The sequence below is a fragment of the Ahaetulla prasina genome, chromosome 2 (genome assembly GCF_028640845.1).
Source record: "Ahaetulla prasina isolate Xishuangbanna chromosome 2, ASM2864084v1, whole genome shotgun sequence".
Lineage (NCBI taxonomy): Eukaryota > Metazoa > Chordata > Lepidosauria > Squamata > Colubridae > Ahaetulla > Ahaetulla prasina.
The window spans coordinates 57,299,264-57,355,145 of NC_080540.1; the positions used below are offsets into that span (position 1 = coordinate 57,299,264).

The window sequence follows — 55,882 nt, forward strand, 5'->3', positions numbered from 1 at the left end:
TTGGCCATCAGTAAATTAATACTCATATCTATATAATTTTTGTTTCATCAAGAGAATAGAATAGAATAGAATAGAATAGAATAGAATTTTTATTGGCCAAGTGTGATGGGACACACAAGGAATTTGTTTTGGTGCATATGCTCTCAGTGTACATAAAAGAAAAGATACCTTCATCGAGGTACAACATTTACAACACAAATGATGGTCATAGGGTACAAAATTAACACTTAATGATACAATACTTAACGATAACCATAGGGTACAAATAAGCAATCAGGAACAATCAATATCAATATAAATCATAAGGATTACCAGCTACAAAATTACAGTCATACAGTCATAAGTGAAAGAGATTGGTGATTGATATTGATATTCCATTTTGGCTCTTCACCAACAACACACAATTATCTCTATGTAAAAGTATAGGTAGTCCTCAACTTATAACAGTTCATTTAGTGACCATTCAAAGTTATATATAAATCAAAGAAAAAAAGTGAGTTATGACCATTTTTTACACTTACAATCATTGTGGCCTCTCCATGGTCACATGACCAAAATTCAGATGCTTGGCAACTGGCATGTATTTATGACGGTTGCAGTGTCCCAGGGTCATGATATTATCTTTTTAAACCTTCTGACAAGCAAAGTCAATGGGGAAGCCAGGTTCACTTAACAACAGTGTTACTAATTGAACAACTGCAATGATTCACTTAACAACTGTGGCAGGGGTGAAATGCTCCTAGTTCGGACTGGATCACCCGATCTGGTAGCGATGGTGGTGGATGGTTCGGAGAACCAGTAGCAAAAATCCCTGCCCCCTCCCCCCACCCAGCTGAGCTGCGCGATCATCAGAGGGGTTTTTTTTACTTTTAAAAACATTTTTTCTTCCGAAAAAAATTTTAGCTGAAAAAATGCTTTAAAAAGTAAAAAAAAAGCCTCTGATGATCGCACAGCTCAGCTAGGATCATCAGATCCCTTTAAAAGCATTTTTTCTACAGCCTCTTTCACCAAAGAGGTTGTAGAAAAAATGCTGTTAAAAGGCTCTGGTGATCCCAGCTGAGTTGCCTGATCATCAGAGGCTTTTTTGTCTTTCAAAGGCAAAAAAAAATGCTTTAAAACAAAAACCTCTGACGATCAGGCAACTCAGCTGGGATCGTCAGAGCCTTTTAAAAGCATTTTTAACAACCTCTTCGGCAGAAGAAAAAATGCTTTTAAAAGTAAAAAAAAAGTTGGCCACGCCCATCCAGTCACATTACAACTCCCCCCACCAAGCCATGTCCAAAGAACCCGTAGTAACAAACTGTACATTTCACCACAGAACTGTGGCAAGAAAGGGCTTAAAATGAAGCAAAATTCACTTCACAAATGTCTCATTTAGCCACAGAAAGTTTGGGCTGAATTGTGGTTGTAAGTTGAGGACTCCTGTATGCAAACATTCATATTCCCAATCAACATTCCTCTAATGTCCTCCAGAAGTATTCCTGAAAAATTTGTCCATAAATACATTAATAAATACATTAAATAACCATGGAGACTTCACATATCCCTGAATTATTCCCTGACCAACATTGATATACAGTAGCATTCTCTTCCATACAAATGTTCACAATGTACCTTCTGCTGTTTCCCCTTCCTCTGGTTTCAAGGGGAAAAAATTACCATGTTTAAACGCAGTATGATGCAAACAAAATATGAGCCTTAAGGGTGCATTTGCTTTATTATAGCATTTAGGCTGTTTATTAACTTGTTATTTATTGAAGAATTCTTTTTCCTCTAAATTTCATGTGCTCCTCTCAGAGATTCATAATTTTAGGAGATGCTCAAGCTATATGGAAATTGTCCTCTTTTTGTTCTATGTATGCACCAGCTTTTGACATTTTTAACCCTATGGCCCATTAGGGGCAAAATATGTGTAAGAGTGTTGCATTTTTACCTACTTTTTCTAGGAGAATGAAAGAAACACCCCGATGTCTAAATAGTACAAGCCAGGGGTTGTTTCTATCATAATGTTACTTTCTAAATTAATTTGGTCTTTCTCATGCAGCACTGGCCTGCAAAGTTTGTTACCGATACAATTCTTTGAAATTTAGGCTTTCTTTTTACTTACAGTTTAATCATCTTTCTTCCCCACTGCTTTCCTTAGCTTGAATGCATTGAAATTAATAAAATGAAAAATCTCAGAGGATCACTTACTTTTGATAAACGGAATTGAAATGAAAAAAATATTAATTCCCTAGCCAAATTCCTCTGTTCTATGGGAGCTTTGAGAGGAGATGATAAAAGATAAACTTGACTTCAAACAAACTTTATAGATAAATTATAGCCAGCTAAACTCTAGTTTCCTCAAACTGATATAGGTATAGTTCTCATCCAGGAAAGCTGTATTGGATGGGAGTTGTAGGAGATGTAGGCAATGCATCTGGGTGAAGCAGATTGGGAAATGTTAACTCTAGTGTACAGTGCAAATAACAAATGATAAAGAATGTTATACAGTGTTGTGGTCCACCACCAACCTGCAGAGCTGGCAGCGGAGTCGGACAGTGAGGAGGCTGGGGAGGACAATGGGCCAGTCCTGGAGTCAGGGGAAGACCCGGATGAGGGTTCTGTGTCGGAAGCAGAGATGGGGCCAGGACCATCTGGGAGCGATGCGTGGACTCCGGAGCCTCCAGAGGTGGATAGCAGAGAGGCAGAGGAACAGGAGGAGCCTGTTTCTAGTGCATACATGCAAAGAGCTGCCAGAAGGCAAGAGCAGCTAAAGCAAAAAGGAGTAAGGGAGTAAGGCCAGGAGATGAATTGCCCCTCCCATAAGGCTTAAAAGAACAGCAACGGCTCTCGGGCTTTTTGTAGGAAAGCAACATTGCTACAATTGTTTCTTGTCAGCGTCTCTTGTTTCTGAACTTTGTGGGGCTTTGCCAAGAAAAGCCTTCACCAGGGTGCCAAAGAAGATAAAGGTTTGTGATAAAGCCAAAGGACTTTTTCTGAAAGACTTGTTTTGGAATTAATTTGGACTAAGCTGAGAATGAAGTAATTTCTAATAAAATATGTTTGTTTAGGACTGATTGTGTCTGGTAATAACTACTTGGGCCTGGGTCACAACATACATATGTTACTGTCCCTGTGTGAAATTAGGCATTTTATACAATGTCTAGGAAATGTATAGAATCCCAAAAATGGGGCCTGAAAGTATGAAACGCTTAACTTTTCACACATTTCCTAGGCATTATATGCAATGACAAAAGGGAATGTCAAAAGCAAAATATAAAATATTCCCACTAAAATGCTATTCTAGCCTTCTGTTAGTTTGGCTAATGGACAATGGCCTGCTGTTACAAGGGAAGGTAAAGTCTATGTACCTGAGATAGGAGAAACATTAGACAATGTCTTATATGTACCATGAAATCCTGTTTGCAGGAGGACAATACTCCATAAGAAAATATGGAAAAATTGGTGTTAAGCAGGATAATCTATACATATTAGGAAAGCAAGAGAATGGTTGTGCACAAACACTTATGAACACTCACACACATGACAACTGTGTACATTTATGGCACAGGAGGTTGGGGCATGTGAGCTGCAGAGTACTGCAGAAGATGCCAGACCTAGCTGAGGGGCGTAAGCCAAAGTCAAAACCAAAGCAGTGCAAGATGTACGTAGATTGTGCTGTTTGTAAGGAGGCATAATCCAGGGTGTATCCTGTAAGTAAGAAAAGCTCAAAGCAAACAAACAGAGACCTGAAAGGTGTAATAAAGGTATTGCCAGCTTTGGAAGCCATATTAGGCCGGAAGCTTCCAAGCTGCCACCTTCTCATGTGTGAGAAAGTAGGAAGGGGGATTTATTTGAGGGTTTGTATTTAGACAAAATATCATTCTTCCCATCGGTCAAGGTCAGGACGAGCCTGCATCTGGAGAAGGAGTGGTTGGAGTGATGTCTCGAGATGGAACAGATGGTGATTGGCGCATGTGATCGACTGATGAGTGAGGGGATGGTTTGGGGGGTTTTGATTTACTGAGGGAAAATCTGGAACTCTCGGATTCTGGTTTTCCCAAGATGTGCCAGTATACATACTCTAATAAATGGAACTTTGAGAAAATGCTTGCCTCAAAGTTTTTAATTGGAGCACAGGTTTTTCTGGAATGCTGACAGGTATATCTCCTGAGCAGTTCACTGCAAATGAGGTTAGAATATGTGGTGTTCAGTATGAACCCAGTAAGTACCAAGAGATATGGTCATGGTCATCGCCTAAGGAAAAACAAGATAAATGGAAGAAGCCAAAGTTAAAGAGAATGTCAGGCAGAGAAACCAAACTGAGAAAACTGAACTAGTGAAAAGAAAAAGTGAAAGAATTCAGCCAAGACATGGTGAGCATGATGTAATAGAAAGTAATGAGCCAGAGTGTACGGAGTCATTAAAAAATGAAATTAGGAGCAGTTACAGCAGTAGTAGTAGTAATGGTGCTAGTAGTGTTTGTAGCAGTGAGAGTAGAAACCGAAGCAGGAGGTATATACATAATAGTGATAGAAAGCATTCAGTTGTTCAACTTTAAATGGGAGGAGTATCAGGGTAATGATGATTTAATAGCTGAACAGCTGCTGTAATGTTGTAATGTTGTAATGCTGTAATACTGAAATGATGCAATGAGAATGAGTCAGTAGGGCTATTTAACTGTTATCACTTTAAGAGGCTGTTTTATAAGAGAGGCCCTATGAGGGCATCTCTCTCTCTCCATGTGTGCTTCCATGCAATAGTTGATGATTGATTGCCTGACTTTGCCTAGTATGTGTATGTATATAGTCTTTGTAGATAAACCACTATTTAAAAGACATCTCGGTTACTGTATTTTGCTCCTGAGTTGTCTCAAAGTGCGCACTCTGATACCTTCCTTTTTGCAACCAATACGTCAGTACTGGTCTTTTTCTCTTGTTTATTTCGGTAAGAAAGTCCTGTACTTTATTTTGCATTTCTTCTTTCATTTTTATATAGGTCTTTTCAATAGAGAGTTATGGTTAAGGTTAGGATTAGGGGTAACCCTAACTCTAACCCTTTTCATGATTCTCTTTTCATACTTCACCTAAATAGTTCTTGTCATTCTGCATAATACCACATAATGCCTAGGGAAAGTACTATATAGCCTATTAAAATAATACAGACATTTCAATCTTTGCCTTAAAAAGTCACACATTCTATAGCTTTCCTAGGCATTCTACACAATGGCAGCTTTTCACACATTGCCAGTAACATATACTCTTTTTTTAGATCCTGTTTCTTTTCAAGATCTCACAATCTTTGAAATATCCCAATCCTGGAGGTCTTATTTAAGTTTTTACACATGACAACTGAAGAGATGAACACTCCAAACAAAACAATCTGAATTTCCTGCTACTAATTTTGTGGAAATGTTTTATTTATACTTTTTTCCAAGAATTAAATCTGTGTGATCTCAAATCGTTTCCATATGTGGCAGCTTTCTTGTGTTGTAATTGCTACATATTTGAACAGTAAGAACAAAAACAACAAAATAGAATCTGATTTGATTGCTATAGCCAATAAAATATAACTCGGTTGAACACAATCCATTTACATAGTTTGCTTTCATAGTTCCTTTTTATTAAATCCTTGATAATTTACTTTGTGAGAAGGCATGGGAAATCACATTATATAATTATTGTTCTGAACTTGATCCAGGTAAAATGGCCATCTCTGGCACAAAACAGCTGATGGGAAAACATTATCTGAAATAGGTATATTTTATAGGACATCACCTCCCTTGGAACAAACAGGATTTTGATAAAATCAAAACTGCAAAGACCAGATGCCAAGCCTAACAAGTCACACGGAAGCAGGATTCCAATGAAGCTTTAAAATCACAGTAATTTTTGTGGACCTGACCATGGCCTACAATACAGTCTGGGAGGAAGGTTTACTATACAAATTTCAACTGAGTATTCCGTGCTGTGCTGCCCCACTCAGTCACATACACAAATAAGTGTGTTTTAGAGAGTTTATTAATGTTCCCCAGCAGTTTCCTTCACCCAGCCTCAGAACTGTCCCAAATAAAGCCAGCCACAAGCAGGCCAAGATTACAAGACAGTGACCAATAGTCCATAAAACAATAGAAAATTGCTCCAACAAGTAGTCCACCAAACAAACTTAAATCCACCAGGCAAAACCAAAAACACATCCATGAGAGCTCACTTGGCAAGAGACGTTCACAGTCTCCAAGACACCAAATCAAACAGGAAGCATAAACAAATACACAGCCATAAAACAAACACATTGTTCCCAGCAATGCCTCCCTCTGCCACCGAATAGCTTTCCAGTGCAGCCCATCAAGATGGGCAGGGCCTTCTCCTGGGCAATCTGGCAGATCTCCTTTGCTCTTGTCTTTTCTCTGCCCTGAATGCTCTCAGATCCAACACAGAAGGCAGCTCCTTTTCCTCCTCTTCACTGACCTGCAAACTGACCCCAGCTGAAGCCTCCCATAAATCTCTTTCAGCCAGCAGTTCAGAGTCATAATTAGCCCAGTTCCAATTGTACCAGGAATGAGCTCATCCTCCCTTGAGCCAAACTCTGAGGAAGAATCAGAGGAGTTATCCAAGGGAGACACATTCCCAGAGACATAAAGACAAAATATCTCATGGTGTAGAGGACAGAACTAAAATTCAAAGAAGTTTTGATAAATCAAAGAAATGAGCTGAAAATAACAAAATGAAATGTAACAGACAACTGCAAATTTCTTCATCTAGAAAGCAAAAGTCAAATGCAAAGAGGTATGATGGGTAATATAGCAATAGCTCTTGTGAAAAAGATGTTGGAACTTTAATTATGTAGATTAGATAGATAGATAGATAGATAGATAGATAGATAGATAGATAGATAGATAGATAGATAGATAGATAGAATGAACAAAGGAATGAAATCCCCCAAACCAGCAAAAATTAGAAACAACAGAATATACATTACATAAAGAGGAAATTACTCAGCCCAATTTTTAAACCCATTATTAAACCTTGACCACACAACACAATAATGATCAGTCTTTCCTTTATATAAACAGAGTGTCACTACATAGATACAATATACTCCCATATTGTTGTGGGAGTATATCATACATTGCTTACAAAGTCAGAGGAGGTAGATGAGGTCTTTCAGTTCACTTGACTAAAAATTCCAGAAAGGCCTACAACAGTGACAATGGAAAATTACAATTTACTCTTTTTTCTGTGTGTCTTTGCATAACATTACTTTATTCTGAAAGTAACAGAGTGATGGATCTGTTTTAAGCAGCTGAAAGTTCATCACAGCATAGAAACTGTAGACTGTTTGTATTGCTTAGTAACAAGCATCACTGACTTCAGAATTTGGGAAAAATAAAAACAGTTCTTCCCTCTACCATCAAAGAGAAAGCCATTTGTCTCTTTAACTTCTCTTGTTCATGGGAAGTTACTCTTGGTCTGGCAGAAAGCAGAAATAAAGAAGCATTACAATCTTCACAACAGCAAAGCTGGAAAGTCATTTTGACTGTTTTGCTAGGTAGAAAGAAAATTAAGCCTAGTTATGTGAAAGTGCATCCAAGTGATCTGCAGCTTAAGCTTACGTGGTTTAAAAAGTTTATGTGGTTTAAAAAGCTAAACAATTTTCAAAACAATTAAGGTCATTTCAAAGAGGACAGACTATCTAGAACAGATTGAGTTGACTGCAAAGATTACAATTTATTACATATCCTGCTGTTTTTTAATGTATTCATTTATGTTTATTTATTTATAACCCACATTTATTATTTTTACAAATAACTCAAGATGGTAAACATATCCAATACATCTTCCTCCTCCTATTTTCCCACTGTGATATGAATTAGGTTGACTTCCATATATAAGGCAGGACTAGAACTCATGATTTCCCAATTTCTGGCCTGGTGCCTTAACCACTAGACCAGGAGTCACCAACCTTTGGACCTAAGGGACCACTAAATTCATAATTTTAAATCCCATGGACCACTAATATGATCTGCCTAATGACCAGAGGGGTGGGCATGGCTAGGTGGTCATGTGACTGGGTGGGCATGGCTAACTTGATGTCACTCATGTCCAGGGGCACCTTGCCAGCCTCTGCTCGCTACTCCTTGCCTGCCCACCTGGGCTCCTTAGGCCCCAACAGGAAGCTAAGCTGTTGGAGCTAAGCAGCCACCATGAGAAAGAGTTGGCAAAACAGCTGGCTCAGTTCAAATTGGATCTGACCAAGAAGGAGGCTCAGCAGAAGCACCTCACTGAGGACTAGGAGCATAGGCTTTCCAAGCAGAGGGAAGACCTGCAGGAGTGCAAGGCCAGGTACAGGCACCTGGAGGCTCAGTGGGCTGAGATGGTCAGCCAGTTCCAGGCCATGATGCAGTCCCACTGGAACAAGGCCCTCCGCTCTTCGCCACCAGTGGCACTTCCCTCCAGCTTTTGTCCAAAGCCCCACACCAGGAGGCTGAAGCAGACCCTGAGTCGGAATTTCTGCCCCCCTCTGACCAGCACAAAAAGACCCCAAAGGGGGAGACTCTCTGCAGCACCACAAATGTTCATTGCACATGTCTGGCCCAGGGACCATAGTTTGAGGACCCTGATTTAGTGCAATATAAAAAATGCAAATAATTTTTCCACGGACCACCAACATTTTCTTGCGGACCACCAGGGTTCCACGACCACCAGTTGGTGACCGCTGCACTAGATCAAATTGGCTCAGTATTTCAACAGAATAATAGAATTGGAAGGAGCCTTGGCGGTCTTTTAGTTCAACCCCCTGCTCAGGCAGGAAACCCTATACCATTTCAGACAAATGGTTGTCTAATCTTTTTAAAAATCTCCAATGTTGGAACACTCACACCTTCTGAAGGCAACTTATGCCATTGATTAATTGTTATGTCATGAAATTTCTTAGTTCTAGGTTGCTTCTCTCCTTGATTAATTTACATCCATTGCTTCTTGTCTTGCCTTCAGGTGCTTTGGAGAATAGCTTGACTCCCTCTTCTTTGTGGCAGCCCCTTAGATATTAATACATTGCTATCATGTCACCTCTAGTCCTTCTTTTCACTAGACATACCCAATTCCTGCATGTTTTAGCCTTCTTTATTGCTCTTCTCTGCACTTTTTCTAAAATCTCAACATTTTTTTTAATTATCAACCAAAATTGAATGCAATATTCTAAGTGTGATCTTACTAAGGTATTATGAAATGCTACCAACCTCACACGATCTTGATTCTATCCCTCTGTTAATGCAGTCTAACATTGGCTGTTTTTTTGGCAGCTGCAGCACACTGCTGCCTCTTATTTAAGTGATTGTCCACTAGGACTCCTAAATCCTTCTTGCAGTTACTACTATTGAGCCAGGTACCACCTATACTATACCTATGCATTTAGTTTTTCTTGTCTAAATGTAGAGCCTTACTTTTTTCACTATTGAATTTCATTTGGTTAGATAGGGCCCAGTGTTCAACTCTGTCAAGATCCTTCTGTATATTAACCCTCTTCTGGAGCAGTTGGCTATGCCTGCCAGTTTGCTGTTGTCTGCAAATTTGATGAGTTCCCCATCTATCCCCTCATCTAAATCATTGAAGAGTCCTGGGTCTAAGGCAAAGCCTTGAGTACTTGGGTCCAAGACAAAGCCCCACTCCATGTAGATGCCGTTCCATTAAGGACTATGCATTGAATGTGACTAGTCAGCCAGTTAAGAACCCATCTAGTGGTGATTCCCTGTATTGGTTTAATAGTTTTTTTAAATATGGTCAGAGGAGTAATCCATAAAGTTTCTTGGTGTTCTTCAGAATGATTGATATCGAAGTATTACAAGTGCCAAAGTATTTGTGCACAGGACAAAGAAGCTCTCTCACTTCTATATTGCTAAATTTTAGGGAATGTCAAATTTTTCAACTTTCAATTTCCAAACATCAGGGGTGCTCAAAAGCGGTGACATGCCTTGGGGATTGTAAAGAGATTTTAGTTACTTTTAATATAATTTAGATGTGCTTCGTAAGTAACTACATAAATATCATAACTTTTTAACATTTTGTTTGTTTTATTTGCTCAGGGCATTTCCCATTTGATTTCTTGGAGCTCAGCTAGATGAAAAACAATAGCAGAAGCAGTTCTAAAAACTGCCTTGGTGAGGCCACCCTATTTTTAACAAGGATAGCGCCCCACACCGTCTCAATCCTCACTTATCCAAGCTTGCTTTCCTCATATGAGTGAGTATGCAACTCTGGGTGCCTTCATTTCTTCTTACAGGGAGAGAGAGACCAGATCATACAAAGAGACACTTTCCCCTTGAAAAGATGCAGAAGTACGCCAAGTGGATTGAAACTGAAGCCTGCCTAATTTACAAGTGACATCATAAAAAAAGTCCCGAGCTAGAACACAGCAGCTGCAGTTTTCAGTTACCATCACCTCCAAAATGCTGTGCCTTGGAGAGGGGGTGGGTGGGAGAAATGGGCTTTCAAGCGATAATCTGACAGGGGATCTCATGAAACACCATTTAAAAATCTTTTCATTGATTCACTCATTTTCTGAACTGGTCGTCTTTTAGCACAGGCTGTCATTGAAGCTGAGGATTGGAGGTAACATTTCTTCAGTCTGAAATGTGATAGCATGATTCCTATTCATGTTGCATGAGTATGACTGATCTAGTGTATCTTGTGCTTTAGCGTTGCAATTGTATTACATATAAACACACAAATATGTTTGCGCTGGCTTGTACAACAGATACTGACACACCCAACCCAAGACCAATAGGTAATAATAGAACAAGCATGTCCTGTTAATATAAAGATGGTGTAACTAGTTTAGGTTGTCATTTTGTGATAGAAATTATGTTCCTCTTTACTGGTACATGCATTATACTCCCATTCACTCATTGGTGAAGAATTTCTTTCTCTGTAAATTGTGGCAGAATTTTGAATGTTGAGATTTTATCCATTCATCCTCTTTCAATATAATTTTAATAGAAGATGCAATATCCCAACATCCCTCAAAGTGTGCCCTAGAAGGAAAGGAAAAATATTAGTATAGGTATTCGCAATATATCTTCACCAGAAGGGTTTTTCACTAGACAGACCAGATTACAGGCATTGTTTGTTTGATTGGAGCATATTTCTAACAACAAACAAAGCTATATTGTGAAATATTGGCTTAGTGGCAGCTGTTGTGTGAAGTAATACAATTCATCAGAATTTCAAATTCATACTCATAAAAATTTTCCTTCCTTCCTTCCTTCCTTCTTTCTTTCTTTCTTTCCGTCTCTCTCTCTCTCTCCCTCTCTCTCTTTTAAAAAAGTGGGCGCTTGGGTTTAAGATCAGCCAAAGAAGTTATCACTTCTGTTTCAGGGTTTCAAACCAACTTATATTACTACAATCTTTGTGGATATTTTAGACAAGGTAAAGCCATCTTTGCAAATTATGGTTATTTAGCCAATATAGATTCTGAATTAGAGAGCCAGGCGGTATAGTGGTTAAGGTACGAGACTAGAAACCAGGAGTCTGTGAGTTATAGTCCTGTCCTGGACAAATAATTTATCTGAGATTCTGTGTTTTCAATGAATTCATATGGCCTGACCTAAAACAATAGATGTGAACTTTCTAATTAGGATGTTGGCTACGTGGTAAGACCCTTCTCAGTCTCTGCACTAGCTCTGGACAATCATTTCAGGGGTTGCATGTCAACTGCAGATGGTGCCTATTCCCTTGACCGCAAAAAAATCATCCTGCACCATTTTTTTCTAGTACTCTCTCACACACACTTTCCATTCACACATTAAGCCAGTTCTCAACTCACAACCATTCATTTAGCGACCATTTGAAGTTACAATGGCACTGAAAAAAGTTACTTTCAATACCAGTCCTTGCCCTCATGACCATGGCAGCATCCCCTTGATCAAAATTCGGGTGCTTGGCAACCAGCATGTATTGACCTTCCCAGATAGCTTCCAACAAGCAAAATCAATGGGGGAAAGACAGATTTGCTCAATAATTTACATGATTACTTAGCAACTACAGTGATTCGTTTAACAATTGTGGTTAAAAAAAAACTGGTTGTAAAATCAGGTGAGACAACCACCTTGTTTAGCAATGGAAATTCTGGTCCCGTTGTGGCTGTAAGTTAAGGATTACTTGCAACGGGTACCCTTACTCTCACTTCCATGCACTTATTCTCTTTCCCAAGGGCAAGTATGCCAAGCCTCTGAAGGAATCTCCAAGCAGCTCTCAAAGGAATCCTAACCCTTGGGGTAACTGTACAGTAGAGATAATAGAATTACATGGGCATCTATAAAATTGTTTTATTTTTCTAGAAACAATTTCCAATTACTACTAACAGTGGTTGCTTGATACTTGAGATTAAAAAAAAAACAACCCAGTAATTTAGCAATGATGTTATTTTAGCTAGCATTCATTACAGCTTCCTTCTTTGGCATGAAATGCATGCTTTTTCTACATAATAATGTACAACTGAAAGAATGCAATTCTGGTCTCCAATAGATATGCATAGGGGCGAAGAAGGAACATGGCTACAGTTTTTAGCATTGTCTGTGTCATGAGTGATACATCATAAAGAAGTTGCCCATTCTGTTAGCATACTACAGGTAGTCCTCAACTTATGACAACTGAGCCCAAAATTTATGTTGCTAAGTGAGATGTTTATTAAAGTGAGTTTTGCCCCATTTTACAATCTTTCTTGCCACAGTTGTTAAGTGAATCACTGCAGTTCTTAAATTAGTCCCACGGCTGTTAAGTGAATCTGGCGTCCCCATTGCCTTTGCTTGTGAGAAGGTCACAAAAGGGGATCACATGACCTCAGGACACTGCAACTATCATAAATATGAGTCAATTGTCAAGCATCTCAATGTAAATCACATGACCATGGGGCTGCTGCAATGGTCATAAGTGTGAAAAATGGTCATAAGTCACTTTTTTCAGTGCCGTTGTAACTACAAAGGGTCACTAAATGAACTGTTGTAAGCGGAGGACTACTTTTATCTCCATCTCATCTCACTTGAAAAGAAAAATCCAAATGACATTTTGAATCCTTCTATCTTTCATCAATATACCATGATTTTCAGCAGGAAACTTTCTTTTCTTTTATCTAATATCTGTTTCCTGCTTTGTAGACAAAGTTCTCAGAGCAAAGGTGTTTTTTTTAAAAGTTTTTAAAAAACGTAATTCATATTTGTACTGGAAAGGCTTCATCCTCAGAAATTCTGCCTCTACACAAAGTCCCTTATAGCGCTTTGAAGGCCAATGATTTTCACATCAATCCTTAGCGGGATTTCCTGCAAAACACCAATAATGTATTCTATAAATAGCTTCTGGGGGGACGGACGACTTGAGAGCAACCTTCCCAACTTCACCACATCCTGAAAGTTTTAAGTCAAAAGCCGGCGTAGCAACCCTTCGAGTGGGCAATGGAAGACAACCAAGTATTTCCAGCCCAGATGTGGACACCCTAGTCAAATGCAGCTGGAAGGCACCAGATTGGGGAAGGCTAACGTGAACCTATCAGCATGGGCGGAGTCTCCTCCTCCCCTGTAACCATCGATTATCTCCGCTTCCTGGATATGCCAGCAAAACAAACCGGTTGCATTGCAAGCCGAGCGGTGATGGTAGCGTTGCCGGAAGGAGGCCACGGCGGCTGTGCAAGTATCGGCCGCCTCCCTAGCAGGCCTCGGACCGGCTGCTGGCTGTGAGGGTCGCCATACTGTGTCCGGGGAAAGCGGTTCCTTCTCCACCCCGCCGCCCCTGCCCACCATCTTTCCCCCATCTCTTGCGTCGTCCCTCCCTCCCTCCTTCCCCTTCTGGCTCGGCGCTTTCTTTTTCCACCCGCCTCGGCCGCAGGGTTGACAGCGCGAGATCCGGGGCACCGGAGAACATGCCGTTGCAGATGTGGACAAACTCACACCTTGCCATTTGCGCACGGCCTGTCCTCATTTGGTTGCGCTCCAGATGTGTGCCGTCCCTCCTTTGGGCCTCAGGGGGCGGTAGACTCTGGCGAAAAAAGACAAATGCGCCGGGTAAGTGGCTAGGGATCGCGAGAGGTGCTTCCCTGGAAAGGTCCCTTGAGAGTTGTAGAGGTTTCCCTAAACTTGATGGCTACATTTGGAGTTTAGCTTAACGGTAACAGAGTTGGAAGGGACCTTGGAGGCCATCTAGTCCAACCCCCTGCTCACTCAGGAGACCTGTACTAGGGATTCGAAGCGTCGAAATGCCGACCTTTCTGATCCTTTTGGCCTTTGCATTCATCTCTGACCCGCTGTGTTTTTCTAGTATGACGAAATTACAAGATGAGAATGAATTCTTTTCTTGTGAACATTATTTATATAGTGCTTTTCACGTTTTTTTTTAGTATTATGAGAAACCCGATATTAGGCGATAATGGAAAGGGAATATCTAGTCATCCTGTTCAATTCCTTGCACTGGTTGCTGTCATTCACTGTAATGGAGGATCTGGAGTTGGAGAAACAATCTCATCCTTTCTGACACCCAAGAGATGAATCAATCTTATGGTTTTAGAAGTCTAGTGAAGTAATCCTGTTAAGCTATTTGATTTGATTTGATTAGTAATGTTATTTAGTTTGATGGATTTTCTGTTTTAATTGGCAATCTGGAAGATTTGAAGCAAAATTCTTTCATCCAATATTTCACTGCTTGGGGATGTCTCACATTAAATTAGTATCAGTTCACACCAGCAAACTTGCTGGTTTTCCACAACTTGAAAGTGGCTCAGAAAAGAATGTATTTCCCGCATTCAGAAGATCTCAGCTGTGTTTGAATGTTTATTTATTTATTTATTTTGTCATAACAATATATGTAGGTATCATACAAAAAGATTATATAATATATAAACACATATATGAGTAAATATAAGGAGGTATAAGCATATATGTATATAGAAAGAAGAAAAGAAAAACAATAGGACAGGAACGGTAGGCACGTTTGTGCGCTTATGCACGCCCCTTATGGTCCTCTTAGGAATGGGGTGAGGTCAATAGTAGACAGTTTTTGGTTAAAGCTTTTAGGATTATGGGAAGAGACCACAGAGTCAGGTAAAGTATTCCAAGCACTGATGATTCTGTTACAGAAGTCATATTTTCTGCAATCTAGATTAAAGCGGTTGACATTAAGTTTAAATCTATTGGTTGCTCTAGTATTATTGCAATTATAATGTCACTTTGCACATACAAATATATTATTCAGAAAACCACAATGAAAAACGCAACAATGGAATGCTATTGGCTATCAGCAACCGGAGTAAGAAACGGTGCAATAGGACCTATGTAAATAGGCATCCAATTGTTGAGAAAGATAGTTTTAAAGCTGAAGCTGCATTTTATTGGGAGGGGGGGCAGGCTCTTACAGGTGAATAGATGCAGATTTCCCAGTATATTGCCCTCTAACATAAAGGGTTAACATAACCCTGGGTTAACATAAAGAGAAATTTCCTAACAGTGAGAACAGTTCCGTGGAATGGCTTACCTCTAGAATTTGTGGGTGTTCCTTCACTGGAAGTTTTCAAGAAGAGATTGGGCAACCATTTTGTGGAATACTATAGGACCCCTGCTTGAGCAGGGGGTTGGAGTAGAAGCCCTCCAAGGTCCCTTCCAACTCTATTATTCTGTTATTCTGAATATAACTCTTAATTATCTCCAGACAGTATGGGAATTCTGATCCAACAAGCTGAAGGACGTTAACTTGAGAGACTGAATAAATAAATTAGATATATGTGATATGACTTTGGAAGCCAAGAAATAGCTTTGATTTTCACAGATGCATTCATTTCATTGAAATCCATCTGCCTCACATAAATAGCTTTAGAAATTCAGATTTCTGAATTTGGGTAGGCTGTGTATTTTATATAATACATGCATTGCTTTTATTAAATAGCAGAGGAATGGGCCAAAGTTTCTTTGAGAAGCTCAGAGGCTCTTGGAAGGAAGCATTCAGTTGCCATTGCGTCAATAATTGGGCAGATTGTGTAGGTCTTTGGCGAAATGTGTATCCATGGGAAATGCTTCAGGAGCTGGCATAGTTTAGAAAAGAAGTGGTGGTTTTCAAAAGAAAAAATACCAGGATTTTAAAATATGGTAGGATGTTTGTCTTATCCTTTTCTTCCTCTTCTTTATTGTCTGATTGATTGATTGTCTTGGATTTTATCATATCTATTCCTCAAAAGACTCCTGAATTGGGAAAAATCAACATGAAAGGTGAAGAAACTCGGCAGCGTAGAAAGGAAGGCAGAACCAGGAATGGAGAGAGATCCAGACAGAAAGCAAAGAGCAAAAGTAAACACAAAGACAGCAAACTTGGCAGCCAAGGCACAGAGGATGGCCCTTTGCTCCTGCCTCAGAAGCAGCCTCCCGAGGCAAAAGTGGCCATGGCAAAACTACAGGAGGAATCTACCTTGGCGATTGGCCTCCAGGTGCTCCTGCCTTACTTGCTGGCAGGCATGGGCATGGTCCTGGCGGGAATGGTCTTGGATTATATTCAGGTAAGATGGACAGGAATTCTGGGTATCTGCTTTGCTGCATTTGGTTGCGTAGGAAGATGTTTGACTATGTGCAGGGTTGGGGTTGGGTTTTTTTTTCTTTTTTGCATACACATAGCCCAGTGGCATGTAAACAAAAACATCTTATTTGATTTTGAGGCAGTAGTGAAATGCACTTACCTTCACTAACAGTTTGGGAATGTGAGCGCATGCGCAGAGGGTCAAAAACGGGACGTAATGATGTTCAGTGGGTGGGCGGAGCCTCCTGCCGCCGGCCCTACCGGTTCACATGAGCTGGATAGATCCGGCCGGATTTCACCACTGTTTTGAGGTCTCCTTGCTCAGAATGGCATTTGGTTGGATGCTGTGCATGTGCACCAGGGAGTAAACCTCCGTAGTCAATTCATATTTAAATCTAAGGGATTATACAAGTGCTCAATTTTTAAGAGTATGTTCTATGAGCATTTGAATATAAGGTTGGTAGACTTTAGTACAATAACTCTGCATGCATTTCGATAGTGCAAAAACATTTCCAGTTGCTGCCTTTTATATCCTCCATATGGGTTGCACAAAATTTTCCATAACAGTTCAGCCAGCACATCAACGAGCATTATGAAAGTAGCAGTCCAATGCATTTGAAAGGCTCCAGGTGTGTGTGTTTTTCTGGAACTACTTCCAGCTAAGAAGGTTTATAACATTCAGTCTAATGCTATGTTCAATTACGTGTGATCCAAATCAAATTTCTATCATTTCTTAGGGTTTTTTTTTAATGATGATCCTATGTTTTTCCATATTTTTCTTTGCTAATTCCCACTGATTTCTTTGGTTTTATATGTATTTTTAAAAATTTTATATTGCAAACTGTCTTTTGTGCAATAACTTTAAGTTGAAACCTCAAGCTCCTGAAGCAAGCGTATTTTTAAAACAAATCATCAGAGAGGTTAATCTTTCTGCAACAAATACCGCTTTAAATATTTAATTGAAGGAACTCGGCATGAATTGAGAGACAAGTAAACTTTTTAAAATATTATTTTATTAATCATACACTGTTATTCTTACTTTTTACTGTTGTACACCATGGAGCCACACTGGAATGAAATGTAGATAAACTGTATGAAATAAATAAAAGCAGGCTCTTGTTTTTAAATTCAAAGAAGCAAGTTCGTTCTAATAGGTTACTTTTTCAACACTGAAATCCTTGCTTGTGCTATCTAATTTATTTAACTAGTGAAGTAAGAGGTCATGTTGCCCCTTGTCTTTCTGATAGGATGACATTAAAATGCCTTCTGCCTGTTTTCTCTGGTCCAGAGTTCAATATTTCTTGCTTGCATTAATTTCATGTTACTGTTTAGCATGAAGGAAATCAATTGGGTTTCATAAGATTTTTATTTGTTTCAGAATATTTTATACGCAGCTGAGCTAATGTGAGTTTAGTTCCCTCCTGAATACGTGGAGGCTGGTGTGGGATTCTGTGTGCATTTTGTTCTCTTTACACTTTGAAGTTCTCTCCTGCAATAGATTTTAGTAGTATCCCAAGTTAAAATGATTTAGCCAATTACTGTACCTAGAGGAGGGTTATGCTTGATGTTCCAGAAATGTATTGATTTTGTTGGGAAACCCAGTTTATTTCCCAATTGGTTTTTCCATTTTATTAAGCTGGTGATGTTACCATTTATTTACATAGTACCATCATGGCGCACGATATTGTATAGAGCAGGGGTCTCCAACCTTGGTCCCTTTAAGACTTGTGGACTTCAACTCCCAGAGTCCCTCAGCCAACTTTGCTGGCTGAGGGACTCTGGGAGTTGAAGTCCACAAGTCTTAAAGGGACCAAGGTTGGAGACCCCTGGTATAGAGTACAGGAAGAGAAGACTTAGCCTTAAAGAATATTCTGCCTAAAGAGCATAGGCATATAAATAAGCAATCAGATTTCACTTAGAGCAGAGATCAGCAACCTTTATGGGCCTGAATTCACCCTTCTTGTTTTGCTTGAGGGCTGGAGAAGATATGGCAAGTAATGTTGCAAAGGTACCATATAAAAAGTTACCTCATGAGTTGGCCTAAAAGTGAAAGTAGAGGAAAGACTGTTCTCAAGATGCTGAGCTACTAATGAGAAGAAAAAAAACCACTGAAAATGTTTCCGGCCTCCGGAGGGTCTCTGGGGTGGTGGGGAAGGCTGTTTTTGCCCTCCTCAGGCTCCAAGAAAGCCTCTGGTGCCTGGAGAGGGCAAAAATGGGTCTACCAGGCCCCACCGGTAACCTTTTTGCCATTGCATGCCAAAAGCGGGTGAACGTGGGGGGAGCATTGAATTGTGGGTGTAGAATTATATAGGTATAATTATAATAGCTAGATATTGGAAACTAGATGTGATTTTTAGAATAGAAGAGTGGAATTCTGAAATGTGGAAATTAGCTTTAAATGATAAAATGACATGTGATATTAAAATTAGAAGTGGTGTGTATAAAGAAGATATTTTCTGGAAGACTTGGAAACCATTTGTGGACTATGCGCTTGGAACATTGGACGCTTCGGTACCTGTACCTCGAGAACGTGGATTTTGGCAATCATGAGGATATATCCGAAGACCCAAATCTTCCTTTTTTTTTTTTATGTATAGCACAAGGGTGGAAAATGTATTTTCTTTTTTTGTTTGTAACGTTAAAAATTTATAAAAAAAAAAAAGAGAGGGCTGTAAAGCAGTTTGAAGCGGTATGTAAGTCTAAGTGCTATTGCTAATAAGAGGCATGAGGGATAGAAATTGGGAATACTAGCTATAATCATGGTATTTTGGAACAATTCCTATAAAATGTCTTCCATTTAAATGTGCAGCTGAAGGCAAACACTCTATGACTTCAACCACTAATCAAAAGTAGAAGAGTACCATCTCTTGTCCCCAAGTAAAGTGATGCAGCCTGGGAAGGACAGCCCTGCTCCATCCATTGTGTCAGCCCTACAAGGTAAACTAGAGTCAGCACTAGAGCAAATACTAAAATTGCAGTAACAAAACCTTGCAACTCTGAATATGTCTCCTTCTCTATGTTTAGAGTAGAGAACTAGGGAGGGTCAAGTCTAAGATGGTTTCTCAAATTACATTCTTGCTTTGGGCTCTTTTATCTGACCATTGCCTTGATTGCAGCTCTTTCTCATCTTCAAAGGGTTAATCTAACCCACCCACCCCTTCAAGAAAAGCAATGCAGCATGGGAAGCAACACAACAAGTTTCCATCTATTGTGTCAGCCATTCAAAAAAAATAGAGACTTCCGGTTTGGCACCGTAGGTGATGGCGGTGATCTTTACGATCACCAACCTCTGGATTATGTGGAATCGCTAGGACAGCTTAAATCTGCTGTCCAGCGGTTCGGAAAACCCCCTCTTCGGGAGAAGGAGAAGGTGGTGAGCTGAGGGCAGAGGTTGAATTTCCCTAAAGCCCCTGAGAAAAAAGGGGTTTGAAGGGTTAAGTTCCCTCCAGTAACCCGAAGTGCTCCAGATCCGAGGATTCTTCTGCTTTGGCGGAACCAATCACCACGACCAAACGCCGAGACTTATTTTGGACAATAAAGGATTATACCGGACAGAACGAAAGTGGGAGAACTTTAAGCAAGTAGCCAAGCCGATTCCCCGATACTTTGTAACAAGCTTGAAAACAGCAAGAAAATGGAGGCGAATTGTTAACAAGTTAACGAGTGGAAAGCGAAAGTGATACTTTCAGCGTTTGTCTGCAGTTGGTAATTTGCATGTTACTTGCTGCTTTAACTCTTTAACTCTTTGCTGCCTGCTGATAGAATCTAGGGAGATTTTTAAATATTGCTTTAAAAGACTGTGTTTTTTAGAAGTTAAGAAGATTTTGAGGCAAATTGTAAATTTACTTGATTATTTGGAAAGAAACAACCAAATCTCAGCGGCTTTTTTTTTTTGGATGCTGAAAAAGCTTTTGATAGATTGGACTGGCAGTTTTTGATTAAAGTAATAGAAAAAATGCAATTTGGGGATTATTTTATCCACGCAATTAAGGCAATATATCAGAAGCAAACAGCACAAATAATAGTAAATGGTGGGTTAACAGAAACTTTTAAAATTGGGAAAGGGACGAGACAGGGATGTCCCCTGTCTCCATTGCTTTTTATTTTAACTTTAGAAATTCTTTTGAATAAAATACGTAGCTCCGATCAAATAAAGGGAATTAGAGTTAAACATCAAGATTACAGATTAAGAGCTTTCGCAGATGACCTGGTTGTTACTGTATCTCAACCAACATACTCAGCTACTGGTTTAAAAGATATAATTGGTCAGTATGGTAAAGTATCTGGATTTAAGGTGAATCAGCAAAAGACAAAGATGATAACTAAAAATATGAATATACAACAAAAGAAGAGTTAGAAAGAACTACAGGTTTTGAAATCGTTAAAAGGTTAAATATTTAGGAATATATATTACAGCTTCAAATGTCAAATTATATAAAAATAATTATGAGGTATTGTGGCAGAAGGTATGGAAAGAAATGGAGAGTTGGAAGAAGTTACAACTATCCTTGTTGCGAAGAATAGCGGGTATAAAAATGAATGTTTTGCCCAGGTTTCTATTTTATTTCAAATGATACCGGTGCTTAAGAATGATATCAAATTACAGGAATGGCAAAGGGGTTAATAACTTTGTATGGATGGGCAAAAACCAAGAATAAAATTAAAAATAATGCAGGATACAAGGAAAGGGGGTCTTAAAATGCCTAACTTGAAATTGTATTATGAAGCAGTTGTTTTATCATTAATTACTGATTGGATTAATTTAAGTGAGGAAAGAGTTTTGAATATAGAAGGTTATGGTTTGTTATATGGGTGGCATGCCTATTTATTATATGATAAGAAAGTAGATAAAATATTTAAAAATAATATAATTAGAAATGCATTATTGAGGGTTTGGAGGAAATATCAATATAAATTAGATGGAAAGATTCCAATATGGGCAATCCGAGACACATGATAGAAAATATAAATATATATCAAAAGATGGAGGTAGTTACCTATAAAGAACTTCTTTGTATGGAAAAGGGGGAATTACAATTAAAATCCAGAGAAAAGATGGGGGAAGAAGGGAAAAATTATACATGGTTCCAATATGGACAATTACAAGCTAGATGGAAATTAGATCAAAAAATAGGTGTTAAGCAAACTGAGGATAATTTGTTAAAACAAATGAGAGATCAAGGCCAACAGCATATTAAGAGGTTGTATAATGTATTAGTAGAAATAGACTCAGAGTCCGAACTAGTTAAGGATTGTATGATTAAGTGGGCACAAAATTTTCAGCAACCAATAATGTTGGAAACTTGGGAAAGAATTTGGGTGAGGAATGTTAAATTTACACAAGCGCAAAATATGAGAGAAAATTTTATAAGATGTTTTATAGATGGCATTTAGACCCCAAAAGTTGTCATGTATGTATCCTAATGTACAGGCTAAATGTTGGAGATGCGATTGTGAAGATGCCACTTATTACCATATATGGTGGACTTGTAAAAAAGTTAAATCATTTTGGATTAAAGTATGGTGGATCATGCAGAATATTTTGAAAAGAAGATTAAGTTTACTCCAGTTCTTTCTTCTAGGAATTATTATGGACTGTACAGCTATAGAGACTAAATTGATTTTGAACTTAATAACAGCCGCAAGACTTTTGATTGCTCAGTATTGGAAGAAAGAAGAATTACCTACAATTGAAGAATGGACACTCAAAGTATCAAATCTGGCAGAGATGGCAAAATCTCCGCTTACTTGAAAGACTATACACTAGAAAATATATTTTAGAATGGAAAATGTGGATTGATTATATTCAAAATAAGTATCAGATAAAAAATATCGAATAGCATATGAGTAAATTTAGGAAATATTTTGTATTAGATATATTTTGAAGGAGAGGGAATTGAGAGTGTGACTAAGTGTGGTGTGACTAGAGATTATAATTTAGGAATTATTTTAGATTATGATTGTTAGTTTTGATACCCTGCATTTTGTTCTGGGAAGTCGGGTGGGGGTGGGGGTAAGGGGAGGGAATTGGGGGTTTGGCAGAGATGGAGTGATGGTTAATGTACAGGGTTAATTGAAGATGTATAAATATAATTAATGCAGGGTCGGGTCTGCCCAGTTACCATTTTAGAACGGTGGGGAGGGAGAAAAGAGAGAGTAGGAGGTAGGAAAGAGGAGAAGAGGAAGGAAGAGGGGTAGAAGAGGGAGAAGGAAGGTGTAGGGTGGAGGGAGGAGAGGATGTAGATAAGAGAAGGAGAGGAAGGTTTGGAAAGTAGAAGAAGGTAGAAGAGGGAAGAGTGTTAAAAAGGGGGGTGGTGACTGGGCAAGCCCGACTAATTGTATATAACTGTACATTGGATGAACTATTTGATATGATTGTAAAAATAAAACTTTTAGGGGAAAAAAAAATTTATAAAAATAAATAAAAAAAAGAGAGGGCTGTAAAGCAGTTTGAAGCGGTATGTAAGTCTAAGTGCTATTGCTAATAAGAGGCATGAGGGATAGAAATTGGGAATACTAGCTATAATCATGGTATTTTGGAACAATTCCTATAAAATGTCTTCCATTTAAATGTGCAGCTGAAGGCAAACACTCTATGACTTCAACCACTAATCAAAAGTAGAAGAGTACCATCTCTTGTCCCCAAGTAAAGTGATGCAGCCTGGGAAGGACAGCCCTGCTCCATCCATTGTGTCAGCCCTACAAGGTAAACTAGAGTCAGCACTAGAGCAAATACTAAAATTGCAGTAACAAAACCTTGCAACTCTGAATATGTCTCCTTCTCTATGTTTAGAGTAGAGAACTAGGGAGGGTCAAGTCTAAGATGGTTTCTCAAATTACATTCTTGCTTTGGGCTCTTTTATCTGACCATTGCCTTGATTGCAGCTCTTTCTCATCTTCAAAGGGTTAATCTAACCCACCCACCCCTTCAAGAAAAGCAATGCAGCATGGGAAGCAACACAACAAGTTTCCATCTATTGTGTCAGCCATTCAGTGAGGACCAGACTAAGAAACCAATGGCATATAGCTCAGAATGTCACAGGTGCAACAACCAGATATACTTATGAATATCCAAGCCAGCAATTTTATTGTGTTCACAAAAATCACAATAACAACCAAATAAGATTTCATGGAACTTAAGGGGGTGTCTGGGTCAGACTTCTTGTGGCTGCACAAGAACTCAAGGCTAATTCTCTTCTTAACTCCTCCTCCCTGCCTGGCTGGGAGTTTCCCAACAGGAGCCCTTTTAATTACAAGAGCTATTTGTTGTTGTTGTTGTTAGTTGCAAAGTCATGTCTGACCTATCATGACCCCATGGACAACGTTCCTCCAGGCCTTCCTGTCCTCTACCATCCTCTGGAGTCCAATTAAACTCACGCCTACTGCTTCAGTGACTCCATCCAGCCACCTCATTCTCAGTCATCGCCTTCTTCATTTGCCCTCAATCTTTCCCAGCATTATGCTCTTCTCCAGTGAGTCCCTCCTTCTCATTAGGTGGCCAAAGTATTTCAGTTTCATCTTCAGGATCTGGCCTTCTAAAGAGCAGTCAGGATTGATCTCCTCTAGGACTGACCAGTTTGATCACCTTGCAGTCCAAGGATCTCGCAGGAGTCTTCTCCAGCACTATAGTTCAAAGGCCTCAATTCTTTGGTGCTCAGCCTTTCTTATGGTCCAACTTTTATAGCCATATGTTGCAATTGGGAAAACCATATCCTTGACTATATGCACTTTCGTTGGCAGGGTGATGTCTCTGCTTTTTAGTATACTATCTAGATTTACCGTAGCTTTCCTTCCCAGGAGCAAGTGTCTTTTAATTTCTTGGCTGCAGTCCTCATCTGTGATGATCTTGGAGCCCAGGAAAATAAAATCTGCCACTACCTCCATTTCTTCCCCATCTATTTGCCAGGAATTGAGAAGGCCGGATGCCATGATCTTAGTTTTCTTAATGTTGAGTTTCAAGCCAACTTTGCACTCTCCTTCACCTGCATCAGGAGGCTCTAATATTGCAAGTCTCAGTGTACTCTCCCCCATTGCATTATCTTCATGTGAACTCGACAAGGCTTGTCTGAAACATTTCCTCAAATTAGGTTCTTGGTCTGGACTCGAGCTCCTCTTATCTGGCCATTACCTTGGTGGGTGCACTTCCTCCTGTCCTTCAAGTCCATTTGTCCTCCTCCTCCTCTCTGGCTCATAAAGGAATGAAGATCATTGTCCTTTCCCCCCTCCCTTCCCCAAAAGAATCCTGAGCTCCAACTGCCAGTTCTCCTCTGAGCTGACCGTCCACTGTGTCCCCATTCACGTGCTAGATTTTCTGGCTATCTAAAGGAACAAAAAGACTATGATTGTTTTATTTTCTGTACCTGTGTAGAAAGCTAATATCTGAAGGTGACTTTCTAAGCTTCTTCCTGAATTAATGCTAGTTACAGGACTTACAAAATATAAGCCCAACTTTCTTCAACCTCCTCTGTGCCTCCTTAGTGTGGGAAAGAAAGCAGCTAAGCAAACAGAGTTCTTGGATTAACCTCAATATGTTATCAGAGGAAGCTTTTTTTAGACCTACCAGCATGCCTCAGGAAGATTGCTGGTTTTATTTGTAGTAACCAGACTAACTATCAAATTGATTGATTGGTGTGGTGCAGACAATGTTGGGTTGGGGTTAAAAACGGACTCCAAAGACTGGGTTTAAATCCTTTTTGGTTCTGCAGCACCCAAAATGATTCTATGTTCATCATGGACTTCCATTTTAAATTGCCCCGCCAAGTTATGAGGATGTATGTCATTCAATCTAAGGCATTTGGAGAAAGTTCACATGGGAAAAGATAGACAAAGAGACAGAGAGTAAGTTTTATCCTTTGAAATTTCTGTTTATCCGGATTCCACCAGATGCGAAATATCATTTAAAGGAAAAAAATGATTCTCTAATTCTGGAAATGCCTGGTTTATTTTAATTAACCAACCGTTTGGATTTTGTCATTTATGGCTGTATCCTTTTCATGAAAAAGTAGGGCTGCGAAGAAGATTTACTTACTGGCCTCAAGCAAGCAAAGAGCATCCAAATAATTATTGTATGGTCTATGATAGCCTTCTTCCTTCTTTTAAGAGAATTGATCAAAGCAGGAAAATCCCAAATGTAAATTTTTACACAACTGAGTAAATGACAAGTTTTGTGAAGAGACAAAGCTGAAAAAGTTGCACTAGGCTTTTTTTTTTTTTTGAATGCTTGTGTGCTGAATGATTAGTATTAATCTACCGTGGATTGTACTGTTTTTTATTTTTAAAAAAATAAAGTGCAGAATAGCCCATGGCAAATTTTTTAGGACAGGAAATAAAATGCAACAGGAAAAATACTGGAAGAGAATAGAACGACCTTAAATAAGTTCTGCAGAGACTGTTATCAGGGCTTTTGTATCTGAATTTGAAGTGATGACAGTAGATTAGGGTGTTGGCTTTTGACCCTCGTTGGTGTTCATTCAGGAGCTCTGAAAGTCAGTCATTCAGAGAGAGAAACTACCTATTTTCTAAACTTGTGTACCCAAAGCAGAGCTAGGAAATCGGAAGAAAAGAAAGGATGAAAGTGCCTTTTAAAGCTAGTACAGCCTCCTAGATTTTCTCCCTTATTTTTCCCTCTGAGCTCTTCTGTAATCTAGGAATAAGCTCCTGTTCCTAATGATCTTTTTTCACCTTGAGGAAGCGGGGGAAAAAGTAAAAAGTAAACTGAAGTAAACTTTCTTCTTTGCCTTAGAACAGTAAGAAAGATTTAGCGTCACACAGGGTGAGCTTGATGGCGCTGTGACTATTTCGGCCATGCAAGCTTATCTTTTCAATTACTGTCTTTGTAAGTGGAGGAGAAAGGACATAAGCGACTGAAGTATTTTAAGCAATTCCAGCACAACCTACCACTGTTTATGCTGGTAACTCTTCAGTGTCCCAGCTTCAGCCAGTCTTTCTGGTTTTCAGCCAGGTTGTGATAGCTGGAAACTGACTCAAAGCATAGTGAAAAAACCATTTGAATGCATTTTGGAAACTAACCTTGTTCTCCTGCGGAAGAAAAAAAAAAGGACATCAGATTTCGAAACACATGGTGAGGCAACTTGTAATCTAAAGGTGCCTTGAAACTCTGAAGATTGAAGACGACTCCAATTTCTGGATTTCCTTTTGTCCTTTGCTTCTTTAGTATGGCTTAATGGCATTCAGTAATGGTGGTCACAGAGCTGAAATTGGAGCTCTGCTTCCGGGGGAAGAAACTCAGAGGTTTTACCTGTAAGTTTTTCAGATCACCCAGTGGATTCCTTCCAGAAACATGCTTCTCCATTGCATCACAGATCTTCGGGCCATATATACTGGCAGGTTTAGGCCTGGTAGCTGCTGGTTTGGTGATGAATATTCTTCAAGTATGTATGTTCTTTCAACTTCCTTGGTAATGAGGGGTAGGCTGACCGCGAGCATCTATTTTTTAATATGGCTAAGGGAGAGCTGGGTGCAGTATTTGTTCTACCTGCCGGGGGTGTGGGTGGGAAATGTCTTCTGTAAGAATGTCAGGGCTCTTCAGAGAGTCTTGTGGACAGACCGAGTTAAATGAAAGGTTCTTATTCGTTGTCCACCTGTTGTTCTTTCTAAGTGTCCTGGAGAAGATATACTAGGATTGAACTGATCCAAGAATGTTCTCATCAGCCACAAGCCAGAATTTGTTAGGAAAAATGTTAATGCCTGGGAAATGAAATTTCATGAATATTGTGTTCCCAGCATTGGGTGGATTTTTGTGACAAGGAAGCTGCTCATGTTGCCTAGAAACTAGGTGGAAAACGCCGGCAGAGATTACTGTGGAAAAGTTGGGTTACAGCAACTCCTGGTCCTCATTAAATTCTTCCTTGTAGGGTACTTGAAGTTCTTTGGCCAATTCTATCTACACTTTTCCTTTAAATTTTTGTTTTGTTTTGTTTCTTTTTCAACTGACATCCTGCAAACTAGAGCTTTCTGTCATTTCTAAAAAAAAATTTTCTTGTCTTCCTGGGGTCACAGTGTGTGTGTGTGTGTGTGTGTGTGTGTGTGTGAATTTATTATCAGCCTGAATCAGTCCACTGCAGGTTGAAAGCCTCCTCACTGAAGTTTAGTTTATGGAGCATAATCTACCACAGGTAGTCTTCAATTTACAACCACAATTGAGCCCAAAATTTATGTTGCTAAGTGAGACATTTTATAAGTGAGCTTTGCCCCATTTTACAACTTTTCTTGCCACAGTTGTTAAGTGATTCAGTGCACTTGTTAAATTAGTAACACAGTTGTTAAGTGAATATTGCTTTTCATTAACTTTGCTTGTCAGAAGCTCACAAATGACCTTGGGACACTGCGACCATTATAAATATGAACCAGGTACCAAATATTGACCATGTAACTGTGGGGATGCTGCAACGGTTGTAAGTGGGAACAACGGTCCTAAATCACTTTTTTTCAGTGCCCATTGTAACTTTGAACGGTCACTTAACAAATGGCTGTAAGTTGACATCTACCTGTATGCTAGTTCAGTGGGTTAGTGGGTGTATGCTTTGCAACTTCCTAGTCTAGAGCTGAATGGCTGCTACTGGCCCAAATAATTTTCTTCATATATTAAGTCCTCTAAATAAATAGAATTCTTGTTTATGATTACTTTGTTTCATAGGGCCCTTGAGCCTTATAACAATCCTCCAAGTGTGCATATACTCATACAAAGGAGTGCAGAATTTGTGTGCAAAACATTAGACTCGGCTAAATCACAATTGGATAGTTTCTGTCTTAGCATGTTGTGTGAATCAAGTCAACATGTTAAAACAAAATATGGTTTATCTGACCAGACATAAGGATTTTGTGTTTTGCTAAGCTATGCTGTGCTTTGTTAAACTTTTCTAGGTTTTAGCATCTTGTGTGAACTCAGCCAATGAATGATTACGCAGTCCCAGAACACTCTATGCCTAAATATGTAGTTAGGGAGAAGCCTCACTGATATCAGTGGATTGGACTGTGCCCATTATATTATTAGAAACATTTCCCCCCTGTTCATTAATAATAAGCAGAACAGGTTGAAAAGTGAAGTGGCAGTCCTGTGATTTCAGGTTTATTTGTAATTCAAAATGTATAGGCAGCATAGACAATAATATGTTTATTGTGTTTGTTTTTTGAAATACTGTAATAATTGTAATCCTGTAGAAATTCTCTGCCGCTTGAATGATGTCTCTGGTTTAGAGGCATAAAACAGAAAAGGAAACAGTCCATTAATGCATTACATATAAGGAATGGAAAAAGACTTACACAAATATCTTATCACCACAAATTGCACTTTCTCCTATGTTTTTCCTTTTCACTTTCAAGTCATTTATAATCATAAGCAGCACACTCTTGAACTTTATGTTCTTCAATCTACAATAATTTTGTTGTGCAGGATTGGCCACTAAGCAGATCATAAAATTAAAGAACTGGCTTATTGTTTTCATGATTTTGAAATTGTTTCAAATAATTTGGGAGTGCAAAGAAAGGTTGAATGATATAATTGAAACTATCTAATTAGTTTCCATGATGTATGTTTGGTCCAATAAAAATAGTTTGCCTTTATCACAATAGTTTTGTGATATATTTTTATAGGACTGTGACAAGAATGCTGATTTATTTCAATTTTCTTTATTAATTTTTGCTTAGGTATTTAGCAACCAGTTTCAAAGTTATATTGATGGAGGATCTATCCACACTGAAAAACAGCATGCAATTCAAAGCTGCTGGGAAATCTATGTAATACTGTGAATCTGCATGTTACAACTAATATCACAATGGATTAATGCTTTCTTCTCTCCCTTTCAGCACTGGAAAGTATTCATTAAAATCAGAGAAATGTTTATTCTGATTCCAGCCCTGATTGGTTTGAAAGGCAACCTTGAAATGACCTTGGCATCTAGACTTTCTACAGCTGTAAGTATCCTCTTTATTAATATACAGAGATGGATTTAGAGTTCTTGTTTGGCAAGAAAAAATATTGACATGCGATCACCTATCCGGTAATGAAAAATGCATAGATGGCTCAGTAGTTCTTATCGTATCTATATAGGTTGGACCTGTATGTTTTACTTTCCATGGTGGTCATGAACAACATTTCTGTTACAATTGTGTTTCTGGTTTCCCCACTGTACAACATACTTGGAAAGAATTATATTTTAGGTATCCAATAATATATTTAAGCAAAGATTGGAGGGAAGCCATTTTAGAGATGAAGCTACAAGCCCTCCACCCTAGATCTACAGAAAGACAAGAATGAGGTTCCTCACTAATATTAATGAGATATTGGCAACAAAGTTTTTAGCTGCCCTGTGTAATGTAACAGCATGCTAGATATATTATTTGCGATCCATGATTATGAAAAGAGAGGGGTTGTTTGTTTGTTTAATTTATATGCCACCCATCTCGCTATCCACTACCCTCTCTTGAAATGGTTTACAGTATAGTAAAATCATAACAATAAGGACTTTAAAATTAACTTGAATCTGGTTAAAAGCTACCAACCAAGAGGACAATATCCCAAGATAACCAATCCCGAGATAACCTGTACTGTGTTGGCTTAGGACAGTTGAGCTAGTATCGCATGTGCATGCCTCTGAATTAAGCCTGGCATCTTGAATTAATGACACTTATTAACCAATCATTTAGGTTGACCCGAAGAGTTAAAAATATTCCTCTTGCTAGTAGATCAGTCGCTAGGAGCATTTAGGAGACTTGCATATTTTGTCTGACTATAATTCCCTTATTTATTTATTCATTCAATTTACATAGTTGCTCATCTCATATTCTTGAGCCCGGGTGGTTTACAATTAAAACATAAATAGTACCCAAAAAATTAAAAATTAAAATAAAACAACCATAAAAACATTAAAAACAATTAAACCATTAAAGGTATAGAGTACATTCCCCAAGAGAGCACAGCAACTCAAGGACAGTCCATCCACTTTAAGGTCTCCATACTTCTCTCTGATCCTTAGGCCAGATGTCAAAGCCAGATATTTGAGCCCTTCTGGAAGGCCAGCAAGGTCGGGGCCAGCCTATTGTACTATCAGCCTGGCTTATTCACCTAAACAAATGGCTTTATTGTGTTCAGAATTCACAAACCTGGCAAATGTTCTTCCCTTTTTTTCAGAGATTTGAAACATTTTTAGATTTGGGTAGAATATTGTTGTAGCTTAGTACGAATATCAGGTTACTCCTTCTATGAGCTGGTGCGATAAAATCCAAAGGTGCAGGCCTTGGAGATGAGTATGAAGTTCATACACTTTGCAGTTGTGCCTCCTGATTTTATGCATCCAAATGTACTCCAAACTGGGCTACAGCCCTCGTAAATCTATTTTTAAACTGGTCACATTGCCAGTTGGAAGGAAAAATGAATCCATTCGCTACAGGCGTATCTCTAGTGGTTTTTCATAAAGATGAAAATGAATGAGATTGATAGTTGTGCCATGGCACAATCCTGCCAAAGCATAGGGATAAACTTATTGCAGCAGGTCCTCTCCTTCCCTTCCCTGCATAAAAAGTAAATGTTGTCTCCTGTGCATTCCAGGCTAATACCGGCCGGATGGATAATACACATGAAAAATGGAAAATGGCTATTTGCAATATGGCCTTGATTCAGGTAAGCAAGTCTACATTTTTTACAGAGACTTTTGGATAATACTAGTCAATTAGAACCCCTGGATAGTTCAGCTGATAATGAGTTGTAATACTCATTTATTACAACTATTTATTCATTGTGTCATTTCAGAAATGGAAGTCCTGTTTTTTTCTTGTACAAAGTCTTGATGTTTGTTTGTTATTCTAATGAGGTGATTATTTATTCACATGTTAGGGAAAAGGTCCAGGCATCACAGATTTTATGACATTCTGTTTCCAACTACTTTTTTTCTATTTGTTTTTTTAATACAGAAATTAGGATGAGAGGGAAAGTCGGAGAAACTACATATTGCTTTTTGATTTGTGGCAGTAGGAGCTGTCAGTCTAGATTACAGGCCTGTCAAATTGATGGCCTGTGGGCTGGCTGTGTCATACGCAGGCCACACCCATCCTGGCTCCACAAAGGAAAAAACTCTCACGATGCGTCATGATACCTCATGTGACGCAATTGAGTTTGACACCCGTAGTTTAGAAGCACCCAATTCCTACAGCCACAAGTTTGTTAGGTATTATAAAACATTGGAAAGACGTACACAGAAGGTTCCCTTCACTAGTTAAGACAATGATAATTCCTATCACTTTTCAACTTACTTCCTGTCACTCAGAACTACAATTAAGTTTAATTCATCTAACAATTCAGTAACATTTTGAATGCCCAGAGTTAGATTTTCGGGTTTCATTTCTCTCAAATAAGTGCCCATTTAACCAAAAATTCTCACACAAAGTGTCATGAAGTATAAAATACTGACAATGGCTAAAAACATTTATTGATTTATGTGAGTATCTAATTACTTTATTAAATACTGGATTTAATTGGTTAGATGGAAAGGGAAATATGTGCTCTCTCACCAAGTATTGTAGAAGTACAGCTCTCAGCATCCCGAAAATGAATTGTTACAACTTACAGTTCAGCATCACCTGATTTGTCATAAGTTAAGAGTTTAAAGTTCCACTCAAATTATTCGCAAATACTCTTTATTACATTCCAGACATTTAGTTCTAGGATGAAATTTTAATCTTTTTGTTGCTTAAGAAAACATTTTTCTGTTGACTAAAAATAATTGCCTAAGGTATCTGTTCAAGAGAAGCCTGTGAAGGGTGAAATTCATTTCATCTGTTACAGATTGGCTATTTCACACATGAACTTACTTTCATAAGTCTGCCTGAAAAGTAGCTTTGTACTATGAAACGAGTAACTGGCAAAGATAAAATGAAGGACAAAAACACATACTGCTTTTCTCTGCTTGAAAAGCTTAATCATCCTTGGATGATGCTGTTGGGGAGACTCGACACATTAAGAAATCACCCACCCTTCATGCCTGCCATCTGGAAAAGAGGCCTGCAGAAATGCTTCTGAACTGATCTCACACTACAGGCTCTTGAGATGATCTGTTCTTCATTGTTTCTGCTTGACAGGTACAGGCCACTGTGATAGGCCTTCTGGCAGCTGTAGCAGCAATCCTTCTAGGTGCACTCTCTAATGGCTATTTGGAGGTGAACCATGCCGTTGTGTTGTGTGCCAGCAGCCTGACAACAGCATTTGTAGCTGCCTTTTTCCTTGGTGAGTTGTTGTTTTTAACTCTCCTGATTCCTGGAATAACAGTTAGTCCTTCTTTTGAAATTTTAATTCTGCTCCTCATACAAATAGTTTGCACTTTGTTCCTGGTCATTATTTCATAACTATTTGTAGACAATTTGGATTCTTTCCTTGTGAAATCATATGGGCTGTATCAGTAATAAATAGGAGTATGGAAATACATTACCATATACATTAAAGAGTAGCCTGTTCCTGGCATCTGTCCTTCTAATGGGCCAGACCCCATTTGACTTACAGTAATTGCTTGAGATGCAGCCCCTCAAAGACATGGGTACAGATCCAGAAGACTTCAGTTGCAAGATTCCATGGGACAGCAGGGCAATTAAATAGTTGAATGAATAAAAAAGGTGCTAGAATATGCAGAATCAGATAAGTTAATGATAGAACTTAAAGATAGAGAGGAAACGATTTATTATGAAACATGGAATAGATGGTATAGTTGGCTGGAAAAGAAATCTAAAATTAATGTATAATGTATAGTATATACTTTAAATATTATAGTAGATATGTATATAATGTAGTGATTATAAAAATGAATAAGTAATAAACAAAGTGTATATGTGTAAGAATTGGTCGAAAGATAAAATGAATATTACTAAAGATGCCGGTATCGGAAAGCTGTAAAATGTAACAAAGTTTGTTTTTAAAGAAGTAAATGTTGAATAAAAATTATTTAAAAATAAATAAATAAACAGTTGAATGAAGAATAACTGTATTGATGCTACTTATTTAAGTATAAACAAATGTAAGTTTTGTCCTATCACTCTCTATAGTATTAAACAGTGTGGGCTCCATAAACCACTCAAAGGCCAAGTGCTATCTGCGGCTCAGAAAAATCTGCACACTCCTGGTCTGCTTTCTCAGGCTATTGTTCTTCAGGGCTTCAGAGAATAGTCTTTTTGTGCTCAATTGCCAATGATTCACTGGAGTCCTGTGTACAAAACATGATCTAGAACCCGTTTGTATGAGTTACTTTTCAACCTACCTTATGTCACTCAGAAATACAATTAAGCAGCATTAAGCAGCAGAGCTTGCTTAATCATACGGCCTAAATAACCACGGGTAACAGCAGGGGTAACTAAATGTCTTACAAAAGACTAACAGGGTTAGAGCTGTTCCCTAGAGGGATATTGCTCCATAGGAAAGTGCTGCTGTTTAAGCAGAGTAATTTTCAACTGAGAGGACACTCACTTTTGAGATATGTTTTTATTTGTGCAGAAGCGGAAGCAACACCATCTATAACAGGTATAAATTCTGAATCAGTTCCATAGAGGTAGGAGCTACCCTGTTTCCTCCCAAATAAGACATCCCCTGATAATAAACTCAATTGGGCTTTTGAGCGCATGGCAATAAGGCCAAGCACTTATTTCAGGGTTCAAAAAATATAAGACAGGGTCTGATTTTCAGGGAAACACGGTACTATTTTCCATTCTTCTATATTTCCTAAAAATGCTAGTATCATACAAAATTAATCATTTTCTCATAGTATCCCTTGCAAGCATCCCTTGGGCACTTGCAAGAAATTTGCATGCAGCTTCAGCTAAATGATTTTATGCAGGGATTTTTAGGAAAACAGCCTCCCTTTTGGTTTATTTACTCTTTACATAAATCTTATTTACCACCTTGTGTTGTTTCTCCTGAGATTACTTCTTCTGCTTAGACAAAACTTTACCCTCGTCTTAGGCAATTCTTGTCACTGATAGGGTTTTTTTTTCACCTTTAAGTTTTTTTCCTATCCTGTCCGGAGTATGAGGCCTTATTTCTGAAATATGGCTTAATAATAAAAGTGTTTTGCTCCAAGAAGTGTGCAGGTCTTCCACAAGAGAGCAGCATATGACTTTTTAAGAAGAGGAAGGAACAATATGTTTCACATGAAAAATGCTGATGTATAAATGCAAAATATGAATGGAGCAGCAGAGTTTTAAGGTGACGCCCCACTTCTTTCTGTGATATCTAGACAAAAAGGTGACAGAGAACAAATTTTGGAAAGTGCAGTACAGTTTCATGCCAGATGGGACGTGTACAGATAAGATTGTTGCTCTTCAAGAGGTCATTGCGAAATTTTGAATGAGATAAAGTTTATTGTGTATTGTCGATTTAGAGAATGTTTGTGATAAAGTGAGTAGGCTTCAATTATGGAATTTTTGAGCAAGCGTGAAGTTGAAAGATGGTTGTTGAATTCAGTAAGAGCACCAATGAAGGAAGTAAAGCGGTGAATAAGATTAAACGGAATACGTAATTCAGCAAAGGATCTTCTCTCTTTGACATAGTTATGCAGTTGAACTTGCAGTTGTCTTCTCTGCACCCCAACTCCATAATTAATATACTCATTTCATTTGACTTTTAAGCCTTAAGATGTGAAAAATGGGAGTGAATATTTTAAAAACTATACGGAATTATTTATAATCCCTGCTTTCAAATTGTAATAATGGTCCTTTGGTACTTTATGTGGTCTGTTTTTTCCCAGTACCTTTTGATTCTCTTTACTGCATCCCAGATGTTAATAAATCTGATACTATTCTCTCATCTCTAGTCACACTTATAAGACCCTGACAAATCAGCCTGCTGCTTCTAGTTCTGTGGGCTCTGGAAGAGAAGTAGTCCCAAGGATGTTCTGAACTTTTGTTATTCTGCAGATTTATTGGAAACTATGGTTTCTCTCTTTCCTAGGATTGTTGATGATTGGTGTGATCATTGGAGCAAGAAAGATTGGGATAAATCCGGATAATGTTGCTACTCCAATAGCTGCAAGTCTTGGCGATTTGATTACTCTTAGTCTGCTGGCTGGAATTAGCAGTATTCTCTTCAGATATATAGGTATGTTAATGAGAAAATCTTAGGAACTCAGCAGAAGGTTCAATACATTACAAAAAAATTATTTTGGAATAGTTTTCTGTGTCAATGGGAGCTGCCTTGGAAGGCTGAGTAGAGAATGCAGTAATGGACAACTTCTGCCTATGGAAAACTCACCTTTACTGAGTTTTAATGACCTTCATTTATTAATAGGCATTAAAAGGCAAATAACCAATGGAGAAAAATTAAGGTTCTTTGACTGGTAGAAGTAATATAACAAGCATCAACATTCTTGGATGCCAAATATCCTGAAAATTATCTAATCCTGCCTTAGTAATATTAGATTTCTGGGCCAACATAAGCTATATAAAAATAATATTTTGGCAGATTTAAACCAGCAGAGAAAAAACTTAAAAGCATGTCCAAATTCCCTCTTCCCTTCAGTCTTTGTGGCAGGACACTTTATATATAAAAACAGCCCATTCTTTCTTTATATGAAGCATGAATGTTTCATATTACGAAGCAGTACAGGCACAAGTAGATGTTTTTGAATGACCTAGAAAGTATTTCGAAGGCTGGCTGAATTGTAGGCTTCGTACTTTATTTTCAATCTTTATTTTTTTCCCTTTGGAAAAATATTAACAACAATAGGGGAAGTTATCATTTTAAATATGAGAGCAAGTCACATGGCTACTTATGGCTAACTCTGGATGGATTCTGTTCGTTCTTTCAAAGAAACCTTAGTAAAAGGAAGGGACATTGTATTGCACCACTGGTGCCACGTTCATGAACTCAACTAATGTGTAATGAGATTTGACCCAGAAAGCACATCCATAAACACTTCCATAAAACTCATGGGATAACACCCCCCCACCCCACATTTTGTGAGTTCTTGTCCCCTACTTCAAGCTGCTCCTGGAATACCTATTCTGCAAATATTAAAATGCTGAAAGGTACAAAGAGTCATGCTGTTCTGTATCTAACAATAGAAGAGAGATTTGAAAAATATGTAAATAATCTGGCTCCTGAAAGCAGAGAGTTGTTTGGGTTTCTCAAGGATTTTGCCATTTCCCCTTCCCCTCATAAACCAGGTAGAGATACAGCACTTCCACCTGTTTCCTCAGCTTCTGTCACCTAATATTGTATCACATAGAATTATACCTTGCTTCCCCCCCACCCTCCCCCCAGAGGTGGCTGAATTTCTTTTCTTTGAAATGGCTTGCTTTGCGATTAAAGCAGTTTTGTGATTTCATCCTACTGGCTTTAGGCTTTCACAATATCTTTTGCAGGAAAATGAAAAGCACATTTCAAGAATTCTTCTACCATATTAACTGGAGATTGGGTTGCTACTAGCCCAGCTTTGGGCCAATTACAGAGAGCAGATGGAGAATCTTATAAGAAAGATTATTAGGCTATCAAAAGCTTCTGTTCATTTCAAGGTGTTTCTGAAGCTTCCTTCTTTCTGCTTCTGACTCACCTTTGTTTTCTGCTGGCCCAGCATTCTTCTCTGTCTCCTGCCCTTTCAAAGGTCATTGCAATGCTATATTATTTGATCATTTGAAAATGATCAAAGGGATACTAGCTAAAGGGAACTGATAAATTAATTTCTTGCAGGTCATTTATGGGGAAGCAGGTTAAGATAGTAATAATTATTCTATTTATAGCCCAGATTCACTGACTATCTCTAGAAGAGAAGGCAAACTAGAGCAGTTTAAGAAATGGAAGAAAATGTGGTGGGGGGGGTAGTTTCTTGCAGATGGGGACTATTCAACTATGGAATGTTCCATTGCAAGTGATGGAGCAATCTTTGTGTGAGAATAGAGGTTGTCTTAAACACAGACTGAAATACATTTTATTCTAGGCAGAATAGTCGGGTAATTTCAATACTACTCTGGGATTTTTAATAGGGGAAAGAATGAAGTTGGGCTAGATGGAATGAACTCACTTCAAAGGAAAAAAAAGGAACATGGTCAACTTAAATCTCAACTGATACCATTCAGTCTGTAACCAGAAAAAAAATCTTTCAGCTGCCATAATGATGTGTCACATGAGCTTTCTTCCCCAAAGCTCTTATAGTTCAGCTCTCATAATTCTTATGGCAGTTGAAATCCAAAACAGCTGAAGGCACCATGGCATGAAGGTCTAATTCCATGACAGTATCTATAAATCCATCATGAGATTTTTATTAAAATAGAAGTTGACTTCTCTGGCTTCTATTACCATTTGAGTGGGATAACCTACTCAGAAAAAATCTTTAGATTTTTTTTTTTACAATTTTCCTCTCCTCCTGATAATTATCTCAATGTTATACTGGTGTAAACTTTCATGGTGAGCATCAATCAAGCCATGATGAACTTGAGATATTGAATGATTGTGGTCTAATGTTCTGACATTTCACTTGCAGTGAAGTTTACTTAGACAAGGAACCACTCAGGAACCAGCTTTCTTGGACTCTTGTGACATGAACTAATCAGACTTCGTCAGTCATAAATACAAAAGTCCAGCCAATTCTTGGGGTTTTTTCTGTCTGTAAGCTGCTGAGAAGTCAGTTACAAAAAAACTCACTCTGCCTTTGAAGAATAGCTGTAAGCAAAATGTTAGGATGCCTTAAAACTAGTAATATTACTTCAATAAAATTTGTTTTGTTTAAAAGTTTGTACGTATACAGATCTGTTTGTAAAAAAGCATATATATTATATTAAATATAATATTTTAAATGGTTGGCTGATTTTCAGTCTTCTCTTTGGACTTGTCCCATTTTTGACTCCAGTTCAAATAGTATGATGAATTAATCTATGGCTTAGTTAATTAATCCATGGCATAATTAACGAAGCCATAGCAAATAGGAATAGCACAGTATTTGATGTGCAAACAAGTAACTGCTTTCTTTAAGGCTTTCTGAATGTTTATGTATCTTTCCCATTGAGTATTATTAGAACTTGATGTAATCCTATTAACATGTAAAGAAAGTCTAAGTGAATAAATAACACCAATGTTTGATGCATGTTTTACTTAACATAACATAATAACAGAGTTGGAAGGGACCTTGGAGGTCTTCTAGTCCAACCCCTTGCCCAGGCAGGAAACCCTACACCATTTCAGACAAATGGCTATCCAACATTTTCTTAAAAATTTCTAGTGTTGGAGCATTCACAACTTCTGCAGGCAAGTTGTTCCACTTATTGATTGTTCTAACTGTCAGGAAATTTCTCCTTAGTTCTAAGTTGCTTCTCTCCTTGATTAGTTTCCACCCATTGCTTCTTGTCCTACCCTCAGGTGCTTTGGAGAATAGTTTGCCTCCCTCTTCTTTGTGGCAACCCCTGAGATATTGGAACACTGCTATCATGTCTCCCCTAGTCCTTCTTTTTATTAAACTAGACATACCCAGTTCCTGCAACCGTTCTTCATATGTTTTAGCCTCCAGTCCCCTAATCATCTTTGCTGCTCTTCTCTGCATTCTTTCTAGAGTCTCAACATCTTTTTTACATCGTGGCGACCAAAACTGAATGCAATATTCCAAGTGTGGCTTTACCAAGGCATTATAAAGTGGTATTAACACTTCACGTGATCTTGATTCTATACCTCTGTTTATGCAGCCCAGAATTGTGTTGGGTTTTTTGGCAGCTGCTGCACACTGCTGGCTCTACTTGTTTGATAAGCAAAATCTTTCAATATGTAATGTGCTTCTGTGAAAAAAATATTGTTCCTCTAGTTCAGTCAATTCAGTTAAAGTGTAACTGGCAAGATCAGTTTTATGAATATTTAATTAAAGAATCAAGGGTGATTTTAACAGTGATGTTCTCAGTAGCACATAATTCTCAGCTGAATAGAAATGTTCAAAGCTCTATGTTAAAAGAATCAATTCCTATCCTCATTGGAAAAGTCTAAAAAAACTCTGGAGTCCCACAGGTCAACAGTGATATACATATATGCTTGAAATAGAATTGGGGACAAAATTTACTTTTCAAGAGTGGCCATCCTGTCACAATCATTCCCAAGAGTAGAGCATAATATTGTCTGGGGAGTAAAAAAAATATATCTGAAAACCACATCTGGAAATCTGTAAGTTTCTCTGGTCTTACCTAAAATCAGTGTCTATGAATCCACCATCAGAAAAGCATTGGCTAAAAATGGGACTCCCAGAAAAGCAGCAATGTGTAAGCCATTGGTCTCTAAGGAGTCCCAGGTTTGCTCAAAAGCAAAGAAAGACATAGCTATGGATAGTGGATCACTAGTGGAACTTTTCAGGCTCTGAGGATATTATATGGCAGAAACTGCATTTCACATTAAGAGCCTCAGACCAGATAACAAGAATTGACGGTTTCTCCTTCAATTTGTTATCATTGAAGATAACCTGAATTCTGCTTTGTAATGGAATTCTGCAGGAGAGCATGAGACCATCTGCTAATCTAATTCATAAAATAAGTTGTTGGAGTAACAGGACAGTTATCCTAAAACCAAGTCTATGAAAGAATGAAGAACAAACTCAGTGCTTGAAAGATTAAGGTTGAAGTCCAAATCTAAGTTCCATGGAATATTGTGGCAGTATCTGTTTGTTGTCAATATTTTGATCTATGTCTCTACCTCAATTTTATGAGGTTTATGTGGGGCGGTAATTATATTTTTTCTTTACAAAGTAAAGACAAAAGTCACATAATTAAGAGTCTTAAGAGGCTAAGTCCTTTATCATGACACATTTTCTGCTTAGATACAGTACAATAAAGAGCTTGCTAAATTACCCTACAAAAACATATTTCATTAAGATTTTCTAATTTCTCACATTTAGGTAATTAAAATTCACTGTTTACAAACTCAATTTTCCCTGCTCCAACTGAAAGATGAATGACATCTTAATATATTTTAGGAGTATACTTTAGAATGACATTTACATAAACACGTAGCATCTTTACCTTAATCCAATAAACAAATTGTTAAACTCCCAGTGAAGTAGACCTGAGGAACTACCATACCTCCCACATAAACCTGTGGATTTTGAATTACTATTGATGAATTATTGCCATAATGACCTTGCTTGATGTCATTGTTTATTAAGCTGGTGCGGCAAAACAGTTACAGTATATTACATCTATGGTATCTTTTATATTATTGAACTTTAGTCCATCTTGGAGATTCTTCGGATGAAAAATTAAAACATAAATATTTGGATTATTATATTTTTTCAGGCACTTCTCTCTTGATGGATGGTCATTCTTATTACTGATGTTTATCATTTTTCCTTCTTATGTCCAATGTATTTTCTAGTTATCTCTCACATTAGCTAGTTCTGTTGGTTTATTATAGCAGGTGATTGAAAAAGGATGCCCATCAAACATAGTTCTGAGAGCAATAGGACTTGGGTACCTGTCACTGCAACTGTACTTTTAGTGGAAAACTATTGAATTGTTTTACCAAAATGAAGATGTGATTTAATACCTCAGAATTGAAAATTCAGATGTAAAACTGGGATCTTCTTCCCCACCCCCTCCCGGCAGATGTAATCTACCTGTCCCCTGTGGTCTGTACTATTTTCATTGCTTTGATTCCTTTGTGGATTGCTATTGCTCGGCAAAGTCCTCCCATTGCTGAAGTCTTGAAGAGTGGATGGCAGCCAATTATAATTGCAATGATCATCAGCAGGTAATTATCACTGGAGATAAGAGCTCCATTGCTATGTGCTTACCATTTAATAATAATAAGAGGAGGAGGAGGAGGAGGACAGAAAGTAATTTTGTTAAATTCTGGATTTTTGTTGGGGATTCTCTCTTTCTGTATATCTGGAATATGTTAGTGAAATCTTTATTAATAAGCATCTGGATTTGAATCTTTAAGAAGCCAACATAGGTGGGGGTTTTTACGGTATTTGAAATAAATAAAAGGAGAATCACTGAGAAGGTTTTTTTTCTAAGCTTGAAATCGGTGTAGTAAAAAAAGTTCAAGCTTTTAATTTCCCTCAGTTTGTCTAATCGTCTAACACATTATTTAAAAGCATCAACTTCATTACATGGGTTTAGCTTCTAGAAAATAATGTTGAAGCTTTGAGTGGCAATGTTTTCCCCCAAATAAGTAAAATATATGAGTAGTCAGTGGGGTAACTTTGAGCTGGCCATCACTCTTAACCCAAGACTGGAAAATAAAAATAAAATAAAATATAAAATAAAAACCTTCTATTAATCCATATTGCACCAGCATGGTAGTTTATAATCCATCATCTTCAAAAAAGTTTTCATTCTCCAATGTTTTCATTTGAGTGTATAGCAATAAATAATAATAATTAGAGAGCTAGCATTTCCCACTGACAATTGCTGAGAAACCTGAGGTGGGAGATTGTCCTACATTGGCTTTCCACTGGCATGTGACTGACTGCTCTTGTTGGTTGAAACAGATAGAATTTAGATCTCATCAAACAGATATACTGACATTAAATCTTTTCATATGGGGATCCTTTTTCTTTTAGTGCTCTCTTTCTTGAAGGCAAGATTAAAATTCTTGTTCTATTAGTAAAAATTTATTAACTTCCTGACTTCAGTAAGGTTTGAATTTTTATTTGAGAACATGTTGTTAGTTTATGCTAATGATATATAGTTGCATATATGCTTGAATAGATTATAGTACTTTGCATTTAAACTTTTGGTAAATTAGACTAATGGATGGATGTGTTTGTTTTGAAACAGCTTTGGTGGAGTAATTTTGGACAAAACTGTAGCAAAACCAAAATTTGAAGGCATTGCTGTTTTCGTTCCAGTGATCAATGGTAAGATGATTTTTTTTTTTAAAAAAGAATTGCAAATGAAATGAGATGAAATTCAATTTCTGCTTTATTGTTTTAAGACTGGGGTTCCAAGATTTGATAAGAAAGATAAATAAACCCTGATTCTCTCACAAAAGCACATTATATTATTTAGCCTTTTTCACTCTGGGGGTGTATTAGGACACTCAGTAATTAAAATTCTTCTCAGCTGAATAATTTAATGTGTCAGCTTAAAAGGTGAAGGTTGAAATACTGCAGTAGAACATCTCCATTTTATTCAAAAATTCTAAATTCAAAATTCTGATTATAAAATATTACTGAGCAGGAGAATTACATTGCTCTAAACCATACACACTGGCTGGGGAATTTTAGAAGTGGATATCCACACATCGTAGACTTGCCAATAGGAAGAAACACTGCTCTATAAACAGACCATTGACCTATGCCACAAATACATTGATTTTTACTGGAATATTAAATTCAATATCAAATGCTATGTGTATTCATAACACTTACGTAGGGGTCCAGGAAATCAACTTATTCACATAATGAGGCATAAAGTTTGTAAAGGATAAGTTGAGCCACATTGCATGCTGAGATTTAGACACCAGTTTAAACTGCTTTGCAATTGCCAAAATTGTTTAACAATTTGAAGAAAATAAAAGAATGAAACAAGGAGCTTTAGCAGTCTAAACTCAGAGCAGGATCTATGTCAAGAAAGTTCCACCAATACGCAGTGAATATTGCACAATCATTTTGAGTTGTAAAAATGAACAGGAGAGCCCACACGTACAATATAAATGTAAGGTTCCATGGCATTAATTGAATGAAGAACATGACTTCTCCAATTTGTCAGCCTGAATTACTTTGGAAATACAATAACAGATTTGTCTTCTAAATTTGCCTGGTGTGGGTGGAGTCCATTTTCTCAAGGCTTTCAGAGGAACAAAATGATTGTGGTGTTCTTAAGTTTATTTTTTTGAAGTGGGTTAAAAATGCAAAGGCCTTATGGCTGTGTTCATTTCCGAGAAATGGAATGAAAAGCAGGTGCCAGAGCTGTAGCAAACAGGCTGTGCCAGATAAGCCTAGAGGAGAAGGTTATTATTGCCATATTGTATTATTACATCACTATAGGAAGGGAACCCTGGGAACTTCTAAAATGCTGAGGATCATGCTGTGGACGGGAGGGACTTCTTTGATTAAATCATGTTGTGAACAGTGCCTTTGCGTTTGAATTATGATTTTGGATTGGATCTGTTACATACAGTATACATAGTGGAGGGGAGAAAGGAGATATGAAACCTGTTCTACTAGATGAGAAAAAAGTGGGGAAAACCCTTTTCTTCTGTTTCTACCAGTGGTGGGATTCAAATTTTTTTACTACCAGTTCTGTGGGCATGGTATGGCTTGGTTGGCATGGCAGGGAAAGGATACTATAAAATCTCCATTCCCTCCCGATCAGCTGGGACTCGGGAGGCAGAGAAAAGACGGGGTCAGCCAGTCAGAGGTGGTATTTACCGGTTCTCCAGACTATTCAAAATTTCTGCTACCAGTTCTCCAGAACTGGTCAGAACCGGCTGAATACCACCTCTGGTTTCTACGTAAGGGAGTGAAAGCATAAATACATAATAATAGGGATATTAGTTCACACAAGAATTAGTTATTGTTCTTGAAAACTTTTCACAAGCTCAATTGCTGCAGAATGCTGATGTAAAAATATTAGCGCTGGGCCAATATTTGCTTCAAAGTTTTAAGTGTTTGTGAAGGTTGGGAAGTTAATGACTCTGAATGAAGGAAGAGCAGAAATCTTTATGGAATTTGGGGTGGGGATGAGATGTTTCTCTCTGGGAAACAATGAAAGGTAGAGGACAGGCCCCTGGTGTCAGTATTTTGAGTGGTACAGATCTCAAAACTTACCTCACCTACATTTGTCGACAGAAATAAAGAAAAGTAGCATCTCCTCCCCAAATTCCTTGCAAAGTTGTTTTAATTTCTTGGAAAGAAGCAAGAGTTACTCTGTGGTAAGATGAGAGGCGAATAAATTTGATAATAAATAAAAATTTAAAAAAGCCCTGCCCATTTCTAAAGGAGAAAAGAAAAAAAACCCTCTTGAATCTGCTGAATTCCCAATTTTGTCTTACATTGAAAATACAATACAAATATTGACTGCCACCAACACTAAATCAATGCATCTCCTTTTCCATATCAACTAAGTTGCACTGAAGTTACTTCCAGATAAGGCTTTTATTGTACAATCCCTCTACCTTATTTATTTAATTTTAAAATGGGGCTCAGATTACCTCGCTTTCTACTTTCTCTATATGTACGTGTATTCTTATCGTAAAATCAATCAGAGAAAAGGACAGCATAAACAGTATGATGGTATTTAAATGGTTTCACTAGGAGCTTCCTTCCAGAACAGGAATGAGTGAACTGAGTGGCCTCAGAAATATTTCTACTTTTAGTTATGAAATGTTAGTTAGTAGCTCCATTTCCTGCCATAGTGTGGTAGGAATCACCTCCAAAAAACACAGTGTAAGCTTTTAAAACAGGAACAGCCCATGAATCTTTCAAAAACCCAAGGTATAAAAAAAAGAAAAGAAAATTGTTCCTATTGGTAATTGGAAAAAATAATTGCTACCAACCTGCCTTCCATTGAGGACCTGTATATTGCACGAATCAAGAAGAGGGCCGTGAAAATATTTGCAGATCCCTCGCATCCTGGACATAAACTGTTTCAACTCCTACCCTCAAAACGATGCTATAGAGCACTGCACACCAGAACAACTAGACACAAGAACAGTTTTTTCCCGAAGGCCATCACTCTGCTAAACAAATAATTCCCTCAACACTGTCAGACTATTTACTGAATCTGCACTACTATTAATCGTTTCATAGTTCCCATCACCAATCTCTTTCCACTTATGACTGTATGACTATAACTTGTTGCTGGAAATCCTTATGATTTATATTGATATATTGACCATCAATTGTGTTGTAAATGTTGTACCTTGATGAACGTATCTTTTCTTTTATGTACACTGAGAGCATATGCACCAAGACAAATTCCTTGTGTATCCAATCACACTTGGCCAATAAAAAATTCTATTCTATTCTATTCTATTTTATTGACAAGTCTATCTGTCAGATTTATATCCTCAGCAAATCCCCACAAAGCCAGTCCTTGGCTACAAAATGTTAATTGTGGGCTATAGAGATCCAAATGTTGCCCGCCCTTGTAGTAGAACCTCCCACATGTCTTGTGCCCGTATTCCCATGGCTTTGGGCAAGGCCTTTGGGTTTCTCTTACAGAGGGTTAACACTTGTGTTCTGTCCTCTGCAGGTGTTGGTGGCAATTTGGTGGCTATCCAGGCCAGTCGCATCTCCACATTCCTCCATTTCTGGAGCATGCCTGGAGTCCTGCCACAGAAAATGAGGCAGCATTGGCCTAATCCATGTACCACCTTCTTCGCTTCAGGTAGGAGGTCATTGGCCCCTTGCTATTTGTATACCTGGACCCCAAAACTATCCTAGTACTGCACTGAGAATCTGTACCTATTAACCACATGAAATGCTTGGGTCTCCATTCAGTGAGAAAAACAGAAAACTACTCTTGTTTCTCACAGCCAGAAGCCAATGAGAAAGGATGCTCTCCATATAAGCCACAATGAATCACTTTGCCTATATTCCTGTGACTTGCATAATCATCTGTAGAGATTCTCAATCACTCAGATAGATCTTGGTTACCCCAAAGGTGCTTTTTCCAAAAGGCAGCTGGACTTTCTTGGGGTTTTTTTCTCTGAAACATTTTGTTTCACAGCCAAGAAAGGTCTTCACTTCTAATTGATTGGTGGGGAATTTCCACCATTCAGTTAGAATTGAAGACACTTCTTGGATGAGAAATAAAACATTTTCAAAGAAAAAAAATTCAAGAAAGGTTGCCTTTAAATAAAACACCTTTGGGACGTCTTTCATAATCCCTCAAAAGGTTTCATTGGAAGGTTTCATCCAATTTAGATCTATTCCACTATGCAAAAGTCTCACTTCAGTTTGAGAAACACATCTATCAAAACCAACCTAATCCAATCAAATCCAGTTCTTACCTGTATCGGTCCCCTTACCATTGGAATGGAATTTGCAGATTGACTTTCCCACTACATTGTTTAGATGACGAATAAGAATAGCGGAAACTAGTGGAAAAGTGACAATGAGAGATCTGTATGACAATATGTAATATGTTGCCAATTAGGGAAAATATTTTTTTAGAAAAAAAGGAAGAAAACTTAATCATCTCTTTGAATAGTGCTACAATCCTAATCAGAATTAAGGGGTTTTAAAATTTATAAACTCTAGCTGTCATTTCTAGATTTGTTCAGTATTATGTAAAGGGTCACTTGTTAAATGTAATGATCACTTGCTAAATATATCCAAAAAATATAACTTAAATTTGTTCCCATTTCAGATAGATTTTTCATCTTCACAGGTTTTCATTCCACTCCATTCAATGACAGGTTCTGTTGGTTGGTTTGTTATTAACCATGTTATCATTATGGTTGACTTGTAGCACTGTTTGTTATATTTATATAATAAATGCACATGATGGTGACAATGATGATTTTGAAACTTTTTTACTCCAATTAAATATATTGGGAACTAGTACCTACTGTATTTTTCAAACATAGAGGCTCTTATTTCCCTGTGTGATCATAATTACAATCTTTATTCTTTCCTGCAGGTATCAATTCTAAATCAGCTCGAGTCCTGATCATGCTAGTGATCCCAGGACACCTGGTGTTCCTCTATGCTATACATCTCTTTGAGGGGGGCCACACAGCAATCACTTTAACTTTTGTGGTATTTTATCTGACAGCTGCTCTTTTGCAGGTAACCAGAAACTGACCTTTAGAATTTGGGATCTGGCTTTGGATAACTTATTTTTACCCATTAACATCACCCCAAAGTCTCTCTTTTCCACGAGGAACACTTAATCTACATTTCAGCCCCAGCTTTACCAAATAGATTAGACAGGAAACATAACCAGATAAGCTACTTCTGCTTTACTGTACACATGATTTTGCAAGCCTAAAGAGGTATTCTTCAATTTCTTTTAGAGACCAAGAAACTAAGGAGTGTCCTTTGTGAGCCTCTTGCATCCACTATCCAGCTGCAGACTATGCTATCTCTTACCTGACCATTCCCTAAGCAGCATCTCTTTACCCCGATTTCCCAATAGCTTTCCACATACTATTACAGCAGAACCTTTCTGGCTTTGCAGACTGGCTGGGGGTGGGTGGGTGGCCGGGGAGAAACAATGGTTCGTGAAAAAGGTGGGCAAGCACACGCACACCCAGCTCCATTTGTGTGAGCAGTAGGCATGCACGTTCACCTGCCACTTTTGCAGCCCAGTTCTTAAGGCCCGTTAATGGGCCATGGCCTGGGAGTTGGGGGATGACTCCTGCATTACAGTATCCCAACCGACCAAGTTACATAGATACATACTTTATTCCTTGTAAATGAGGGAAAAATGAGAAGGAAGGATCAGCTGCAGAATATATGCACTTTCAGCTATCACAGCTGATAGAATAGATCAGGGGTCTCCAACCTTGGCAACTTTAAGACTTGTGGACTTCAACTCCCAGAGTTCCTCAGCCAGCTTTGCTTTGCTGGCTGAGGAATTATGGGAGTTGAAGTCCACAAGTCTTAAAGTTGCCAAGGTTGGAGACCCCTGGAATAGAGGACAGTATTATGATATCATGCCACGTTGCATGCTCATGACTGCTGCACTTGTTTTGTTTCTCACTTGCAGGTGGGAATTCTACTCTACATGGCTGACATCATTGTGCGACTAACGTGGAGAAAGGGTCTGGATCCTGACAATTATTCCATCCCCTACCTCACTGCCCTGGGAGATCTCCTGGGCACTGGCTTTCTGGCGGTTTGCTTCTACTTCCTTTGGTTGCTCAGTGGGTTGGAGCCAAAACTAGGGAACTAAAGTTGTTTCAACTGTAGTGTCAACCTGCCTGCAAGTCTCTCACAATCTTCAACAACAGGGTGGTGAAAAGAGGGCATCCAGGTTCCTCAACAGGAATAGGTTGTCTCTCCTCCCTTTGGATCTCAACACTGCATAGCTGAAAGTTGAAAAGAGCTACAAGTGATGTAGCATAATCATGTATCACAGCTTTTGAAGTGTCAGCAAGGAAAGGATTGTGAAGCACTCTGATCAGTTTTTCAACCAGTCAAGGAATCTTAATACAATGGCTTGGTTTGAACAGTCTATTGATGCTACCAGGAAGCTAAGCCCTATTCTCAGTGGGGTGGAGCTTGTGTCCTTGATGAGACCCCCCCACATTGTCTCCACCACCCCTCGACAAAGGCATTTTGTTTTCTATCTGCTATATGTTCCCCCAGAGAAAGAGAGAAAATTATGTCCAGGACTGTTTTCACTGAATCCCTAAACATAAAAAAGAGAAACAAAGCATTACGGTATAATAGTTGAAAATCTGCTCCATGACACCTCATGCATTATGGCAACCTGCTCAGCGAAAATTACTTTGCATTAAAAAAATTTAGTCTGTCCACTAATATTCAACTTGGGGAATGGGATATGTGTTTCTGTGTATATGTGTGTCTATTTTCTTTCACTTAGACAGGGGAACATAATTTGGGGTGGGGGGGAGGTGTGAGCCTAAATATTGAAACTTCAAGACCTGATTGTATATTCCCATGATGGCGAAGCCCTCTCTGTAGGCACATGTGCCATCGCTAGCTGCTCTCTTCCAGGTTCTGGCACGCATGCTGGTCTTTGGGAAGAGAGCAACCCGGAAGAGAGCAGCTGGCTGGTGCCGGTGCGCATGCACACCAGACCAGCTGGCCTGCATGCAACAGAACCCAGAACAGCAGCTGGCTGTCGCATGCATGTGCACCAGCCAGCTGCTCTCTTCCAGGTTCTGGTACTCTGGCGTGTATGCGCGCTCCAGTTTTGGCACTCAGGTTAACCATCACTGGTATATACTAATAAAAATAAAAAATGTGTTTTGGACAGAAAATTTTTAGAAGAAAGCAATAGTCAGTGATGGAAGGGCAATCAGCATCTGATCTTTCCCATCTCACTATGCTACTTTCCTGGCCAAAGATTTTTGCTAAGCACACCCTCTATTGCAGGGAAATCTGAAAATAAGAACCAGCTTAAATTTAAAACCCAAAGTCTGAAAGCGCCCCTAGAGGTAGTCAGAGGATCAAGTTTGATGGATAAAGTTTGGTGTCCATAGTAGCTTTTTTATTTGGAAGAACAGATCTTCATGAGTTTTGGGTCAGGGACAAACCTTTTTGTGACCTCTTAGCTGTTCCAAAGGCAGGGAAATGAACTCATTTATTTCTGGCCCAGAGACCAGTGTCAGCTGAGTTTTTACTCAAAGGAATTTTTATAATAGAAAAATGGGGGTTGAATTTGCCTCCAGGACCAGTGTAAGGCTTAATCAAATTTCCATCTTTTGGGGGGAGGGGGCACTCCTCTTTTTTGTTTTGTTTTACATGTTCAAGTCAAATTATTGTTTTTACGGGGTCACAGAAATGTACACATACAAAATAAAATATAAATAACAGTTAGAACTTGAATAGCTTCATTATGTGGCCCAGGGCTAGTTATTAAGCTAATAATTTCTAAGATCCAGCTGGTAAGACGTGGGACAATGAATCAGCTTTGTCAGTTATAAGAATTATAAGAATCAGTCTGGTGTAGGCAACTGCATTGAACACAGCTGAGAGAGCGGTTTCCTTTTTTAGAAAAAGGCATACATCCTCGGGGAACTAAAGATAATATCCATACTATTCCTGCCTCCCACTTTTGTCACAACTACCCCGAGAAATAGATTGTGTGTTGGGGGGGGGGGGACAGGAAGCATCCCAGAGTCACAAGCTGCCTTTTATGCCTGAGGAAAAACTTGAACCTCAGCCTATCTACTACTACATAACCTTGACTCACAAGGGTAAGCAGGGATAGTAGAACAAGAAAACATACAAGTGGAACTCTAAAATATATATTGGGAAGCCTCATAAGTGCTTCCTTATTTTATGATTCTAATGGGTCTCTCCAAAACATGAGATACCTTTAATTTGCAGTCACTAATTGAAACATTTCTAAAACAGTTATGGGATCTGAATAGAGGTGCAGTGGCTAAGTGGCTTAATGACACTGGAGATGGTCTGTACTACCAACAGTTTGAGCCCTAGCATCGTGTGACTGAGTGAGCTCCCATCATTTGTTTCAGCTTCTACCAACCTAGCAGTTCCAAAGCAGGTTGTATGTGAGTAGATAAATAGGTATCCACTCAGTGAGAAAAATAGCAGTAGAGTGAATCCAACCAGTACCCCAATGTGACACCTGAGCCTGAGGTGACTTTGGGGGAGAGAGAAGTCCCGGATGTTGCTGCAGAATGCTGTTGAACCTTTCTGAATGGAGAGCTAGCCCACCCCACCCCCTGTGTACTCTGAACGGAAAGGACTAGCACTCTGGCAGCCAAACAACTACTTTGTGCTCACACTGTAGCTAATGTAACATCACCATAAATAACTAATACCGTGTTTCCCCGAAAATAAGACCCTGTCTTATATTTTTTGAACCCCAAAATAAGTGCTTGACCTTATTTTCAGGGAGGTCTTATTATTTTGGGGCGCATGGAGCAAGATGAGGCTCCCCTTGCCGTCTTACCTGATTTCCAGCACTGCATTTAAATATTTTCAGGGAGGGCTTATTTTGGGGTGGGGAGGCTTATTTTAGCACATGCACTCAAAGCCCGATTGGGCTTATTATCAGCGGATGTCTTATTTTCGGGAAAGCAGGGTAGGATAAATAACTAATAGGATCTGAATAAACATACATTAGGAAGGGGGGAAATGAAATGGTCAAACAATCTGTAAATGATTATATTCCAAGTGTACATTGGTTTGGTTTTGGTTTAAGTAACATTGTTTCTCTTCCCAAACAAGAGTCCTGGTTGTTGTAGTCTGAACCAAGGGGTGGCTTCATAAGCTCCCTGTAAAATCAAAAAAAAAAAGTTCCAGAAAATAGAATATATTTAAAATAGGGCTGTAGCTGTAGGAGAACACAGGAGCAGCAAAACAATAGGAAGACCTCTAAATTGCACTGCTCATCCTCGAGAGCCTTTCCTACCTGGACCTTTCCGGAGGCTTTGGGACTATAGTTCCCAGTATCCTGAACCATGCACACAAAATCCTTGGTGGCACTTGGTTCTGAATTTATGTCGGCAGATGGGGAAAAGAAATCTGCAAAACTCCAGAATCCTTAATTGAGACATCATTTGTGTCTACCATAATGTCTTTAGTCAACATTTAATTAAACCTCTCCAAATCGCTCTATAACAAAATATAAGGATGAATGAATGAATGAGACCCAAATAACTTGGGAGATATAATGGAAGATATAGATAGATGAGAGCAAGAGGGAGGGAGGGAGAGAGGGGGGGATTAGATTTAGATTATATTAGATGATAGATAGATAGATGATAGATAGATAGATGATAGACAGACAGACAGATGTTTTTTTATTGTAAAACCAGAATTATTTGGTTACAATTTGCATTTAGCTATAAAAGTAAATAAGCTGCAACAGTTATGGTCCACCCAGAAGATCACAGCTACAACTTATGGGATCTAGTTCAGGAGTCTCCAACCCTGGCAACTTTAAGACTTGTGGACTTCAAATCCCAGAATTCCTCAGCCAGCTTTGCTTTGCTGGCTGAGGAATTCTGGGAGTTGAAGTCCACAAGTCTTAAAGTTGCCAGGGTTGGAGACCCCTGCTCTAGTTGCTTTGCAATTGGAGAGAGGTGCTTTCCTAATTCAAAGAATGCAGCTTGGCAATGTCCAAGGAATCGCTGTGTTTCTAGATAATAAACATTCATATTCCCTTCACAATGACTATCTGAGTGGAAAGTTATTGTAGGGAGCAAAGCAATGGTGGGTTACAATTTTTTTTATTGCCTGTTCGTTGGGTGTGGCTTGGTAGGTGTAGCATGGCTTGGTGAGTGTGGCATGGCTTGGTGGGCGGGGCAGGGGAAGGATACTGTAAAATCTCCATTCCCTCCCCAATCCAGGGAAAGGTTACTGCAAAATCCCCATTTCCTCCCGATCAGCTGGGACTTGGAAGGCAGAAAATAGATGGAGGTGGGGCCAGTCAGAATTTTTACTACCGTTTCTCCGAACTACTCAAAATTTCCACTACCGGTTCTCCAGAACTGGTCAGAACCCAACTCTGGAGCAAAGTAGCCATTCAATGGTACCCAGCATATTTGTTCATCACCACCATTCAAAGTCATTAATTCTACTTGGATTTTAAGTAGAATCTACCTATGTAAAGAAAGTGAACATTAAAATGAATGCTACCTTTTAAAAGTGCTGGTTTTTGCTACTACTGTTAAAGGTCAGTGTTTGTAATAAGGATTTATAAACTGCTGACTCCTTTCCCGAATCCAAGCTCTTCCCCCTTTCAGTGAAAAAAAAAACACCAAAATCTTTTTATCATAAAGTATTGTGTTTATTTCTACTTTGGGTGGACTCCCTAGAGAACATCTGGTCTTAGGTAATTCCAACTCATTTATATCAGGCAGGAAAAACAAGTGGTGTAAGTAATAGTTGGAGCATGTTTTTCCACAAAAACCACTTAATGTTCTGTCTAAATCATGAATGGGTATTGCTTTCAAAGTTCTAAGACTTCACTAAGTATCCTTAAATCTTTCCATTCCATAGTGGTTGGCATTATACCCGGTTTTCTGTCTCAGTAACTAATATTCTCAAGGTGATTGGATAACTACCATAAGGATGAATAAAACACAAATTGAAAAAAGGGGTAATTTTTCCCCCCACAGATGAACATTTAATTGATTCTGGATAAGCGAATATATTTCCAAGCATTCTGTCTTCCAGTAGCATAAGTGTTCTAATTTTTAGCTTGCCAAATTTGGTTTTGTTTTAGAAAGTTTCAAAAATCTGGAAGGCGGCATTTAGACTGAGCCCCACTTTCCGCTAAACACAAGAATCTACTTCTGGTTAGACTCACCCAGTGAAAGGAAGTGCTCAGAGGTGGGCTGTTGCCAGTTTGGATCGGTTCGGGCGAACCGGTAGTTGTGACCCGCAGGTGGGCCTGCTCACCCGCCCCAGTGCTATTCGGTCCTATATTGCTGTATTTTTGAAGCCGTACGCATGCATGGAAGGGGCGCTCTCACATTTTCGATGCTGGGTGAACCGGTTGTTACAATGGACAGCAGCCCACCACTGAAAGTGCTCCATATCTATAGGTGGTTGGTTTAACTGTTAAATTGCTCTTATAGTCAGGAATTGCCTTCTAGTATTATGTTGTAATCTATCTTCTCTTTTAGGAATGGCAACCTTCCTTACGTAGCTTTTACCATTAGCTTCCCATCATGGAATCCTATACACAATGTTTCTGAGTTTATAAAAAACTTGCTGCTTTGCTTTTTTTTCTTTTTCTTTTAGAAAGCACCAGCCACATTGTGTCCTAGGGTGAGGAGGCAATATTAGACACCAACAACGTACTGCTGTTTGTTTCACTGTGCATGTTAGGTCTGGCGTTCTCTAGAGTATCATCAAGCTCATTTCCTTAGATTGCTGGCAACTCCTTTTCTTTGGCTTCTGTTCCATTTTAGCAAATTGCATCCCTGATAGTCCAATCATGAAACGCATCTCACCTCTTAGAGTCAGGATGGAATTGACCCATGCACTACAGTCTTCCAAAATGGGGGGTTTTGGGTGCCCCACAATTGTATTTTAAAGAGGACAGAGAATTCTAAGACAGTGCTTTTTTATAATGCCTGGATGATGAGTATCTATAGTCACCTTCTCATGACACACTATGCCTTCAACCAGAGTCACTACTGCTAACTGCAATTGGCCTATGCTTCTTTTTAAGAGGACTGTGCTATCAGAGGCATCCAAAATGAGCTGCCAATATGAAAGAAACCCTTCTTAATTGGAAACATTTAAAAAAACTTATGAAGAGATCAAGAATGTCACAGAGAATCCTAGATATATATAGGAGCATAATAGCATTTTAGGAAAAGAAATAGTACCAATATTAGCAACTAAAAGAGGTCACCAAAATGTAGTAATGTATTTTCTAAACCCTGGATTCAGTTGGAATAAGTTCATGCTCATAACATCCTAACTGAACCCGATAGATGTACAGGGCTCTATCCAAGGATCTTCGTGATTTTAAAAATATGTATACAATTTACTGGAAAAAAATAATAACAAGGCACAGAAAGAGCTCTGGAATTGCTTCAAATGGGTTTCTAGATTAAACAACTTCCTGGCACATAATTATGGGGAAATGAGAAATAATTCAGTCAGGATCTGTTTCTGCCTGGAAAAAGTGGGAGGTGACCCAGTAATTCCCCATTGTGTTCCTTCTCTTGTCAAAAATCCATTTGCTGGTGAATACGGTACCAGATTTGACCTGGTTTCTGTAACAGAGGTGCAGTTGGGTGAACTGGCCAGAGTTATCTTGGCTCAGAATTGTCCTTTTTTAAGGTAGAAAGGCCTGGGAAGGAAAGGTTTTGCCATTACACCTGCTGCTGCTTGGGAACTTCAGCATCTATGCTGATATCAGTTGTATTCAATTATCGAGTCAATCACTGCTATGTCGTCCATAGGCCTGTCACAATAGACATCTGCCCTCGTTCACAATTGAGGCAGCATGCCCCTGCTCAGAATCTCTTCAGAATCTCTAGGAGGGTAACACTGGTCATGGGTGTTCTCCTTGACCACTGAGGGATTGAAAGCCTAGCTTTGTCATCATTCTGTTCATACTTCAAGGGCAGAATCCAAAGATTAGTACTGGAGGATTACTGTTCTTCTACACCAAGGGTGTCAAACTCAAGGCCCAGGGGCCGGATCTGGCCTACGGTGTGCTTAGATCTGGCCCGTGGGGCCACCCTGGAAACAGCGAAGGACTGGCCCGCAGTGTCTCTGCCAGTGAAAACAGAGCTTGGTAGGGTTACATGCAGCCCTCTTGAGCTCCAGTTTTGCGGGCAGGGAGTTGCAGGAGGCCATCGCAGCGAGAAATGGAGCTCACAAGGGCCGCAGGCGATACTCCCAAGCTCCATTTTTCACTAGCAAAGGGTTGCAGGAGGCCGTCGCAGCTGGAAACAGAGCTTGGGAGCCCGTTTTCACTGCTAGAGGCTTGGTCCACCACCTGCGCCCTGGACATGAATGACATTGAGGTGGCCACACCCACCCTGGCCACGCCCACCCCAGCACCCCAAGGTCAAACACAACCCTGATGTGGCCCTCAATGAAATCGAGTTTGACACCCCTATTCTACACAGTCATTAAACTACGGAGTGCTGCAGGGCTTGTTCTGATTCTCCTGCTACTCAATATCTATACAGGTGGTCCTCACTTAATGTCCACTTCTTCAGCAAACAATCAAAGTTACAATAGCGTTAAATGGGGAGAACTTATGATGGGTCCTCATAGTTGTAGCCATCACAGTTCTCTATAGTCATGTCATCG

At 38.8% G+C, this 55,882-nt stretch overlaps 1 protein-coding gene across 4 annotated transcripts; it reads left to right on the top strand.

The window, feature by feature from the left end:
* The first annotated feature begins 10,439 nt into the window (after nt 1-10,439).
* SLC41A3 (solute carrier family 41 member 3) lies at nt 10,440-48,926 on the top strand. Of its 4 annotated transcripts, none has more exons than XM_058170880.1 (11): nt 10,440-10,589; nt 16,192-16,506; nt 29,349-29,456; nt 31,090-31,161; nt 32,616-32,760; nt 35,467-35,613; nt 41,082-41,226; nt 42,261-42,340; nt 45,681-45,815; nt 47,073-47,221; nt 48,144-48,926. In XM_058170880.1, the coding sequence occupies exons 2-11, from the start codon at nt 16,216-16,218 to the stop codon at nt 48,327-48,329; spliced, it is 1,458 nt and encodes a 485-aa protein (XP_058026863.1). In that variant the 5' UTR covers nt 10,440-10,589; nt 16,192-16,215; the 3' UTR covers nt 48,330-48,926. The 4 variants fall into 4 exon arrangements, with proteins under 4 accessions (XP_058026863.1, XP_058026862.1, XP_058026866.1 ...); XM_058170879.1 differs by lacking the exon at nt 10,440-10,589 and adding an exon at nt 13,471-14,032; XM_058170883.1 differs by lacking the exons at nt 10,440-10,589; nt 16,192-16,506 and adding an exon at nt 23,102-23,229.
* Nucleotides 48,927-55,882: the final 6,956 nt, after the last annotated feature.

Bases quoted from the DNA above. Each gene is read 5' to 3' on its own strand.
- SLC41A3 (XM_058170879.1), top strand. The intron at 32,761-35,466 runs GTGAGTTGTTGT...TCTCTTTCCTAG, and splicing joins TGTAGCTGCCTTTTTCCTTG to GATTGTTGATGATTGGTGTG. The intron at 41,227-42,260 runs GTAATTATCACT...GTTTTGAAACAG, and splicing joins ATTGCAATGATCATCAGCAG to CTTTGGTGGAGTAATTTTGG.